Here is a 68,292-nt window from a genome sequence, read left to right on the forward strand (position 1 = left end):
TTTCAGTAGTATTTAGTGAAACTTTGTTTTGTGCAAAGTGAAATGAAAATCTCACAAGATACAAAAAAGATATATCATGTAAGTAAATTAGGAGTATCAAGAAAAATAGGTAGTGAATTAAGTAACAGTGTATTAATTTTGGTTCGACTACGGAATGATTCCATGGAGGGTAATATGTAATCAATAAGTACGTCGCGGGAGTAATACTACATATCATCCTCTTGTCCTCCTTTTATCCTCCCAAAATTGATGTGGCTCTTGAAATCACCATTGAATTTATGATAGATCATTATTGAATTTTGATCAAATGGTAATTTTAAGAGCCACATCAATTTTAGGGGGACAAAAGGAGGATAAAGGGATGATATGTAGCATTACTCACGTCGCGGAGATTGATTCATTAATGAAAATACATATTAGAGTACAATCACATTTGTTTAGTAAAATCAATTGTGATTAAATAGGGTCGTGTGATATTGTCACAAGCCTATTTAAAGCTTCTTTTTTTTTTTTTTTCCTCTAGATCCATTTTTGAGCTGATGTAAATTGACCATATGCTATGTACCTCACTTATGTATTTATTTATTTGGATTATTTTATTTGATAAAACATGGGCCAAAAAAATTGATTCCTATGTGATTCATTACTTAGAGATGATTGAGCTTATGAATTAATTTCCTATGAGTTTAAGCAATTAAAGAGCTATGAGTTTATGAATTAATTTATATGGGCTTAAGCAATTAAAGAGCTATGGGCTCTTGGAATTAATTACAAATTGCTTAAGTAGAGATAAATGCGCATTAGGCCTAAGGGATAAAACCCAAGCTCATGCTGAATAGTTGGTAGCAATGAGCTAGGGTTAAAACCTTAGATAGTAGGGATTGAAAATGTAGTTCTCCTATGACTCATGTCCTATTTTTGTATCCTATATAGTAGGGATTAGAATTGTAGTTCTCCTATGACTCCAATCCTGTCTATGCTACAGCTCTTTGTTATCTCCCAACCCTATCATGAGTGTAAATCCAAGTCTATAAATAAAGAGCCATCATGGAGTATTATTTACTTATTTAGTACTTCAAGTTGTGAGTCCACACTCATGGTCATATTTAGTTATCAAAGAAAAGATCTGGAGATTGAGTCAAGAATATGAAGAACATGTTTTTCACCATTTAACATGCAAATAGCAAATCAACCAAAGTTAACTGGCCCTAGTAGCTTAGGAAAGGCTAATTAATTGTAAATACCCTGAACATGTTAATTTAATTAATCAAACCTTGTTTATCTTGAATAAAATTTTTCTGGGATCGGTATTCCACTACGCATAATCCCCAACAATTTCTAAATCAACTGTATCATTCCATAACAGTGCCAATCAACCACAAACGTACTACTATAGCCAGTCTTGTTTCTTATTCGGCTAATTTGATTCTGTCGCATCTTGGTTTCCATGAGGAAAACCATTGTGGGTTTCTTATCCTTCACCATCTGGCAAAGGTCTTGAACGTTATGTGGTATATTTTATGAGAAATGTTATATACTATACTTTTATTGTATAATGTTGATTTAATAGTTCAACCAACCTTTTATTTTTTATTTTTTGGAGAAATGATTCATTTCCTCTCCTCATTCTCCCATCCTTCCACTTTTCAAAATTATCGTTGATGGAAACTACCACATCAGTATTGTGGAATAGTTATGAGACAATTGTGAGATAAAAATGTAGTTTATAACATTTTCATACTTTATTACAAAAATACGGCATTTAGCCTTTATTACAATAGTATCATTTTTAGCTTAAATTTCTTTTAAAAAATAAATAAATAAAATCCTTTCTAAGAAAGACAATTATTTGGATTATAATACAGTTTTAATAAAAGGACTATATAATTTATTCATAAGTCAAACATTTTTGACACATACTCACCTATATGGGAAAATTTTGGGAATTGTTTTCCTTAAGTAATTTTAAGCGAAAATAATTATCAAGATTCTGGATTTCAATTGTACCTTTTCTAATTATTTTCTGAATTGGAGAGGATTCAAACTTTTATTATATATATATTTTTTTAAGTCATTAGAATCTATTGCATCATACATATACTACATCGACATTAATCTTGGGGAAAATTACATTTAAACCCCTAAACTGCCAGTTGTTTTGGAAATAGCTCTCCAAACTACCAACTCTTGGATTCTGGCCCCCCAAACTACAAGAAATTTTCAAAAAGACCAATTTTGTTGAAATATGCTTATAATAACCCTGCCACGTGTCATTTTTCAATTAAAAATAATAAAAATTAAATTTAAAAATTAAAAATTAAAAATTAAAAAAAATATATGGGAGTGGCTGGCCAAGGAGGTGGTTGAGCCACCCCCAAGGCCGGTTAAGGGGTGGTTCGGCCACCCACAAGGGCCAAAATGGGGGTGGTCGACACCACCCCCAAGAGCCTTAAGGGTGTCTCAGCCACCCCCGTTTGGCTTGGAGGTGGGTTCGATCACCCCAGATTAGTCAGTCTAGGGGTGGTCGAACCACTCCCATTGTCATGCCCCCATTTTGGGATATAAGGGGAACGCCAACTTGAGTTACAAAACATCCATATAATTTAAATCATGCACACATTTTTATTTTTTATTTTTTTTTCAGGAATAGCGCATGGCTATATTTTATTATATATATATATATATATATATATATATATATATATATATATATATATATATATATATATATATATATATATATATATATATATATATATATATATATATTGTAGTTCTTTAGTTATTACATCATATTTCTAGGAATTTCAAAAAATATGCACAATACAAAAGTTAGGCCGGTCTTTATCGATCTATTGCTCTTAGGGGTGGGGTCTATGCCATCCATAAAGAAAAGACTCCGGTCTACAGTGTCATCTGAAAAGATTTGGGAGAAAAAGTGGTGAATTTGACAACTCAATAAGGAAAACACAACAGTAAAAGTGTAATTTTATTTTCAGGAATTCTAAATAGAGTTCAAATACTTCTACAAATAAAGAAACAGTTAAATAAAATATAATTAGATCAAATGCATGTATCATTTATATAGTGTGTAAGTTTTAACCTCCCTTGGCCCAATTCCGCTTTTAACCATGAGCAGCACACGTTTGGCTCGTCCCAAAGGACAACTTTGGGCTCATCCTGTCGTTGCAGGGAAGAGCTGTACTGGGTTGAAAACTTCCCCAGGTGAATGCCACCTGGCCGATAGCCCACACTTTCATCCTTCCGTGTGGTTGCCATGCTAGCCACATAACACATTACACATAGCACATATATGATCCGGATCATCTATGACATGGTACCGCGGGAGTAAAACTGTGTGCACATGTAACATATACTATGATATCATCAACCTTTGCTCATATGGTGCACATGTAACACATATACTATGATATCATCAACTTTATTCATATGGTGCACATGTATCAAAAATAAGCCAAGTATGATCACATGAGATTTCAATCAGATCATATGACAAGAGCATTATTATAATGGTAATATAAAAAGACAAGTAATATTAAAAGAGTTGAAAAAGTTTAAAAGATCCCCGACTTTTTCTTTTGAAAAAAAAAAATTCTATTAAAACTTTGCTGGGTTTTGAGAGAGTGTTTCACTTACCTAGTGTTTTCTGAGCAGTATTTTAGCTACCTTCTACCTAAATAAATTGCAAAAAGAAGTTTAGAGAAATATTATGAGATTTGAAACCTAAAACTTAAACTAAGGTATCCTATAACATGCAACCATAGATCTCCAAATTATATTACCTATCAACATTACTACTTAGTAGACTAAATCGTCAATATTCTAGGAATTTCAATAAGAACTCATTCGACCTAAACCGCATAAAATCCCTCCCAAAAACAGTAATTCCCTTGAATTACCTAATTATTAGTCCAACACTCCATACCCAAAACAAACCAATTTTAGTTAAAAATGACAATATAAAAGCTTTAACATTAAAAAGCTTATATATATTATTTTTATATCAGATAAGCGTAATAGCTTACCAAATATAAATAATGAGTTTTATGTTTCAAAACAAGTTAATAGAATAATAATCTTATTTTATTCTTATAAAATTCAGGCAGAATAACGACATTAGTATCAATAACGCCTAAAATACTTTAAAATATTAGGGCGGTGTAATAGTACTTTTGTAAAATAATAGCTTTTTACTCAAGCATTATAACGGCGCTTTTATAAAAATATTTATTTTTATTCGGGCATCACAACGACGTGATTTATTACTTAAATACGTCACTTAGAATACCCTATTAAAACACAAAATAATAAAAATTATAAGATCATAAAACATTAAAAGAAGATTTATAAGTTATAAATAATAATACTTTTGGTTCTTTATTTTATCTTTTCTTTTATTGTTTCTTCTTTTTTCTTACATGCCCTTTTCTAGACTATTCTTGTTTTTGTTTTCTTCCTTTTCATTCTTTCCACCGAACCTACACCCACTTTTCCTTTTTGTCTTGTCATTTTATTAACATCTAGCTTTTGTTTCTTTTGTTTTTGGGGTAATTACCTTTTCCCCTCATGAACTACCAAAAAATACGCGATGCTCCCATGAACTACCAACTCGACCAAAATAGAGCATTCAACTACCAAAGACAACCATTTTCCCCCCTTCCGTTAGTCAAAGGGGTTAAAACAAACGGTCAACGGGTCACGTGACTGTCACACGCCGTTTTACCCTCATTTTCTTCCTCTTTTCCCCCCATGAACTATCACCATCTTCCAACATGCCCCCATGTAAAACGGCACATGACCCGTTGACTGTTTCTTTTAACCCCTCTAACTGACGGAAGGGGGGAAAATGGTTGTCTTTGGTAGTTGAATTCCCTATTTTGGTCTAGTTGGTAGTTCATGGGGGCATCGCGCATTTTTTGGTAGTTCATGGGGGAAAAAGGTAATTACCCCTTTGTTTTTTATTTGTTTCTTTCTTGATCTTTTCTTCTTTTCTTTTTGTACCACCGATTGAGAGAGATAGGAGACCTTTCTACTTCTTTTCTTTTTGTACAATCTAAAGACACTCACAGAGAGGGAGAGAGTCAGACAAAGAGAGAAAAGAATTTTGTTTAAAAACCTGCTGTAATGGCCGTGAGATACAGAGAGAGGAACTGAGGGAGAGTTTACTGCTGTTCTCTTCCTCTTTTCTTTTTATTTCTGGAACTAGAGAGAGTTTGAGTGAAACGAGGGACATCAAGAAGAGGAAGGTGAGAACTGGGTCTTGTTTCTTCTATACTTTCACTGTTCTGGGACCGGAAGAGAAACAAAGTGATGGAGAGGATCCTTCTTTTGCTGCACCTGGCCGAGAGACAGAGAAAAGATGGAGAGTGTTGTCCGAGACCAGAACGACGAGAAGACAGAGGGGAGAAGAAGAGAATTGGGTTTTCTGCCTTGCTGAAATGAAAGAAGGATAGGGAAGAGGTTGATGGTTTCTCTATTGTGACTAAAACTGAGCAAGAGAAGAGAATAGTAACTTGTTGAAACATAGAAAAAGGAAGAAGAAAATGGGTGAATTGAAGAGGAGCTGCATCTTCTTTTAAACACGAACGGAAGGCTAAGATCGGCTTGGGAAAAGTTGATCCAACGGTGGGAGCATCTCCTTAGGCAGCAAGTTGAGCTTCAATTCAGAGAAGAAAAGAGAGGTGAACGAAAGAGGGGCTGTGTCTCTTGAGCAGTAAGTTTGGTGAGACACAGCTTGGTCAACACGTTTGGCTTCAAGAAACGAAGATATTTGTACAAAAACAAATAAAATCAATTAAAGGGGGAACCAACTGCTGGAACGTGAAAGAGGACTGAATCAACGTGGGTTGGGCTGAGCTTCATGTACTAGGCTGGGTTGTTTAAATAATGTGGGCTGATGTATATTATTTCATATGGGCTGGAATGTTATGTAGGAATAAAATGGGCCCACAAATTATTAATACTAATTTTCGTCCAAAACAGGGGTAGTTGTTTCACGGGTGTTTTCGTACTCTTAACGAAGTCCAAAAATTATAAAATTCGGAGGGTAGCTAAAGGACTTCGAGACAAGCATTTTGGTTTTTGAATAGACCAAAAAGGAGTTCGTTTGACCCTATTTTCATTATTCTAAAGTTTAAGGTCCGTCTAAACTTTTATTAAACTAAAATTATAAACACTTAATAAATAATTATTTATATTCATATTTATTCTTTTGCCTTATTATTAGGTCTTAAATCATATTTTAAGATATTTTATTTAATATCTTAAAATACAGGGTGTTACATCTTCCCCCCTCTAACAGAATTTTGTCCCCGAAATTCGTAGACCATAAAGTTTTCAATGGAGATTTAGATTTCTAAATCTAAAGTCAAAATGACTCAGATTTTATGATGTAGCATGCTCATCTATGAGAATCTAATTTATTCCTATCATTCCCATTTCTATTTCTCTATTTCAACGTAAAGATCTGCTCTTATTGTAGACCTCGTATATTTTGTTCGTCTGTGTCAGTAGTACCTGATCAGATCATTGTATTCGAAATACCTTAAGTAATATCTTGAAATTTCACCTTATCTTTTACTGTTAAAGTTCAATATGCTTCTTTTCAGAAATAAACTTATTATAGACGAAAACTTCGACCATGATAAGCGGTTGTTTTATCCTTTCAAAAAGGATGTAAGAAAATAATATTTTATATAGTACCATGATCTATTCTATGGGTCGAAATTTTTTAACTAATCACACAATATATATGTTCTTATAAAATTAAGAAGCATTATATATCTTCGTAATTATAGATCTCTGTGACGTATATCCACATAACTTTTCTATCGATCTCGAGCTGCTGACATTCTACTTCTAGCCTCGAAGTTGTAACTAGTCTTTACTCTAGGCTAACTCGTTTTATTCATTCACAATCTCCATCATCATCTACACGCTTAATAACATCTACTCATAGGACACTTTACCAACTAGGGCCTTACATGCATCACTTGTGTTTCTCTATGTTTATCTCCAATTCAAATCAATTCACCAAGTCTTCATTCATTAGTTTAAAACTCATTAACTAGACTAATGACTTAGGGCGGATCATACTTATTCCTTTGTATACTTTAGCTTATCCTTAGTGCCTCAAACTTTGAGTTAATGTGGAAACCTATCTCCAAAAACTTCGAGCATGAAATTTACTCCTTATGTAACCTCAATAGCATTTGATCATATTAATTGTACAACTATGAAAAATAATCTTCTCTTCTTTATGTGAATCAACCATTCTATATAAGTTCCACTTATCATTTATTTTTATCAACTCCTAGTATTACGAATAAGTACTATAAAAGTCCTCAAATGTGGTCTTCAACATCAAAACTCTTGTGTGGCTTCCTTAATATCTCGGATGTAAACCTTTAAACCTATCCTCAATATGGTATTGTAACTTATACCTCGATTAAACATAAGTATCATAATCCTCAAGGATACATCATTTAGACCTACATTTTAATTCAACTTAACCCTGCTTTACTCGTACCATATTTACAATATTTAGATTATCTCTATAAATACTTGTCATTTATATCACTCACTTTTATTCCGATCGTCAATATTCTCATAACCTAAACTTTTCTACACATTATATGAAATCGGGAGCATACTATAACTCTATTACTCCCCAAAGATATCACAACTACTATTTACTATCATATTTCATGCTCAAGGAATTCTTCTCTAATACATGTGCTTATATCAAACTTATTCTTTAGCACATAAAATTATTGAAAATTCATACTTTAACATTCTCCTTGCTTAGACAGTCATTTGTGTTAAACACTTCATAAAACATCTTTAGATTCCAATACTTACAAACCCGAGTAGTATCCATCACACTACAAAAAAAAATTTCATTAATGGCATTTTAAATACTGGTGTTTATAAAAAACGCCAGCTTTGCAAAAGGTTGCTGGCATATTTAAAATATGCCAGTAAATTTTATTAAAAATCCTGGCATAAATTCTTATGCCATTAATGAAATAAGAATTGCCAAAATATAGTGGTAGTCTCTTTCCTGGCATATGAGTATGTGCCAGGAAATCATTTTTCCCCAAGGGGGGAAAATCGCGCGGGACGCTGAAAAACAATTGCTTCCTTATCAAGTTTTTTTTTTTGGGGGGGGATAAACACGCGCGAACGTGCAAGACCTCTCTCTCTCTCTCTCTCTCTCTCTCTCTCTCTCTCTCTCTCTCTCTCTCTCTCTCGATCAAGTATATATGAGTTTTCTTCTATAAATGTATATATCTGTCTCTCACAAAAAAATTTCTCTACTGCTCTCTCACAAATCTCCTCTTGAAATCCGCTCCACCATCGTTGATCGACGCCGCCAGCCCACCAGCTCGCCTCCCTCTAATCATTAGGTGTGTTTCTTTAGCTTCAATTTTCTGTGCATGGATTCTTATTTTTTTCTTTTAGTGAATACAGTAGATTTCAACTTATGAAAACACCTATATTTTCGTTTAGTGAATACGGTTGAATTTGTTTAGTGAATGTAGTGGATTTTAGTTCAATTAGGTGTAATAATTGTTGGAGGCTAGCTCATTTGTGAAAACCCCTATATTTTCGTTTGGATTGGGTTCGTTTGTTTTGGTTAATTTTTCGTTATACATAGAAGATGCACATGTTTTATAAACATTAGAACAAAAGGGGTTATAGTCCCTGTTGCTTGGCATTTGGACATGATTTCGTTATATAGTTTGTTTTGGGTTTACATAGATTGGGTGTTTGCTCTGTATATATACGGGTGTTTGCTTTGATTTTGGTTTTTTTTTTTTTTTTTTTTTTTTTTTTTTTTTTTTTCTGTTAGTTTCAGCTTTTAGGTTAGATGAAGGTAGAAGAAGATGATACAGTGTCTCCTATTGTTCTCCAAAACGAGTCGTTTAAATAAATAAACAAAAGTCCAAAAGCTGCCTTTGAAGCCTGCTCAGTACGTTGCTCCCTTTTTCTTTTTTTTTCTTTTTTTTTTTTTGCTTTAACGCATCACTATTTGTTACCAACTTCAGATATTTATCTTCATCTATTATAATCTGCCGACAAAGTCAAAAAGGCAAAAGGCACTCAATGTTTCATTTTTTTTTTTTTGGAAATCAACTCAATGTTTTAGTTGCAATTGATTTATTGAACAAAACTCAAAAGTTTGAAGCAAGTTCAAGCCATCAAATTGTCATTCTTCTTACACTAGTTATTTTAGTCTGTCAATTTTTTTTCTTCAAGCCGTTCAGAATTCAGATAAATTTTTATCTTCTTTTTTTTTTTTTTTGAAAGCCCCATTGGTGCACAGTAAAAAAAGTATCAGAACAGAGCAAAAAAACAAAAACTTTAGTGATGGACAAGAGTTGAAAATTCATACTTGGTGGATTTTCAGCAAGAGTTGAAGTAAAATTATAAATCACATACTGTTTGGACAGCCCATTTATTAGATCACCTAAAAATTCGTCATTTTCAACTTCCCTTTTCATGTCATCAAATTATTGAATCCGTGATTTATTTGGCTTATTCTTAGATGTTAAGTTTATTTCTTGTCATCTTTTTGTATTATTTTTTTTTTTTTTATTTAAATTTATGCAATGCACTTTTTACAAAAACAAACAAACAAAAACTAATACAGCAAGAGTTCAAGCAAAATTCGGGGTTCTTTCAGGAAGAGAAAGTGGACACAAATGGATATGAGACACTGTAATAAGTGCTAGAACAAATTAGCCAGTATAAAAACACATAATGGAACAAATATTGGACAAAGTAATCTATTTTAGTTATGGGTTGTACTTGGTGGGTCCATTTGGTTATTCCATTATGTTCTTTTATGGTTTTATTAGGCTCCTATTTTTATTTGTGTGTTTTTAACAGATATTTAGTTTGGTTTAATAGTATAAAAACACATAAATGAACAAATATTCAACAGAGTAATCTTTTATAGTTATGGGATGTACTTGGGTCCATTTGGTGCTATTGTGATATATAATATAATATGTATCTAAAACTCAGTAAATCTACAATATTAGTTTAGTTATTCAGCTTAGTCAAATACTAGGCCTCTCATCTCTTAGGAAATATGCAATGTTAGATCAAACTAACACAAAAAGTGGGTGCAGCATGCTTTTAAGGAAATCTGTACATTAATTTCACTAAATCTGAAATATTAGATTAGTTAATCAGCTTAGTCAAATATTAGTCCTCTCATCTCTTAGGAAATCTGCAATGTTAGATCAAAACTAACACAAAAACTGGGTGCAGCATGCTTCTAAGGAAATCTATGAATTAATTTCAGTAATTACTCAGCTTAGTTTATGAACATGCACTTTCAGTGTATATATAAGTTAATTAACCTGCATTTTTTTAAGAGAATTTTGGTTTTTTATTTTTTTCCTAGTGAATAACTTATCTATTAGTTTCCATATAACGAGATGACACTAGTTTCATAGACATTGTAGCTATCATTTCATTTAATTTCTACTTTCTCTTTTTATATTTTCTGGCCTTAAAATTATATGGCTTTTGTTAATCACCTTGAAGATTATGGCTTCACTTTTTTCCTTAGGCATTAATATTGTTCTTATGTTTTTCTTAAAAGTCATAATATATAGTTAAGAGAAATATCTCTAGTCATAATATTAGACATCCATTTGTTCTAATTATACATCTTTGTTCTAATAATGATTGAAAATTCATAGTTATTTTAATTTATAGTGCAGTTTAGTGATGGACAAGATTTGGATCACAATGCCTAGGTTTGATCCCAAGTATAGGAATGGTGTGTTACGCTTTATTGAGTTTGCACTAGAAAACACAAATACACCTGGGAGATTAGTTTGCCCGTGTAATAAGTGTTATTTTCAGAAGACACTACCTTCTAGTGATGTATACAACCATCTGGTATTGGGAAAAGGAGGGTTTATGCAGAGTTACACAACATGGTTCATGCATGGAGAACAACTGTTAACCGTTGCTGATCAAGTTAGTAACGCTCCAGTCAATATGGACCCAATTCATGAAGGCGACAGTGGGATGCAATCCCTCTTGCATGATACTTTCCCCATGCAAGATATTCGGGTAGATGAAGGTGGGTCTCAGATGGGTGTGGAAGACGATAATGTAGCAGAAGAACATGATGAAGAATGCACTGAGGAAGCTAAAAAGTTATTCGAGTTGTTGAAAGAAGCAAACGAGCCGCTGTGGTCAGGATGCACCGATCACAGTATATTTAGTGCTACTATTGGGCTATTCAATTTGAAGTGTGAAAATGGATGGAGTGACACATCGTTCTCAAAATTGCTGGGGTTTCTTAAAGGAATTGTTCCAAAAGATGCAAAGCTGCCTAAAGACACATATCAGGCCAAAAAATACATGAGGGACTTGGGGTTGGGATACGAGAAGATCCCTGCATGTCGCAATGGTTGTATGCTGTTTTGGAAGGACAACGAGAATTTAGAAAGATGTACAAAATGCAAAGTGTCAAAGTGGAAGCAGACTATGAGGTTAGATGATGATTCGTCACAAAAATCAAAAAGAAAACCGGCGAATGTATTGAGGTGGTTTCCTTTGATTCCAAGGTTACAAAGGTTGTTTATGTCAACGAAGACTGCTTCACACATGAAATGGCACTATGATCAGCGCACCAAGGATGGGGTACTACGGCATCCAGCCGATGGTGAATCTTGGAAGACATTTGATGAGAGGTACCCAGAATTTGCGCTTGACCCACGCAATGTCAGGCTTGGCTTAGCGTCAGATGGATTTAATCATTTCGGTAATATGAGCAATTCTTATAGTACTTGGCCGGTAATGTTGGTACCGTACAACTTACCCCCGTGGATGAGCATGAAACAAGCTTCTATTATGTTATCCTTGATTATCCCAGGCCCAAGTGCACCTGGAATGAAAATAGATGTATACCTAGAGCCACTAATATCAGAACTGAAGGAATTATGGGATGTCGGAGTACAAACTTATGATGCAGCCACAAAGGGTTACTTTACTATGCGTGCGGCCTTGATGTGGACAATAAATGATTTTCCTGCATATGGTGACTTGTCTGGGTGGAGTACGAAAGGGCGCGCTGCATGTCCATGTTGTATGCATAATACCCGAGCGAAACGCTTAAGAAATGGACGTAAATTTGCCTATATGGGGCACAGGCGATGGTTGCCAATGAATCATAGGTTCCGAAAGGATAAGAAATTGTTTGATGGTACCCAAGAATTGGATCCTCCACCTATTGTGTTAAATGGAGAAGAGATCATGTCACAGTTAGGAGAAGTTGGATTTGTTGAAGATCAACCTTGTGTAGGGCAAAAGAGAGGGAGCCGTCGAGCTTCTACAGTGGGGCCAGTAAAGTGGAAGAAGAGGAGTATATTTTTTACATTGCCTTATTGGAAAGATAATTTGTTGCGTCACAATCTTGATGTTATGCACATAGAGAAAAATGTTCTTGACAATATTATAGGCACATTGTTGGGCATGAAAGGTAAGACAAAGGATAACTACGAGGCACGTCTTGACTTAGAAGAGATGGGTTTGAGAGGTGAACTACACCCTGTCCGAACTAGCCCTAACAAAACAATTTTACCGGCCGCATGCTTCACAATGTCTAATAAGGAGAAATATGACTTCTTGGCGATATTGGCAAATGTGAAAGTGCCAGATGGGTATGCTTCAAATGTAACACGTTGTGTGAAACTTAAGGAACGTTGTATTAAGGGTTTAAAAAGTCATGATAGTCACATCATCATGCAACAACTCATGCCAATTGCACTGCGTGGAACATTGCCAAGGAAGGTTATAAAACCTTTAATAGAGTTGTCTTCTTTATTCAGAGAGATTTGTTCCAAAACATTGCGATTAGAGGATTTGGATCGCCTTGAAGGTCGAATCCCATTCATTTTGTGTGATATGGAAAGAATCTTTCCGCCAGGATTTTTCACAGTGATGGTGCATGTTGTCATACATTTGGTTCGTGAATGTAAGTTAGGTGGACCTGTTCACTATCGTTGGATGTATCCTATTGAGAGGTACGACCTGTTCATTCAATATAAGTTCTTTTATACTCCATAGTACTCGATTACACACTTTTATGTAATATGTATAGGTGTCTACATCGATTCAAGATAAATGTTCGTAACAAAGCTGCACCAGAAGGGTCTATTGCAGAAGGGTATATAACAGATGAACAACTAACATATTGTTCACGGTATTTGGAAAACGTGACAACGGTTCACAACCGGCCACCTAGACAGTTGGACGACTCTAGAGGGGCAGTTCGTACTGTCGAACTTGACGACACTACATTGAATCAGGCACATAGATATATCCTCTTAAACATCGATATGTTCGCTCCATATCGCACGTGAGTTGCAATTTTAATATCACGAGTAAAATACTGTTTAGATTATATGAACGAAATGCTGACGTTAATAGGTGAAATATGCAGGCTTCACCTTGATGCATTAAGTCGTTCAAGCGATATGGAAAGCGTAACGATAGAGGATTTGAATAAGAAGCATATTGAAGAATTTCCAGATTGGTTTAGGGACTATGTAAGTGTTATGTTGCACGGTGATACACATGGTAAATTTATTGCCTACCTTTTGTGAAATTATATTCACTCTAATGATGTGACACCCATATCTCAGGTTCAACAAATGGACGAGCTCCACTTAAATGAATTAGGGGAAAAGTTAAAGTGGCATGCCATAGGGCCTCTAAGAACAGCATCAGAATTTAAGCGATATGTCAGCAATGGCAATTTGTTTCGTACTATTGAGAAAGATCAAGGAAAGACAACCCAAAATAGTGGAGTTAGTGTACTCGGTATAGATGGCCCGACATACTACGGCGTGCTAACTCGCATATTTGAGGTGCAATATTACGATGGATCACGATACGTGTTATTCAAGTCTAACTGGGCGGATGTAACACGGGGCAGGGGATGGATGAAGGATGAATATGGTTTAATCCTTGTGAATTTCACTCACCTAATACACGTTGGTGACAATGTCGCTGATGATCCGTTCATATTGTCTTATCAAGCATCACAAGTATATTATGTTACGGACGATAGGAACCCAAATTGGGTTGCCGTAGTTCATACAAAAGCAAGAGATGTGTACGACGTCGGTCAGGGGGAATCAAATGAAGATACTGATGACACTTATCGTGAGTGCGAGCCTTTCGACCTTCAAATCCAAGATACGCATGCAGAAGAATTTGATAATTATGAGTTGGTTCGAAATGATATAGAAGGAACAATAGTAGATAATTCTACGATGGTTCAAATAGGAAATACTTTCAGTTAAAATACTTAGGTAAATATAGTGTTAACATATTTCAATATGTGATAAATTTTGTTCATACTTTGACAATGTTTTTTAATGTGTTAATCCTATTATTTTGTTGGTTTCACTGCTAACAGGTGTTTTCATGTCTACAGGTATAAATGGCGCCTCGTAAATATAGACGTTTGATCAATTCAACAGTTTCTGTACCGCTGCACCAACCAATAGGCACCGATGACGAGACCCAATCACCGGATCGGGAGACACAAGATTCACCCGCACCCATCACTGGACTTCATGCACAGTCATCCCCCACAACACATGACCTTCAAGAGTGGCCATCTCAAAGCACACTGAAGGCCCAACAAACGACTTACAAAAGGGGGGTGGTCATGACTATTGGTATGCAATTTGTTTATGATTTAATAGTTTGGTTTACTTATATTTTAACAATTTGTTTTTAACATAAGTTCTGTTTAAATTACAGATGAGAATGGAATTCGTGATACATGTAGTGTAGGTGGAGCCAAAAATGTTTGGCAATTACGTGGTGAACTGCGGATTGTCATTCTAATGAATAATGACGGTCAGGTAGTTGGAGTGGGTAGCGAGAAGTTCCCCGGCTTTTGTTCTTCCATTGTGAGAACAGCTAGCTTATGCCCTCTAATCCCCAATGACTGGAGGTCTGTGCCAATTGACAAAAAAGAAGCAATGTGGGAAATTATTCACGTGAGAAAATGAATTTATATATAGATTTGCTTCATTTAGTTGTCTTTGTTAATTATATCTACTATCACTATTTGTTGGAAAGATAGTACTTACACCGTTGTGGTTATAACTTCGATGTAGAGGAAGTTTAAGTTTGAGACAAATCTTCCACTAGAGGTTGTAAAACAACATGCATACTCGAAATTGTCAAAAAGGAGGAGGGAGTACAAATACGAACTTAAGAAGTCATTGAACATCCAGCTAGGTGAGTCTGCAGAGCATGTTATTGCCACGACTGATCCGCAATACATTAGCAACCTTGTTGATTTTGAAGCTGAAGTTCGACATTGGTGTGATCCCAAAGTGCAGGTAACAATGTATCTTTATTAACATCCCAACATTTGTAACGCTTATGTATCTCACTATTTTATTGAAATTATGTAGAGGAAAGCCCCTCAAAATAAGGAACGTCGGGACAAGCAAAACATTCTACACACATCTGGGTCAAAGAGCTTAGCTAAGCTATATTTTGAACAGGTATGCATTGAAAGAGATATTGTGTGGGTGCTTGCATTAGATGGCCTTTAACAAAATTTATTTTGAATGTATGTTTTTAAATTCGTAATATGTAGGAGTCAGGATCAGGGAAAGGCCCTAACAAAAGCTCGTTATTTATTAAAACTCACACACACAAGGATGGCACTCCTGTGACAGCAGAGGCGGGGGATAAAATCGTATGTGTTTGATTTATTTTGTTGGTATAATTGCTCTTTTTCCAATTTTTTGGTTTTTTAATGGTTGTTTGAGTTTTTTTAAATTGGTGTCATAGAAGGAGGTGACAAGACAAACCAGGGATTCGCTAATCCGTTTATCTTTTTATAGGCACTAATGAAGGAGATTATGTCAAAATCGCCTCCATCGACACGAATGCCCACACATGGTTGTATAGATTGGGATCCAAATGACGCATATGGACAAGTATTTGGCAAAGAAAGGCCTCGACGCGTACGCGGATTGGGCATTAGGCGTGCATCTGGCTCTAAGGCCACATCATCTTCTGCACCACAAGTCCCATCTAACTATCCACAATATGTTAACTATGCTCAGTTTATCAAGGAATTTGAGGAATTTAAAGCTGCGTCTCAGAATTCGCTCCCATCGGTATATAGATAACATTGTCTTTAGCATATATAATGAATACTCTTTTTTTTCCTTCATATTATGATCAAAATATTTGCTGTATGTAGATGGTCAGCCAGCCAAACTTTGACTCTGATTATCGACCTATTCTCTCGAATCTCCCCAAATGTGTCACCAATGCAGATTGTGACAATGATGGAGTGGATGGTGAGAAAGAAGATGATGGAGTGGATTTAGAAGAATTCTGTGGGTTTATTGGATGATAATGACTTTATTGCTTATGAATTTTTTTTTTTCAGAATATGTTTAAGTAATTAGTTTATCAGGATTTGTGTATGATGTTGGTTATTTTAGGGGTGATTGCTCTATATTGAATCTCTCTCTCCCTCTCTCTCTCTCTCTCTCTCTCTCACACACACACACACACACAGTTACTGATCTTCGTTTGGACACGGGCTCGGAAGACTTGGACAAGTTACTTATTAACACTTTGTTTGAGGTAGTTTTTTATCACCCTGTTTTGTGCTGTTTTTCATCATCTGCTTGATGACTTAATAATATATTTTTCCCAAGTTGTAACTAGAGAAAGTAGAAGCTCACCTTTCATTCTATTTATGAAAGATGCTGAGAAGTCTGTGGTAGGAAATGGAGACTCATATATTTTACACTAGGAATTACATTCATTACATTGACTCTAGTTTCTTCTTGAAGGTTGAAGATTCAGAGGCTAAGAAGAATCTGTGCACTCAGCAGGATTTTCCCCACATGAATCCTTGATTCAGAGTAGTTAGTGGTACATGTATTGGTTATAAAAAAAACAAAATATTTGCCCTTTTTGTTGCATTTTCAAGATGCTTGGGTTCTACGTTTTGTTAGTTGGAAGCTACTCTATCTGCTTGCTCTTTGTTCAGGATCTTTTCCTGCTTTCCTTTGGAATGAAATTAAACTTGTTTCATTAAAAAAAGAATATAAATTTTTGTTGTTTTAGGATTTGGAGATTTCTTCTGATTGACATGCTCCTATTGTACCCCCATTTATGGCTCATGGAAATGGAATCCACCCTGTGCCTTTTCTTGATCCATCTATACCATGTAAGTCATTTTTCCTCAAGTAGTTGCAAATTTGTTGTTTACTTGCTGTCTAGAAAGTGCTAAGTTTTAATGGGTTAATTTCCTTCTCCATTGTGCTCTGATTTTCTATACATATATCAGTTGTTAAAATTAATGTGAAGCCTTGTGAGTTCCCTTTCTTGTTTTGTAGGCTAGCTTTGGGAAAACAGTAGCATGATAATGTTTAGTTGCAAATTTTGGAGGAAAATAAATCTATATGAGACAAACTAACTAAGCCTTTAGGATACTGTTCAAATTACTTGTTGCACCTTAAGACAATTAAGCAGTAAATCAAAGTATTAGCTTGTATCTGGGCCGTGAATATATATATATATGCTACATATATTCTTAGAGAAATAGTAATTTTTCTTCAAGAGCTAGCAAAGAAATCTGATTTCACTGCCATGCTTGTCTTTTGCTTCTGTTTCTACATTATACCATACTTGATAGAAGAGAGTAGTGCCATACATATCCATTAACCATAATTGTAATAGAGCATAGCATATTCACACTGTCAGTAGATGCAAACAGCAATATAGTCCTGATAAGTATTTGAATTGCAGGAAATATTTGTATCGCTCTAAAGCTTAGACCTATTTTGCTTTCTAAATAACAGTCTGTTATCTCATTTATCAAAGAAATAAAGAAGGAAACAAAACCACTAATGACTCATGCTAGTGCCCCCTTAAACTCTATTCTTGTCTTTCTTGCTCAGGGTTGATTGTGAGCTTGTTATCATTGACTCCCATTTAATGTAGAAAAATGTGCATAAGTTGCAAATATAATATATCTTCAACTTCTCCAATTGCTTTTGATAGATGATGCTACTTCACATGCAATGTTAGGTGGCAGCCCTACAGGAGTTGGTGGAATTTACAATTTGAGAGGATCACCACCGCTGCTGATTGAACTATTGTACAGGTTGTTGAATGAACATTGTGAGATTGTACTGTCGCTGACAGAAATTGTTCATTTACAGCAGAATGATCTTACTGATTTTTTGATTTTTTAGGAAAGTTTTGGAAGACTGCATGACAAGGGATATTGTATGATGTAATATGTTTATCAGGATTTTTGTAATATGTTCATTATTTTGGGGGATATTGTTCAGCAGTGAATGACAAAGATATTAAATGGAGACTTTTTTGAATGACATGCAATGAGTACTTTCTTGTTTATGAATTTGTTTATTATAATATGTTTAAGTAAGTAGTTTATTAGGATTTGTGTATGATGTTTAATTTTTTGTTTATAAGGATTTTGGTGCTTTAGAAACTAATTTTAGAGTTTTTAAAAATTCCGGTTCTACAAGATTAATACAAATTAATATTAATTAAATAAAAATTATAAATTTCTGGCACATGAATTTGAAACTCCTGCACATGAATTTGAAACTCACTGGCGCATGGGCATGCGCCAGGGAGTGCAAGCCCTCCTGGCGCATGCCCATGTGCCAGAGGGTGCAACAATGCGCCAGGAATTATTTCCTGGCGCTTGTTGGTTCATTACTGGCAATAATTCTTGTGCCAAGATATTCTGGCATATATCACATATGCCAGTAACTATACATTTCCAGACACTGCAATTGTGGTAGATGCAACTGCCAGGAATCAAATGTCAGGAACTTGTTTCCTGGCATTTATTGATGCATTCCTGGCATTTAAAAAATGCCAGGAATGGACATTTTTTTTGTAGTGTCATAACTACACCATAAAAGTGAAACTATGTGCCAAGTTATCCTAAGTAGTCCGTCGTTTCTAATTCAATGCTTTCATTTAACCTATGATTGATGCAATTGAGATAGTTTCGGAAGTGGTGTCTAATCTTACGTTTTCTAAATATCTGTGACTAACGCTTTGCTAGAAAATAAGGGTAGAGTACCTGTCACCACTTAATTCTTTTGTTTCTGCCTTGCCTAATGTGAGAGCGTACACTCTAACTTGAGCAAACTACTTCTGTCCATTTCTCTTTTGCTTGGATTTGGCTCCTACCCTTGCGTTGGGGCAATCTTGTACGAAATGTCCAGTCTGACCACACCAAAAACATACATTGGTTCCTACACGGCATTGCCCTTGATGAGGACGGTTACATTTAGGGCAGTGCATGTCGTTGGATGATGCTGGTATGTTCCTCATAAAATTAACTCCTTGGTTGCCTCCATTCTTCCTTCGTTTCCAAGAGGGTTGGTTACCGTTCATTGGGGGTGCTGTTCTTTTTCGTGAATCTGCCATTGATAGAGCATTTTTCTTAATACTATTTTCAGCCAAAGAAGCCTTGTTAACCAATTCCACAAAATTCCTAATTTTGAAACATACAAAACGATCAAGAATTCGCTGGTTGAGACCCTGTTCGAACTTTCTCACTCGATTCTCCTCATCTGCTACCAAATATGGAGCAAAGCAAGCTAACTCATTAAAACGAGCAGCGTACTCAGCGATCGTCATATTCCCTTGGGTGAGGTCCATAAATTCCTGTGCTCTAGCGTCTTTGAGGATTTTAGAAAAGTAATGCTAAAGGAACTCCTTTTGAAAACGTTCCCAAGAGATTGCCCTTTCACTTCCTAATTCTTGGACTAGTAGTACTTTCTTGGCATTCCACCATCGTTTGGCTTCACCGGATAGTCTGTAAGCTGCATATTGTACCTTCTGTTCCTCTGTACATCCTGCCAACTGTAATATCTCTTCAACGTCTACTAGCCAATTTTTAGCTTCTATAGGACCTTGTTTCCTGTCAAACATAGGGATGTTAAGCCTTTCAAATCTTTTGAATGGGCAACCTTGTTCCACCTCGTGAGGTGCCTCGCCTTCGAAACCGGTTATGCCTGCGATGAACTGCCTAGCCATATCTTGGAACATTTGGGCCACGTCAAGGATAGTTTCGATTCTCATGCCTTGCGATGATCCTTCACCTTCGTCTGCCATAACTCTGCAACGCGTCAAGATTTAGAGCTTCTTATTTTTTTAAAAAAATAAATTTGAATCATAAGCGTAGTGGTGCGACCTATCCTAAGTCTAGGTTTCCAACTCGTTCCTTAAGTTTTTAGCAAGTCAACGGTTGACTTTGCTCTGATACCATCTTGTCACGCCCCCATTTTGGGATATAAGGGGAACGCGAACTTGAGTTATAAAACATCCATATAATTTAAAGCATGCACACATTTTTTTTTTTTTTTTTTTTTCAGTAATAGCGCATGGCTATATTTCATTATATAAATGTATATATAGTAGTTCTTTAGTTATTACGTCATATTTCCAGGAATTTCAAAAAATATGCACAATACAAAAGTTAGGCCGGTCTTTATCGATCTATTGCTCTTAGGGATAGGGTCTATGCCATCCATAAAGCAAAGACTCCAGTCTACAGTGTCATTTGAAAAGATTTGGGGGAAAAAATGGTGAGTTTGACAACTCAGTAAGGATACACAACAATAAAAGTATAATTTTCTTTTCAGGAATTCTAAATAGAGTTCAAAGACTTCTACAAATAAAAAAAAAGTTAAATAAAATTTAATTAGATCAAATGCATTTATCATTTATATAGTGTGTAAGTTTTAACCTCCCTTGGCCCAATTCCGCTCTTAACCATGAGCGGCGCACATTTGGCTCGTCCCAAAGAACAACTATGGGCTTATCTTGTCATCACAGGGGAGAGCTGTACCGGGTTGGGAACTTCCCTAAGTGAAGGCCACCCGGCCGATAGCCCACACTTTCGTCCTTCCGTGTGGTTGCCATACTACCCACATAACACATATATGATCCAGATCGTCTATGACATGGTACCGTGGGAGTAAAACTATGTGCACATGTAACATATACTATGATATCATCAACCTTTGCTCAAATGGTGCACATGTAACACATATACTATGATATTATCAACTTTATTCATATGGTGCACATACTTTGGGAACTATGATTTCACCAACTTTATTCATATGGTGCACATGTATCAAATATAAGCCAAGTATGATCACATGAGATTTCAATCACATCATATAACAAGAGCATTATTATAATGGTAATATAAAAAGACAAGTAATATTAAAAGAGTTGAAAGAGTTTAGAAAATCCTCGACTATTTCTTTTGAAAAAAAAAATTCTATTAATACTTCGTCGGGGTTTTGAGAGAGTGTTTCCCTTACCTGGTATTTTCTAAGCAGTATTTTAGCTACCTTCTACCTAAATAAATTGAAAGAAGAAGTTTAAAGAAATATTCTGAGATTTGAAACCTAAAACTTAAACTAAGGTATCCTATAACATGCAACCATAGATCTCCAAATTATATTACCTATCAACATTACTACTTAGTAGACTAAATCGTCAACATTCTAGGAATTTTAATAAGAACTCATTCGACCTAAACCACACAAAATCCCCCCCAAAAACAGTAACTCCCTTGAATCACCTAATCATTTGTCCAACAGTCCATACCCCAAACAAACCAATTTTAGTTAAAAATGACATTATAAAAGATTTAACATTAAAAAGCTTATATATATTATTTTTTATATCAAATAAGCATAATAGCTTACCAAATATAAATAATGAGTTTTTTTTTTTGTAAAATAGTAGCCTTTTACTCAAGCATTATAATTGCGCTTTTATAAAAATATTTATTTTTACTCGGGCATCACAACATAAAACACAAAATAATAAAATAATAAAACATTAAAACACAAAATAATAAAAACTGTAAGTTCATAAAACATTAAAAGAAGGTTTATAAGTTATAAATAATAATACTTTTGGTTCTTTATTTTATCTTTTCTTTTATTGTTTCTTTCTTTTTCCTTATATGCCATTCTCTAGACTATTCTTGTTTTTGTTTTCTCCCTTTTCATTCTTTCCACCGAACCTACACCCACTTTTCCTTTTTGTCTTGTCCTTTTATTAATAACATCTAGCTTTTGTTTCTTTTGTTTTTTATTTGTTTCTTTCTTGATCTTTTCTTCTTTTCTTTCTGTACCACCGATTGAGAGAGATAGGAGACCTTTCTACTTCTTTTCTTTTTGTACAATCTAAACACATTCATAGAGAGAGAGAGAGTCAGACAAAGAGAGAAAAGAATTTTGTTTAAAAACCTGTTGTAATGGCCGTGAGATACAGAGAGAGGAACTGAGGGAGAGTTTGCTGCTGTTCTCTTCCTCTTTTCTTTTTATTTCTGTAACTAGAGAGAGTTTGAGTGAAATGAGGGACAGCAAGAAAAGAAAGGTGAGAACTGGGTCTTGTTTCTTCTATACTTTCATTGTTCTGGGACCCGAAGAGAAACAATGTGATGGAAAGGATCCTTCTTTTGCTGCACCTGGCCGAGAGACAGAGAAAAGATGGAGAGTTGTTGTCCGAGACCAGAATGACGAGGAGACAGAAGGGAGAATAAGAGAATTGGGTTTTCTGCCTTGCTGAAATGAAAGAAGGATAGGGAAGAGGTTAAGGGCTTCTCTACTGTGACTAAAATTGAGCAAGAGAAGAGAAGAGTAACTTGCTGAAACAGAGAAAAAGGAAGAAGAAGAAAATGCGTGAATTGAAGAGGAGCTGCATCTTCTTTTAAACACGAACGGAAGGCTAAGATCGACTTGGGAAAAGTTGATCCAACGGTAGGAGCATCTTCTTGGGCAGCAAGTTGAGCTTCAATTCAGAGAAGAAAAGAGAGGTGAACGAAAGAGGGGATGTATCTCTTTAGGGAGAAGCTTCTTTTGATCTCATCTACTGGTCGAGAATCACCATTGAGCAGCAAATTTGGTGAGACACAGCTTGGGCAACACGTTTGGCTTCAAGAAGGGAAGATATTTGTACAAAAAAAATAAAATCAATTAAAGGGGGAACCAACTGCTGGAACGTGAGAGAGGACTGAATCAACGTGGGTTGTGTGACGTCCTACATCGCCTGGGAATGAGGATGTGCTTATATGTATAAATGCACCATTTATGACACAATGTGTTTTAAAGTCGTGATGGTTATGAACCTATCAGAACTCCACAGTTAAGCGTGCTTTTGCGACAGCAATCCCAGGATGGGTGACTTTCTGGAAGTCTGGTTTAGGGGGCCAAACGCGGACAATATTGTGTTATTGGGGGTGAGTCGTTACAAATGGTATCAGAGCCATTGTCCAGCCTGAGATGGTGGGAGCGTGCACAAGCCAATGAGGGACGCCAGCGGGGACGCTGGGTCCAAAGAGGGGGTGATTGTGACGTCCCACATCGCCTGGGAATGAGGATGTGCTTATATGTATAAATGCATTATTTATGACACAACACGTTTTAAAGCCGTGATGATTATGAACCTATCAGAACTCCGCAGTTAAGTGTACTTCTGCGAGAGCAATCCCAGGATGGGTGATCTCTTGGGAAGTCTGGTTTGGGGAGCCAAAAGCGGACAATATTGTGTTATTGGGGGTGAGTCGTTACAAATGGTATTAGAGCCATTGCCCAGCCTGAGATGGTGGGAGCGTGCACAAGCCAATGAGGGACACCAGTGGGGACGTTGGGTCCAAAGAGGGGGTGATTGTGACGTCCCACATCGCCTGGGAATGAGGATGTGCTTATATGTATAAATGCACCATTTATGACACAACGCGTTTTAAAGCCGTGATGATTACGAACCTATCAGAACTCCACAGTTAAGCGTGCTTTTGCGAGAGCAATCCCAGGATGGGTGACCTCTTGGGAAGTCTGGTTTGGGGAGCTAAAAGCGGACAATATTGTGTCATTGGGGGTGGGTCGTTACAGGTTGGGCTGAGCTTCATGTACTGGGCTGGGTTGTTTAAATAACGTGGGTTGATGTATATTATTTCATATGGGCTGGGCTGTTATGTAGGAATAAAATGGGCCCACAAATTATTAATACTAATTTTCGTCCAAAATAGGGGTGTTTTCGCGAGTGTTTTCGTACTCTTAACGAAGTCTAAAAATTATAAAATTTGGAGGGTAGCTAAAGGACTTCAAGACAAGCGTTCTAGTTTTCGAATAGACCAAAACGGAGTTTGTTTGACCCTATTTTCATTATTCTAAAGTTTAAGGTCCGTTTGAACTTTTATTAAACTAAAACTATAAACACTTAATAAATGATTATTTATATTCATATTTATTCTTTTACTTTATTATTATGTCTTAAATCATATTTTAAGATATTTTATTTAATATCTTAAAATACAGGGTGTTACACGCATGGTCCTTGGGGGTGATTTAACTACTCCCAAGGGCCAAAAAGAAAAAAAGAAAAAAACAAAAGAAAGGGTTAGGGTTTGGCTTGGGGGTGGCTGAACCACCCCCGTTTGGCCTAGGGGTGGGTTTGGCCACCCCAGACGACCACCCCCAAGGGCCAAAGAGAGAGAGAGAGAGAGAGAGAGGAGGGGGGGGGTTAGGGTTTGGCTTGGGATGGCTGAACCCACTCCAGGCCAAATGGGGGTGGCCGAGCTACCCCTAAGGCTCTTAGGGGTGGTTTTGGCCACCCCCATTTTGCTTCTTGAGGGTAGTCGAACTCAAACCACCCTTAAGGGCCATGAACCACCCCCAAACCAACCTTGAATGTGGCTCGACCACCCTCTTGGCCAAAATGGGGGTGGCATTGACAAAAAAAAACTGACATGTGGCAAGGCTATTATAGGCGTATTTCGACCAAATGAGTCTTTTTGAAAAATTTTAGTAGTTTGGGGGGCTAGAGTCCAAGGGTTGATAGTTTGGGGGCTACTTCTAAAACGGCTAGTAGTTTGAGGGGCTAAAATGTAATTTTTCCTTAATCTTATCTTTTACTATTGCGTTATGCTATTGTTTTGTTCATCATATACTAAACAAATATAAGAATCACTTTCATTCGGTCTACATCTTCATCAAATAAAGGGTTAAATACGTTTGACACCCATATGGTTTAAAGATTTTATTTTTTGTCCCCTATGTTTCATTTCGTATTATAAATGGTATATTGTTTGTGGCTAAAGATGGAGATAGTACTTCCGTTCAACTTTCGTCCAAAAATTTATGGAAGTCTACGTCAACACCTCTAAGAAACTGACACGTGTCCTATGCCTAATTAAAAAAATTTAATAAATTAAGAATAATAAAAACTTTAAAAAAATTTTTAAAAAATTAAAATCTTTAAAAATTGAAAAAAAAGAGGGGTGACTCGATCCACCCCTCTTTTTTTTTTTTAAAAAAAATAAAATAAAATAAAAAATTATTTTTTAAAAAATTATTTTTAATTAATTAATTAATTATTTTTTTAACTTTTAATTAGGCATAAGACACATGTCAGCTTCTTAAAAGTGTTAATGTATATTTCTGTCAATTTTTAGACAGAAGACGGAGTTACCATTTCAGTCTTTAGCCGTAAACGATGTACCATTTATAATACGAAATGAATCACATGGGGCAAAAAATAAAGTATTTAAACCTTAAGAGGCAAAAACGTTTTTAATCCTCAAATAAGTAAATTCCCTTACGTTTAGTCTTAATTTCTTTTTTCTTTTGGGATTGGTAAACTGTTTAGTTGATTTTTTTTTTTTTTTTTTTAAAAAGACACTTTTTATCGTATGCAAAAATTAACATTGGACAAGCTTTCCATATTAATTTCTTTTAAACTATAAATGGACTGATTTGGCTTAGGTTCCCCCCCCAAAAAAAAAAAAAAAAACTACAATATCTATGCTGTATTTTTTTTAAGGGTCATGATTTAATTTTAGTTTCTCTCTCTTTATTATAAAATAATTGAAATTTAATCTGCACCCATGAAAAAGCTATAGCATAAGTGCTTTATTTTATTTAGGGGTAATTACCTTTTTCCCCCATGAATTACCAAAAAATGCGCAATGCCCCCATGAACTACCAACTCGACCAAAATAGAGCATTCAACTACCAAAGCAACCATTTTCCCCCCTTCCGTCAGTCAAAGGGGTTAAAACAAACGGTCAACGGGTCATGTGCCGTTTTATATGGGGGTATGTTGGAAGATGATGGTAGTTCATGGGGGGAAAAGAGGAAGATGGTGGTAGTTCATAGGGGGAAAAGAGGAAGAAAATGAGGGTAAAACGGCGTGTGACTGACGGAAGGGGGGAAAATGGTTATCTTTGGTAGTTGAATGATCTATTTTGGTCGAGTTGGTAGTTCATGGGGGCATCGCGCATTTTTTGGTAGTTCATGGGAGGAAAAGGTAATTACCCCTTTTATTTATTTATTTTTTATCGAGTAATTCTATATTCCACCCTTTTATCCTCCTTTCATCCTCTAAAATCTGATGTAGTGTGGTCTTTTATGACATTTGGTGCATGAAAATAGGTTTTTTGGTTGGAGAAAGCACACCGCATCAACTTTTAAAAGATTGAAGGGGTATAAAAGAGTGGAGTATATAATTACTTCTTTTTTTTTGTTAGCACTTAAGCCAAATTCTAATTCTAAATGGACAACTAGTACTCATTATCAAAATAAGACAATTTCTCACCAAACATTTAGTATCAACTCTATTAAGCAAGAGCTTTGTAGTTCCGCCATTATTACAAGTGAAAAAAAAAAGAAGAAGCTCTCACAAAAAATCTAGTGGTTTTCCACTGCACCCTTCACGGTGCTTCACAGCCTCCTTGTGAGTGCCTCTTGGGGAGGAGGTATGGCCTTCATCCTCCTCTCCTCTCCTTCATTTTCTAGTTTTTTTCCTTGTGTTTTTCTCCTCTTTCCGCCACCCACAGTACCGTCCACCTGTAGCCTCCTCGCCACCCGCCATCTAGGCTCTCATCCATTCAAGATCTGCTGCACTGCCCAGCCTCCGTCTCTCTCGATTTTTGTTTGGATTTTAGATCAAGTTTTTTTCAAAACTAGATCTACTTTCCTCCTCTAACCTCGTCGTTCAACGCACCCGTCCATCGGCTTCTCGAGCTCCTCAACTTCCTATTGTCACCAGCCTTGCTTAGATCTACCACGCATGTGCCTAAGAGTGGTCGTCACGCCCCGACAAGTGGTCCACACTCGTTGGTGCGTGGCCTTCACACTCCTCTGCATCTCCTTCGACTGTTGCTTTGGTGCCAGTGCTGCTGTTTTTGTGGAGTGATCGTTTTTCTGTTGTTTTGTTTATTTTTATTTTTATTATTTTATTTTTATGTATTTTCTTTTGTATTTTGCTTGTAGGTTACCATCTTTTTGATTTTCTGTGGTTTGATTTAGTGGTGGGGACTTTTGTAGCTGATTTTCATTATTCCTCAACGGATCCTTTCTGATTTTCGACAATATTTCTCCCGTAGCAACCACTTCACAGTGGTTGTGGCTCTTTACCGATTCCTTTTGTCATTTGTTACCGACTTGTGCAACCCTTGGAAATGCCCAATTTGTTTATAGCTCCTCTGAAATCATAGATGAAATCATTGTCTATTTCTTGTGCTTGTTTTCATACTGCCTTCTTCCTTTGGGCCCTATTGTTGGGGTGCCCACCCCTTTATTGTTGTATGATCCCCTATAACCCTTTACTCATAATTGATTAAAAAAAAAACCCTCAATTAACCTATGAACAAAAAGGAGTTAAAAAGGCTAGTGTAGAATAGGTTTTATTAATTTTAAGTTATAAGTGAGCTTGCATTTAAAAAAGAAAAGAAAAGATAATATAAGTGCTGAGATTATTATTATTATTACGGGTAAATGTAACATAAATTTCTGAATTAACGCTCGATTTGAAATGAATCCATCACTTTTTAAACCCTTAGTAAAACGGAATAAGTGCTAAGTTAATCCTATTACCAAACAGCCAAAAAGCTCCAATACTAAACCAGGATAAGAAAATACTTGCACTGGAAAATCCTATCCGTGTGTTGCAGGGATACACAATGCTGCAACCAAACGGCAGTGTCTTCTCCAACCTAAGACGCACCAGCAAGGAGTTTCAGAAATTTTGCAACTCCCACAGCCGCTCCACGTCAGTCGGATAACGGAGAACAGCAGCCACCACACCACCGGAACACACCGTACGTCGCTCGGGTCGTCACCAAATCCCACAGGAGAACGCCGATCGGCTACCGCCGACGTCGACAGCAATCCACCCACGCTCAAAGCCACTCAACCACCACACTCAGTACTACAGGTAATGGTTTATCAACAGCCCACTGCCTCACAATCAACACTCTACACGGCACCGTAATCTTCCACGGCACACGGCACACGGCACTGCACAGCAAAATCTCCCAATAAAGCACTGCTCTAATACCAGATGATAAGAACCTTAGCTCTTAATTGCCCAAAATCAGAGAAAACCCCAAACAAAACAAAGAAAGATACGACCACTTCGAGGGTGTCTAGCTTCCACAGCAATTGATTGAAATTGTTATTAGATAATCAGCCTAAAGGCACTTACATTGCTTTTATAGAATAGGAAGAGAAATCCTAACCTAGTAAGGAAAGTACTAATTATTTAATAATAATAATGAACCCTACAATTTGGTCCAGATCCACATTTAACTATCATTCTTTGTGAAACCCCTAAAAGATAGAATTGTTTCATGTGCTTAAATCGTTGAATTGTGTGTAAGGTAACTGTCTGAGAATCTACCAAGGGCTTCAGCAGTTGGTTTCTCAAATGCTTGAAAGACTCAATTTTGTTTTGATAAGACAAAAGGGATAATTAGTGTATCATTATTATCATATGGGTATAAAACTTTAAGCTGAAAAATGTAAATCTATTTGGGTTTTGATTCAGTGATCAGAACAAATTTGGAGTTACTCGTAGTTGGTGCTGAGCAGGTCTTATACATGCTTATGGGTCAAAATTCCATGCAGTATTTTTCACTAGGACGCTGTATTAGGTGTTTTCCCACATTATTTGTGATGATGAAGAAGTTGCTTTTTTTTTTATAAGTAAGAATAGTTTTATTGAAAGCGCAAGGCGCCCTTACGTACACTAGAAGTATACAACAGGAAACACCTAACTAGAAAGCGAAAAAGAAGCAAGAAAATCAGCAAAGTTGATTGATAATGGGTACAAATAAGCCATCGACCATATATATAAGGTATGGAGGAACAACTCTAACACCTCCTCTAGGGAGCTCTCTAGGTTCTCAAAACACCTAAGGTTTCTTTCTCTCCAAATACACCAAAAAAGGCAAATAGGCACCATCTTCCAAAAAGTAGCGCTCCCAGATCTCCCAGACTTCCACCAACAAGCAATTAAGTCAAGCACACTCCTAGGCATGACCCAAGAAATACCAAAGCGAGAGAAAATGTTGTTCCATAGAGCTGAGGCCACATCACAATGCAGAAGAATATGGTCCACTGATTCCCCATCCCGCTTGCAAAGACAGCATCTATCAACAATAATTATGTGCCTCTTCCTGAGATTGTCCAAGGTAAGAATTCTGCCTAGAGCTGCAGACCAAGTGAAAAAAGCTGCCCTCGGGGGAGCCTGAGACCACAACACACTCTTCCATGGGAACCGACTACCTCCAGAACACATCATAGAACCAAAATAGGACTTCACCCTGAACACACCTGTCTTGGACGAAACCCATTTAAGACAATCTGCCCTCTCATTATTCACCTTGGTAGAGTCCAGCACCTGGAAGAAAGAGGCAAAAACATCGACTTCCCAATCATGAGCCTCTCTAACAAAGCTCACGTTCCATTGAATGGACCCGCCCAAAATCTCCAAATTATCAGCCACTGACGCATCCTTCACCCGAGCAATGCCAAAGAGATCAGGAAACACTTCTTTTAGAATCGTATCTCCACACCACAAGTCATGCCAAAATCTAATCCTACTCCCATCCCCCACCTCAAATCTAAGGAATTTGGAGAAATTCTCCCAACCTTTCCTTATAAACTTCCACAACCCTACTCCAAACGCCCCAGCAACCTCTCGGGAGCACCACCCACTCCACAAACTCCCATACTTGGAATCCACCGCGACTCTCCACCAAGCATCTCTATCTATGCCAAAGCGCCATAACCATTTACCTAGCAATGCGCGGTTGAACAAAACCAAATTTCTAATGCCAAGCCCCCTATTCGAAATTGGAGTACAAACCTTCTCCCAACTCACCAAATGGTATTTAAATTCTTCACCCATTCCACCCCAAAGAAAATCGCGCTGTAACTTCTCAATGCGCGAAGCAACACTCACCGGAATAGGAACAGAGACATGTAGTACGTAGGTAAGTTAGAGAGCGTACTCTTGATAAGGGTCACTCTCCCTCCCTTAGAGAGATATAACCTTTTCCAACTAGCCAACCGTTTTTCAACCTTCTCAATAACTCCATCCCAAATATGATATCTATCCCAAATATGAAGAAGTTGCTTTTAAGATATCTATCCCTTTTTCTCTCATTTGAAAGATAATGCAAAACCATCTTTGTGGAAGAAACTTGTGTCACCCTCTATTTTTGACCATTTTGACTTTGTATAACCATAGTTGTTCAAGCAGGATATCACATGCATATGTATCAACAGTAGTAAAGGACCTGTTATCCATATTTTTCCAGTAGCAGATAAAGTAATTTTCAACTAGTTTTAACTTGTAAAGAAATCGGCTTTATTTTATATTTGTATGTATGTCTGCATGATTGGATGTATGCAAGTTTATTATGTTGCCATAAGTTTGAACTCTTTCTTGAACTAAGCTGTCATATGGGTATCATCTTCTAATTTGTCTTCATCAATTTCTTTTTAACGTGGAAGATTTTCCATTTGCTGGTAACAGGATTGTACATTATTACTTATCAAAAAAAAAAAAAACATGGTTGTACATTATTTTTGCTTGTTCTAATATTGTTTAAACTTGAAATATCAGTTAGCAGTCATATATAAAAACTAGTTAGCTGCTGCAAACATTATATTGAGAGACCATTACTTTGTTCGGGTATTCTTCTTGTTTTACCACCTTTTCTTTTTGTCCTTTTGTGTTTGAACTTTGAATAAGTAAATTAATTACTAAACCAAATAAATGCTTCAGTTCATAGTATAAAGGGAAAGAATCCTTAAACTCCACCTCCCTCCCTTTCCTCCAGTCTCGTATTGCATTCAAGAAAGATAATATGTATGCTCGAGACAGAAGAACAAGGATAAATTCATTAAAAAAATACAATGGTCAATACACCATCCTTCACATATAGCTCTTATACTCTATTATTAGCATTATTTACAGCTTTATCATAAATGAGCCAGCGGCACTAGTATTTGGTTTTCTCAATGTGCAAATTGCTCTCTCTTTCCAGGTATTATATACTATAGCAGCAAAAGCCAATTGCCAGGTACATGTTATGCCAATTCGCCTTATTAATCCTCCATGATTCTTTCATTAACCAACTATGTAAAGCTATGCGCCAAATTCCATTTCGGAACTGACAATCTAGAAGATAAATCTCTCCAATTATATGTAAAGCCTTATGAGACGCTCTAGAAATCTTTCAAATTAACCTAGTTATTAAAAAACATGAGAAGTTAGAAAAGGTATGCTTTTCATTGTTGTTGAGGACTGGAATACTAGTTGAGTGTAGAATGCAACAAGTAGGGAAAAAGATGGGGAGAAACCTAGGCATCACATTTAGGGTTCTCTACCAAAAAATAAGAAAGAAGAGACCTAGGGTCTTAGTCATCAAGCTTAAGAGGGGATCTATTACACATCCAAAGTATGGCACCTCAACAATACACCACAAGGAACTAACAATACTTCATCGCTCTTTACTTTAATGGAGTTCCCACGTAATTTACTATTAAAGTATTTTAAGATTCATTTTTAAAAAGCATCCTGTTTGTAAATTGACCAAGAATTATAACTAGACTACTAAACAAAACCTAAACCAAACTAACTAGTTGCTGGGCCAAATACCGGTGACTGAAAAATTACCAAAACATTTAAGCTTAAAAATCCAGCTAGTTCCGTCCTTTTTACTTCCTTTAACATTGAGTTCCTTACATGTAAACGCCAATTGGACATAACAAAAATACACAAAGTATGTGAGAGAGAAACAAACTTTTGATTCCTATTGGACTGCAGCCTTGAAATCAGACTAATTTTCAAGGATAATCACTTAATAAAGTTTTTCCCTTTTGTTGGCCCTCTAATTTCTGCTTCAGCGGTGTGATTTTGGGGAGAAGTGGAGGGATTTGATAGAATTTTGTATATCTACGGTAAGATTTTCCATCTTGGTGAATTGAACTTCATCTGATTTTTTTAAGAGGATTATTGACAGGTTTTTCCATGGGATCCAGGGATAGTGAAGAATTAGTGGTGAATCATTTGTTGTTTGCGGATGACATGTTAATTTTTTGTGGTGCGCTTTGTGTAGACAAACCATGTTCGAAATTTGCGGTGTATTTTCTTATGTTTTGAGGCCGCATCAGGGTTGAGAGGATCAATTTAGGAAAATCAGAACTTGTTCCCATAGGCGAGGTGGAAGATGTTGATAATTTGGCTCACGTCCTTGGGTGTCAAGTTGCGTCTTTGCCGATGACTTATTTGGGTTTGCTGTTGGGAGCGTCTTTTAAAGCTACTTCTATTTGGAATGGAGTCATTGAGAAAGTGGAACATCGGTTAGCTGGTTGGAAGAAATTATATTTGTCTAAGGGTGGTCGGTTGACTCTGATTAAAAGTACTCTCTCCAACATTCCTACGTATTATTTGTCGTTGTTCCCCATTCCTGTGAGCATGGCTCTGAGACTTGAGAGATTACAACAAGATTTCTTATGGATGGGCATTGGAGATGAGGTAAAATTTCATTTAGTAAACTGGCACACAATTTGTACTCCAATTAAGGAAGGTGGTTTGGGAGTTCAAAACTTGATTCAATTTAATCGAGCTTTATTGGGGAAGTGGATGTGGAGGTTTGCTTTGGAGCGGGAGGCTTTATTGAGATCGGTGATTGAAGTTAATTATGAGAGTTTGAGGGGTGGATGGTGTTCATCAGAGGTTGTGGGGTCCTATGGTGTGAGTGTCTAGAAATATATTCGAAGGGGGTGAGATACTTTTTATAAGTTTGTGCGCTTGGAGGTGGGAGATGGGTATAATGTACGGTTTTGGCATGATCTTTGGTGTGGAGATAGGCCACTGAAGCTTTGTTATCCAGTTTTGTTCAGTATTGCTCGTTTTAAAGACGCCTAGGTTGTAGATAATTTGTATATGCTAGATGGAGTTGCACATTGGAATGTTGTCTTTACGCGCCTTGCACAGGATTGGGAGGTGAAGATGGTCCTTTCTTTATATGAGCGATTGTATTCTCATCGGATTCGGCATGGAGCGATTGACAGATTAGTTTGGAGTCTCTCTAAGAGGGGGCATTTTGAAGTGAAGTCATTTTATAAAGCCTTAACTAGTCAAGAGGTTTCCTCATTTCCTTGAAAGAGTATTTGGCGTGTTAAGGCTCCGTTGCGGGTGTCGTTTTTTGTGTGGACAGCAGCCTTAGGAAAGATCTTGACGTATGACAATCTGCGTAGGCGTAATATAGTGGTGGTTGAGTGGTGCTATATGTGCAAGAAGAGTGGGGAATCCATTGACCACCTCTTCCTTCACTGTAATATTGCATGGGATATGGAGCTTTTTCTATATTTTGTTTGGGGTGAAGTGGGTTATGCCGCGACGGGTGTTGGGTTTGTTGAGTAGTGGGGCAATTCTTTGGGTCGTGGTCAAGTTAAGCAAATTTGGAAGCAGATTCCCTTGTGTGTCATGTGGGGTCTTTGGCATGAGAGGAATGCTCGGCACTTTGAAGATGTAGAAATGCCAGTGTTGGAGTTGCTTCGAAACATGCTTAATACTTTATTTGTATGGGTCTCGGCTCATCATAGCCCGAGTCATGTTATGTTTGCAAAGTTTTTAATTTATTGCTCTTCTGTTTTCTCTTTTTAGGGGCACTTTTGTATACTTCTATGTACTAGAGCTGTGCCCCTCTTGCATTTTTAATGATATGACATTATTTATCATATATATATATATACATATATATGTATTTTTTTTTTTTTGCAGCACATACCTTAATTTTTATTTTTATTTATAATTAATCGAGATATCATTAAAAGGGTAAAGCGCCTCAATTTACACAAGTATACAAGCGAAGCCACCTAGGTGGTAGGGGCAAAAAGAATAAGAAAATCGTGATAACTAATCACTAAAAGAGTAACATAAGCAGTTGTCCAAAGATACAATGTATTGAAGAATAAAGATTTCAACTCCTCTAAAGTCTTCTCGCAGTCTACAAAGCACCTATCATTTCTTTCCCTCCATAGAAACTATAAAAGGCACGAAGGCACTATCTTCCATAGTACAGTGATCCGAGTGCTGCCTTCATTCCACCAACAAGCAAAAAGTGGACTACTCATCTAGGCATAACCCAAGACAACCCGAATCGATTGAACAAAACATTCTAAATGGCACAAGCAACCTCACAATGAAGAAGAAGATGATCAACGGACTCCCCATTCCTTTTGTATATAAAACACCATGACCCCATAGAAGGATTTAACACCAAACATCCATTTTTTGGAAGGAACCCACAACAATCTATCTTTCCCTTCCCGTCTCATTCTTACTAAATACAACATCATGTAGAATGAGACAAAGGCATCCACCTTTCAATTCGGAGCTGTTCTAGCAAAGCTCATGTTCCACTGAATGGCACCTCCAAAAAATTCCATGTGAGCCTCAACAGGAGCATCCTTTGTGCGAGCAATACCAAATAAAACTGGAAAGGCATCCTTAAGGGCCATATCCTCACACTAAAGATCATGTTAGAATTTAACCTTGGAGCCATCTCCCACTTCAAATTTGGTGTGACTACAGAACTTCCTCAAAACCCTCCTAATATTCTTCCATTAACCCACCCCATATGTCCCAACAGGCTCACTAGAACACCACCCTCCCCATGAGCCTCCATATTTAGAGTTTACCACCAGTCTCCACCAAGCCTCGCTATCAAGCCCATATCGCCAAAGCCATTTACCTGAGAGAGCACGATTGAACCTCAGTAGGTTCCTAATCCTCAACCCTCCCTCAGAGATCGGCGTACACATTTTTGGCCAACTCATCAGGTGATATTTGAACTTTTTGCCTAGCCCACCTTATAGGAAATCATGTTGGAGCTTCTCAATACGGTTTGTAACACTCAAAGGGAGAGGAAAGAGGGCCATGAAGTACATAGGTAAGTTGGATAGACTTCTTGAGAGTAGCTTTTCCTTTATTTCCATTATAGAGGGAAATATTGTTCCATAAGTGCTGAGGAAAACCAATTAAAATCAGTGCAATTCACCATAGATTGGTTATGGTTAACAGCATTTCTTGTATCTAGAGTTGTAAGCTCCACTGAAGAAGAAAGTCGAGTAACAGAATCTTGTTAGTACCAGCAACAATCTTGTTTGAGCAATCGTTTGAGCAGGAATACAGATTCTACTTATTGTCAAACTTCTGGTCTCGTTCTTAATTTTTCCAGCCATTACCAGCAAGAATACAGCTAGCTACCTTTGCAATCGTGTGTAAATCAAACTCAAAGCATGGGTGCATGACTGCTGGTTATCATGCCTTAATAATTTTCTTTTGGGATTACCAATAACATGATCAGAGCATGCTTTTTTGACTTGTCAAACCAGACATTGTTGAAGGATGCCTAAACACAAAGTGAAATGTGATCTCTAATAAAGACACGACAACATATATCAGCAGCGTACTGATTACTACTATATATTGGTTACAAAGATGACAATCATGGTCTAAAATCACTATGTTTTGGTAATAAGTAATCAAAATATCATTAAAAGCGTAAGGCGTCCCCAGGTATATAGGGAATATACAAGAGAAGCCACCTAACTAGTAAGAGCAAAAAGAACAAGAAACTCATGAAAACTAATCACCAAATGAGAAACAAAAGTAGTTGTTCAAAGATACAGGGTGTTGAACAATAAAGACTTAATCTCCTCTAAAGTCCTCTTGTGGTTCTCAGAACTTCTATCATTCATTTTGTAGCGCGACTTAGGGAAAGGAGCTAGTCACATCTGGGCTATCACCTCAAAAGGACTAGTCAATTTGGAGCTTCCCTAGAATTTCTTATAAAACATAGTTTCATCAAGTAACTAAGCAATGTGGGACTCAACACTCATGAGCATCTCTTATATGGAAGATGAGTGTTGCACCTTTCCCTTCAAAGACATCACAAAAGGCACGAAAGTACCATTTTCCACACAACAACATTCCGAGTGTTGCTAACAATCCACTAACAAGCATACAAGTCGACAACTTGCCTAGGCATAACTCAAGACAACCCAAATCGATTGAAGAAAACATTCCACATAGCACAAGCAACCTCACAATGAAGAAGATGATCCACAGACTCCCCATTATTTTCGCACATATTTTTTTTTTTTTGATAAATAATGTCAAGTCATTAATAAAGCATAGAGGGGCGCAATCCTAATACATAGGAAGTATACAAGAATGCCCCTAAAAGGAACGAACAAAAAAAAAGTTTAGAAAGTCTGCATAAGTAAAAATATTCAAACTATGATGAGATACTATCCAGATATATAACGTATTGAGCAAACGCTTCCGTAGCTCTACCATCGATATCTCTACATCTTCAAAGTGCCGTGCATTCCCGCTCCCTCCAAATACACAACATTAAACACAACGGAACTAACCGCCAGATTTCTTTAGTAGGAACATACCTAAATGACGCGCCCCAACTAGTCAACAACTCCAGCACTGTTCGTGACATAAACCACTCTACCCCAAAAAAAGTAAGAATGTAACTCCAAAGATCATGAGCAACTTTGCAGTGAAGTAATAGATGTTCAATTGACTCCTTACTCTTGTTACACATACAACAACTTTCAACCACCACGACATTCCTCTTCACAGATTGTCGTGCGTCATAATTTTACCTAACGCTACTGTCCATACAAAGAAAGCCACCCTTGCCGGAGCATTAACACGCCAGATACTCTTCCACGGAAATGATGGGCTATCTTTCTTAATTAACACTTAATAATAGGATTTCACTTCAAATAAACCCCTTTTGGGGAGGTTCTAAACTAACCTGTCATCCTCACCATGTCGAACCGAAATAGAATAAAGTCGAGCGAATAAAAAATGTACTATCTCCATCTCCCAATCTTGAACTGGCCGCATAAAAAGAACATTCCATTGAATATCTCCGTGTTGAGCAACCAAGTTATCTGCCACCATCGCATCTTTGTTCCTCACAATACTAAACAAAACTGGAAAACACTGCTTCAAAGATCTATCCCCACACCACCAATCATGCCAGAAACTAACATATGACCCATCCCTCACCTTAAAACGAACAAAATTGCTAAACTTCTCCCACCCCCTCCTAATATGTTTCCACACACTCAGTCCAAAAGTACCCAACACCTCTTTTGAACACCACCCACCCTTTAGACTCTCAAATTTGACGTCAATCGCCAATCGCCATAATGCCTCTCTCTCCCTACCATATCTCTATAACCATTTCCCCAGAAGAGCTCAATTAAACTGGATGAAATTGTGAACTCCCAACCCACCTGAATGCAATGGAATACAAATCCTGTTCCAATTCACTAAATGAAATTTGGCCTTATCTCCAATGCCACCCCATAGAAAATCCATTTGAATTTTATCAAGACGATTAGCAACGCTCATTGGAATAGGAACAACAAATAATATGTAGGAAGGTTGAAAAGCGTACTTTTAAGAAGAGTTAGCTGACCAACCTTCGACAAATACATTCGCTTCCATCTAGCCAGCCACCTTTCCATTTTCTCAATGACACCATTCCAAATAGACACTGTCTTGTAAGAAGCATCCAATGGCAAACCCAAGTATGTCATAGGCAAAGACGCAACTTTGACATCCAAGGAGTTGAGCCAACCCTTCGACATCCTCTATCTCTCCAATTGGAATAATTTCTGATTTTCCTAAATCAATCTGCAATCCTGAAGCTGCCTCAAACATAAGAAGATACACCTTAGATGTCGCATTTGTTCTTTTTACATATAACACTTATCAACCACAATGACGTGCTGCTTCCGGAGATTGTCAATTGTAAGGATCTTTCCTACGATGGCTGACCAAGCAAAAAAGGTCACCCTTCACGGAACCTTAGTCCGCCAAACATTCTTCTAGGGGAAGCAAAAACCATCATTACAAGTCATGAGTCGACTCATGACACTGTAAAAGGATTTAACACCAAACAATCATCTTTTGGAAGGAACTCACCACAGCTTTTTCTCGCCTTCCTGTCTCACTCTCTATATATACAACACCCGGAAGAACGAGGCAAAGTCATCGACCTCTCAATTTTGGGTCGCTCTAACAAAGCTTACGTTTCACTGAATGGAGTCTCTAAGAATTTTCATGTGATCCACAATAAAAGCATCCTTTGCGCTCGCAATACCAAATAAACCTGGAAAGGCTTCCTTACCTTAGAGCCATCTCCAACCTCAAATCTAGTATGACTTGAAGCCTCTCTCTTAAGCCCATAGCGGCGAAGGCATTTACCTAAGAGAGCATAATTGAACCTTAACAAGTTTCTAATCCCCAACCCTTCCTCAAAGATCGGCATACACGTTGTAGACCATCTCACAAAGTGATATTTGAACTCTTCGCCGAGCTAATTAATGTTTCCAAAAATAACTAAACAATCACAAAATGTAACTAAGGTGTACCCTAAACAAAAATAACTAATTAGTGTTTCCAAAATATAGCTAATAACTGAAATAAATATTCAAGTATAGATCTTCAAATATTAACTATCACAATCGCAAAAATTGTCTTCAACTAATTTTTACTTATGATTTTCAAATCCAAAACATTGCTAAATAACAACCCTTTAACTTGAGGGATCACCTTCAGGCTCTGAAAATCATAATAGAAATATGAGTGAGTTAATGCCCAAGAACTGGCATGGATAATGGGTTTCAAAAAACATATGTTTCATAATAAAAATAATTTCATAAAACAGCTATAATAAAAGAATTGTCGAGAAGGAAATATTCTGTCATTTTCAATGTGAAAACATAATGTGGGCAATTGAAACAATGCAATGTTAAAGAAACATATCACAAATTATTGAACATTTATTATAGCATATTTCTAAACCAAAAACAAAATAGAAATTTTATGCCAATGCCACATGAAAAAATATCACACATGGTAATATGTCATATAGATGCCAAATAGGCGTCACACAGGTACAAGTTCATGCATATACTAGTAATCACTAATGTTTCAAGTTCATTAAACAGAAGTTCATACAGATTGGTAATCATTAGGGTCATATAGACCAAATACCTTGGGATAATGGTAGAATCACAAAGAGCTCTCAGATTTGAAAAACAGTTTAGACGTGAAGAAAAACACCTAGAGGGAGGTGAATAAGTGTTCATAAAAAAAAAATTGCCAATTAAAAATTAGAAGAAAGACAAACCAAACAATATCAATCACACAAAAATTCAAAAATAAATGTAGTAAATAAAAAGACAATATGCGAGGATTTTTGTTGACGAAGTGGAAAACTTTTGAAGAGTTCTTCAAAAGAAAAACCACTCCAAAGGCAATCAGCCACCAGAAAATTCCACTATAGAAGAAAAATCTTACAACTTGTTTAAGTACTCAGAAAACCTTTGTAGACTCAAAGCTAGGCTTATAATCCAGCGAGTGACGCACTTGATCTTTGCTCCAAAGTGGCTCCATAACTCTGACCTTCTTATACAGTGACTTTCCATGAATGAACTCGTTTGATCTCCGGAACTTTGGCTCCGATGAACTAAACCCAACAATCATAAGATGATTTAAGATTTCATTGTGTTTGAGAACAAGGAGAGAAGCAACAATGTAGGTTCAAGCTCTCTCTAGGGGTCTTAGGATTACCTCTCCCTACCTCAAAGTCATGTAATACAAGTTTTAGGTAGGGCAACATATGGTCATTAACAAAAAAATCAGAAATTAAAAAGAATTCAATTGTTGTAATCTTGCTCGAGCAACTGTCGTGCGAAGGTCAAGCAAAGTTTTGGGTTCTACATGGTGAAACCTCTGAATTTGCATGCTCGAGCGAGTCTTCATAAAGTGCAAGTTTGAACTGAATTTCAAATCGGATTCAACTCTAACAACTACTACTCAGTTACAAGCTAATTTACCATGTTTTGACACTAGTATTTACCAATTAAAATACAAAACATAAGAAGATTTAATATGATAAGTTTCATAACATATTTCCAAATAATTTCCCAAATGGCCTTGTATAAGATGAAGTATTTTTTCAATAAGCAAAATTCTCAATGATTCGTCAAATCCATCATTAATTGTCCGGATCAAGAATGCTTTTACGTGTTCTTGTTCACTTCTCATATTTTTTTATCATTGCAATAGTAAAACAATGCTATCCATGTTGATGCGTTTCTCACATACAATCAACTGAAAAGGTTAATAAAATAAGATTTATATAAGAGTATGGTTCCATCAACAAGAGCTGCTCTCATGCAACAAATGTTTAGATCAAAAAATACATTAACTAGCTATTTACCTTGCTCGCAAGCAAATTCTAAGAACTTTTTCAATTGCCTCAACTGAAATCAACTAGGGTTTAACCAATAGCAAGATCAATCTGTTGAAATTGTCATCAAGCTATAGACTACTATAGCATAACCATAACATAGAAAGCAAGGTTTGCGAATAAATCAATGGTGCATAAATAAGGGAATATCTCGTGTAACCCTAAACAACTCTAATTAAATTCATAAACAAGCAATTAAAGATCATAATTTGAGTCATATGGGCTCAATTGCATCAATTTACTTGGAAGAGTAAGAAACAAGCTCGCGTTTCTAAATCCTCTACTGAATTCGAATATCGGGCAATGTCTGCTGCTTGTTCTGAGATTATCTTGCTTCGTGGGCTTCTGGCTGAGCTTGGTTTTTCTCAATCTAATCCTACTCCTCTTCATGTTGATAACACTAGTGCCATTCAAATAGCTGCTAATCCTGTTTACCATGAGCGTATGAAGCATATTGAATCATTCTATTCAGGAAGCCTTGGACACTCGTGTTATATCACTTCCTCATGTTTCTATGATCTCCAGATAGCTGACGTATTCACAAAGGCCATGACACGATAGCGCCCTCAGCTCTTGTGGGCAAATTGATGCTTCTTGATCGACCAACATCAATTTAAGGGGGGATGTCAGTCAAAGATAGCATATATTTAGCCACAATTAGTCTCTCCAGTTATGGCATGTTTTTATATTATTGCTGTAGATATCTTGTAATTAGAAGGTTGATTGTAGTTGCCTTATTTGGTCTCCTCGATTGCTGTAATTGCTGAGATTCAGCCTTGTAATTAACGATTCAATTTCTATATAATGCAAGAACCCTCACAAAGAGAGGTATTCAGCCAATTGGCACTATGGGGAAGAGCCCACTTTTTGTAAGCTATTGAGCTCTTGCCCCTTGGTTGCGAATGAGAAACCTTAGTGCAGGGTTAGACCTAAGGTTCCTGCCATGGATAACCTGAGAAAGCGGCATGTTATAGTGGTTTATTGATGTTGTATGTGTAAGAAGAATGGGGATTCCGTGGATCACATTTTTCTCCATCGTGAGATTGTTAGTGCCTTAATAGAATACTATTTTTAGTCGTGTTGGGTTAGCTTGGGTTATATTTAAACAAGTGGTAGAGACCCATTCCCATATTAGAGAGGGCACTTTGGTAGTCTTCTGAGTTCAGCAGTGTGGAAGATGGTTCCGTCCTGCCTAATCTAGTGTCTTTGGAGGGAAAAAAATTGTCAAATTTTTGAAAAGCACAAGAGGACGGTGGCGGAATCAAGTACTTTTTTTCTTCAATAAACTTTGGCACTGGACTACTGGCTTTGACTACTTTAATATTTCTAGCTTTAATGATTTTCTTGATCTTTTTTTTTTTTTTTTTTTTTTTTTTTTTTTTCTGGTTAGGTGTATTTATTGTATATTTCATGTGTACTTGGGTTGCGCCTTTGTTTTTTTTAATGAATTTTCGATTACTTGTCGAAAACAAAAGCCCCAATTTTACACAAAACCCCAACCTCATTGATACAATCTCTCAAATTAATCCCAGCTGAAAATATTCTGACACAACCAAAGTTTTTTTTTTTTTTAGGGACCTCAAATTCTTGATTGAGTGATCAATTGGGGAAAACAACAATCCAATCCATTAAATCCCTAATTTTATGCCAAACTTGAAATTCTAATTAGCAATCTCTCCTAATTCTATCACAACCAACCTCAATTGTACATTCAAACATACGTATTAGGATTTCAATTTCATAATAGAACAGTCCATTTGATCATATTATAACCATACCAACAAAATCCCCAAATTTGAGCCTATTTGCAACCCTTCATTAATATTTCTTCAAATTACCCCATTCCAATTGCATTTAACCAAAGTCAATATAAAAACATGATAATTGGACCATATTACATACCAAAAATGGTCCAATTGAAAGAAAATCACTGAAATCAATATTGGGTCACTTGGTGATTTTTGGAAATATTCTGGCCAATTTACTGCACTTGAGTTGGTCGGAAGCAATACAGGCATGCCGGAGCCGAAGGCATCCTACACTTGGGTTCGGGTTGTAGAGTTTGGCCTACTAGTAACCTGATTGACTATGTTTTCTTTTGGCGTAAACTTGCTTTTCTTGACACAACAAGGATAAATCAGTTGGAGGTGAGAGAGAGAGAGATGAGGGGGCAGCAGCAAAGGGGGAGGGTTTGACAGGAGAGAGAGAGAGAGAGAGAGAGAGAGAGAGAGAGAGAGAGAGAGAGAGAGAGAGAGAGAAGAAGAGGTAGTGACCAGGGTTTTCTAGCTTATTAACCAAATCGCCCCTCGTTGGGCTGGATTACTAAGTTGCTCACTGACTTCACCCGTACTCACTAATAACCCCAACCAATCAAATTCCTAATTTCTGATAGGTTTTCTGCATATGACCTTATCAAAAAATAAATTTCATGTATCAAAATATCCTTACAAAATCAGAAGAATAAGGATTATTATCGCCATCTGAATATCATAAATTTCAAAGGGCAACGGAATTGGAATAACTTAATATACGTACTATTTATCCCAAAACTCATTGTAAGAAATACAAATGATGGGATAAGAATTAAAATGACAGTTTGTTTAGATACAAAAGTTGATTCAATAAAGAATGCAGCTTCATGTAAAGGCAGATATGAATAGAAAGGCACATTTATGGATACATATATTTAAAGGGGGGGGGTTCAATAAGATAAGTGTGACTATCAAAATAACATCACAACTTAGATGCATAATGAGGACTGGTTTTTTACAGGATCATATGTCCACACGCTCTTACAGCCGATACTGCAAAACCTCCCTGGACTGAAGAACGCTCATATTATCCTCCATCAATAAAATGAAAGTAACTTTCAAGTGACTAAAGATATCATGCATTTGAAGTCCCGCGTCTCAAATTTCTCATTGTTGGAGGGTATCAATGCTTCAGAAATTTACTGATTAACGATATTTGTTCTCAAAGATTATTTGTTTTATGCAGTTGGATATACAGTTCTATAATCTTATAAACTTGTTCTTTTAGAGAAACTGAAAGTATAAATGGAGAGTTAAGTTGCCTTTGTCATGCCAATTGTTGAACTTGAAACTGAATTGGCAGTTGCAATAAATTACCTTACCTTATTGTTTACTTGGCCTTGATTGGCTTTGGCATGTCCTGGTTCTTGTTACTTGGCATTGATTGGTTTTGTATGTCCTGGATGCAGATGTAGGATATAAAAAATCATTTGCATGGGCTGAAGGTTGTTGGTGAATTGGATTTCAAACTGTGGCATGAGAAACAAGTGGCCATTTGCTTACCAGGTCAGAAAATGCATACACGGAAAAGTCTTCAGGGCATTTCTATGGAGAACAAGATACTGACATCTCACTCAGGAACTTCTGAGTCATCAAGAAAGAGGAAGTTAATAGCTGTAAATAAGCAGGACACAATTTCTGCATCAGATCATGAATATAGCTCTCCTAAAGAGGCAAGCCTGCGACATGAAACTGGTTTACTGTCTGGGAGAAATGTAGGAGAAAATTCTTTTGAATTGTTTTCAAATCAAAGCCCTCCATTTATAGAACCAACTATCTTCCGGCATCGATCTGATAAAGGTCAATTTGATGGTGAGAATAATCTCCCAGAAACTAAACAAACTTGTATTGGATATTTCTGCAAAGCTGGGGCTGAGAAAATAAGCAATTCATCTCCAAGTGTGTTGCTTCAGTCTTTTCATCATAGAGGATCACCACCAAGCAAAAAAGAAAATGATAGAGGTCATGCAGGTGGCAATATCCAAATACTGAAGCAAGTAGAAGGAGCAGCTGTTGAGAATTTTAAGTGTTCCTTCTTGGAAGAAACTGGTCCTAAAAATGGTGATTGTCCTCCTACCGTGGATATTAGGAATGATCTAAGTCATGGTTCTTTTAAGTCCTATAAAAAAAGTAAATCACTTGTCAGAAAAGAAGCTCCCACAGTCGCCAAGAAGCTCTGGGAGGGGTCCCTTCAGTTGAATTCTTCTGTAACTGTGTTAGCAGTTGCCTTCTTTAAGAGGTATATTCAGCATCTTTTAAAATTTCAATTTTTATATAGATACTTGCAATTCAGTGATCAAATACTTTTCCATGTAAATGATTATTTATCACGTCGCTTGTTCTTTTAAGTTTTGTTTTTCAGAAAGAACAAATGGATAGTGTGTGCTGTAGAAGGTAAAGGGGATGTCTATTAAATAACAAAAAGAAGAGGTCAAGAGGAAAACTGATATCGAGAAGAGGGAATTAAGTAAATTAAATTTCTAATTCTCATTACATTGTGATGCAAAAAAAAAAAAAAAAAAAAAATTATCTCCTCCCCTTTGATGACAGAATTGCAATGCAGGACCAATCTGTTTCTCTATTTGTGCAGACCAAACCCCCCCCACCCCCCCCCCCCCCCCCCACCCCCCAATTTGCCAAAAACCCTTCTGAACATGTCACAAGTGGATCCTACTGTCATTTGGAATCAACAAGAAGATTGAAGTTCTGTTTTTGAAGTAACTTTAAGTGAAAGTTCGAACATCAAAGACGGTATATTGCCTTATTAGATTAATTCCATCCATAAGAGAGATTTGTGTTCTCTTCTATAATGCCAATCTGTGAGATATTCTTTTGCAGACTAGCTTCTACTTGTCTGGAAATAGATTTTCTTCTAAGAAGAAAGACTTGGTGCTCCTAGGCAACATGAGGAGGGGTAACAATAAAAAATTTAAACTTTGTTTCCTAGCCTAAAGCTATTACTGCCTTTTTTCTTATGACAGCAAGTGAACTCTCTATAAGTTGTGAGGAGCTTAGGGTTCTATGCATACCCAGGGGTTATGGGAATCCTGCCTGTCATTTCCTTCATTCAAAATCAAATACCATTCTGTGAGAAAATGCATGTATGCTGACATTCTAAGGCAAATAGATTCCTTCTTATTTTGCTTTTTCTTTATATAGTTTACGATGGACACTAATCTGGACATACATTTCCTTTACAGTGAAATAAACTTTAGTTGAGGCATCATACCATGAACATGGTTTTTGTTTACTTTCACTAGACATTTTCACTTTTTTTTAGTCCTTATCCACTGATTGAATTTAAAGCTGACCTTTTGCTTTCATTTGATTGCTGCGGCAGTTAGATTGCTTCCGTGCGCATAAATTCGGTTGCCTTGTGGGACATCCAATTCATTGGTCAATTAGTGCAATATAGAACTTTATCTCAAGCAGTATACCATGTAGACCATCATTCCCATCTGTTTTGGGATGATAAACTATTACCAAACAAGGCATCCACCATCTTTGTCTAATGTTGGAAGGGTAAAATATTTTATTGTTAACATTAATGATTTTCTTATGTAGCGGTGAGAAGATGCCTAATATCAAGTGGTCTGAATCTATAGAAGTCAAAGGGAAAGTGAGGTTTGAGGCTTTTGAAAAATATATTCAAGATCTTCCTCGTTCACGCAACCGAGGGTTGATGGTATGGTACTCTTACTTCTGCATACCATTGTGAAATAGGCAATTATATTTAGAGTTAGAGTTTATTTCCAAGATCTGTCTTGTTTAAACAACCAACTGATTATGATTAATGTGTGAGGCAACTCGGTGGTGAGTTTCATTAGCTTCAACGAGAAATAATTGAAGAAATGGGTGTTATTTACTGATAGAAAAGAATGATCACACGGACTGGTCCCTCCCATATTTTCCACAATCTCTCTTAGCTTTATAGCTATTTCCTTATGTCATGTTTGTATGAACTTTGAAATTTTTTATGCTTTCAAATGTGAAAAGAGAAAAAAAAATGATGGAGAAAATATGTTTCATTTCTAAGATTTAGAAGACAATAAGAACAAGCAGAATTTCTGACTCACTCTCACCCCAGTGACGCATTCCAGGAATTTTTTGAACATCTGAAGAGTTATCCTACAAGAGTGGTAATTTTCTGTGATTAATCATATAAACTTCGTACTGGGAGAAAACTAAATCACATGAACTCCATGAATAGATGATATCCATGACCCAAAAGGAATTTGTAGGAGTTAAGAGGAGTGTACATTAAAGATGTTGGAGTTTATTCTGGTGACATTGACATGTAAAGATTTTGAATGTTCATGTATTCTCTTTGGGAAGGATAAGATTTGGATCCACCCCCAAGAAATAAGTGTTTTTCTTGTACTCTCACATGACCTTTGTTTTATACCAGAGCCGTGTGGTTGGAGGCTTTGTTGCCAAAATTGTTATAGAGATCTTAATTATGGTCAAAAAGTTAATTTTTGGTTTAAAATTGGAGATATGGGGTGATCTTGGTGAATCCTGGAAATGAGACATTGATGAATGTCAATCTAGGATTCTGCTGTAAATTGTTTCAATTAGATTGGTTGGTGCTTAAGGGTGGGTTGGGATTAGACTATGCCTTAAGTTCAAAGTTTTCCAGTTATAACATTTTTATTTGACCCCTATAGCCTAATGCTGATACTGTTGTTGAAGTGGGACTAGTGGGCAATGGCATTGGGACTTCTGTAGCAATTCCGATAACGCAAGAGTTTTTATGTCTGGACTTGAAAGCTTACTCCTGGGAAGAACCTATTTGCTGTGAACCTTTAAATTTGTGCCTCCCTGGTATAACCGAAGAACCTGATTTCTTAGGACCAGTGACATCGGAATGGGTACTGCAGGAAGTGATGGGTGTTTGTCATCAAGTGGGATTATGATGTGAAGGGTTTGCAGGGGAGCTTATGGCTTTGTTCACTGCCATTGAAGTAGGTCGGTATCAGAGGGAGTTGGCTTCCAACTCCATATCAGTCAATAGGGTAAGAAATAATTTAAAAGATTGGCTTCCTTATTAACTACGATTTGAAGGGTAGAATTTCTAGTTGTGGTAGAGCTAAGGGGAGGGTTGTCTCAGTTATTTATGAAGCCTAAGAATCAGATACTATCTTGGAATGTGAAGTGCTTAAGGGTCCGCAATTTACTCAAAGAGTGGAAGGTTGATGTGATTTGTCTGTAGGAAACCAAGTTGGAGCATGTCTTGCAGTCTTGTGCAGAGTTTGTGGAGTTGCCAATATATGGATTAGTGTTGTCTTAATTCTAGAGGGGCTTCTGGCAGGATATTGCTTATGTAGGATATGACAATGGTTGAAAAAATTGAAGTGTGTGGGAGAGTTTATTGTAGCATGTTCCTTCATAAATGTTGTTGATCGTTTTATTTGGGCTTTTGTAGTGTCTATGGACCTAATTCTAATTGGGATAGAAGATTTCTATGGGATGAGTTGGCTGGTTTGCCTAGTTGGTGCACCTGTTATGGTGCATTGGGGGAGATTTTAATGTCACTCGTTTTCCTAGCGAGAGATCGGGTGATGTCCATTTTTGTCCAGCTATGGTAGAATTCTTAGATTTCATTTTCGTCCAGAGTCTCATGGATATTCCTCTTGTTGGCGGTAACTTCACATGGTCGAACAATTGGGATCCTCCTTCTTGGTCTAGAATAGATAGATTTCTAGTCTCTCCTGATTGGGAGGCCCAGTTTCCAAAAGTTTCTCAGAAAAGGCGGCAAAGACTTTGCTTGGATTACTTCCTTATCCTTCTGGACTGTGGAGACTTTCATGGAGGTAAAAGGCATTTGAGAATGTGGTTGAAATTAGAGGGTTTTTTTATATGCTTTTTACTTATAAAAAAAAAAAAAAATTAGAGGGTTTTGTGGAAAGGGTGAAGCAGTGGTGGTCTTCTTATCGCTTTCAAGGTCCTCCAAGTTTCATCTTGGCTCTCAAAGTAAAGGCCCTGAAAGTGGATTTAAAAGTTTGGAACGATGAGGTTTTTGGCAATGTAGAGAGACAAAAAAAGCTTCTTTTGGATGAACTTCAAGATCTTGATCTTTTGGAAGAAGAAAGAACTTTATGTGATGAGGAGAAAGTGAGGAAGGCTAAAGCTACAGATTATTTGGAGAGGTCTACACTTGTGGAGGAAGTGAGTTGGAGGTAGAAATCGAGGGCGTTGTGGCCCAAAGAGTGTGACAAGTGCACAAAGTTTTTTCTCCGAATGGTGAACTCAAATGGAAGAAATAATTCCATTGAATCTTTGGTGGTTAATGACTTAGTTTCTACAAATCATGCCGAGATTAGAGAACACATTGTGCAGTTCTATGATAATTTGTATATAGAACAGTTTAGTTGGCAATCTAAATTGGATGACCTTTCTTTTGACTCCATAGGTGAGGTTGAGGCTAATTGGTTGGAGTGGGCGTTTGATAAAGACAAGGTCTTTGAGGTACTCGGGCCCTGACAATTACTCTATGGCTTTCTTCCAGGCTTATTGGGAAGTTTTAAAGGAAGATTTAATGAATGTTTTTCATGCTTGAGGTAAGTTTGAATGCAACCTTCATTGTTCTCAATATTTTTGTTTTTTTTTTTGGAAACTTCACTTAACCCCCCCTGAGCTTCCATCACTTTTGCAATCTTCTCATCAAAGTTAGAAAACTCTCAATTTAGTGTATTGAACTTTCAATTTTTTTCAATCTCACCCCTCTCGCTAGGGTTTGGGGTTAAATGACCCGTATACCCTTCTAAAATTTATAAAATTATCCTTAAATTACAATTATTTTTATTTTTTTTTAAATGAGGGTATTTTGGAAATTTTTCACCCTTTCGTTAGGATTTAATTGAAAACTCTAACAGAGTGGTGAGAATGAAATTTTTTTTAAAGTTTGATACAATAAATTGAGAGTTTTTAAACTTTGGAGGGCAGATTGTAAAAGTGATGAAGCTCAGGGGGGATAAGTGAAGTTTTCCCTTTTTCTTTTTTTCTTCATCTTTTTCTTTTTTTTAATTTTTTTTAAAAAAAAAAAATTAAAGGGGGCTATTGATATTACGGATTTTGACCTATATGAGTCTGGTAGGTGGAGTTCATATAATTGTTGCCAAAGTTCTTGCCAACAGGTTGAATTTTTTTTGGGAAAAAATTATTTCAAACTTTTAGAATGCATTCATTAGGGGAAGACAAATTCTCGACTCATTCTCATTGCTAATGAATTCCTTGATAGCAGGATCAAATCTCTGGGAATCCAAGGGTGCTATGCAAATTGGATATTGACAAGGCTTATGATCATGTAAACTAGATCTTTTTATTTTTTTATTTTATGTTTTTGTATATGCTAAGGAGGTGGTTTTGGGAAGACATAGTGTAATTGGATAGGTGATTGTATTTCTTCAATGCGCTTTTCTGTGTTGGTGGACGGCTCTTCGTCTGGTTTTTTCAATAGTCCTCGTGGCTTGAGATAATGAAATCCTTTGTCTCCTTTGTTGTTTGTCATAGTTATGGAGGCGTTAAATAAAATGATCACTGCTATAGTGAATAGGGTTTTTAATATGGCTTTTCCATGGGGTATAGGAGTGGTGGTGGGCTTAATATTTTCCATCTTCTGTTTGCGGGTGACACTTTGATATTCTGCGGGGAAAATCTCCTGATCACCTATGTCATTTATGTTGCTTGTTCTTATGTTTTGAGGCAGTTTTAGGTTTGAAAATTAACTTGGCTAAATCGGAATTGGTCCTGGTTAGTAATGTCAATAATGTAGAAGATTTGGCACGCATCTTAGGATGCAAGGTGTCTTCCTTGCTTATGAAGTATCTTGGTCTTCCTCCCTCTATAAGCTTCTTATAAGGCTAATATTTGGGATGGCATTATTGAGAAGATTGAGCATCGTTTGGCTGGTTGAAGCAGTTTTACTTTTCTAAAGGTGGTAGAATTACATTGATTAAGAGCACCCTCTCTAATTTGCCTACTTATTTTTTCCTCTTTTTCCACTCCCTTTGGGCATTGCCAATCGTGTAGAGAAGCTTCAATGAGATTTCTTATGGGGTGATATTGACGAAGAGTTTAAATTTCATCTGGTAGGTTGGACCAAGGTTTGTTCTCTGAGGAGGGGTTGTGGGTTCGAAATTTACTCCTGTTTAACCAAGCTCTCTTGGGGAAGTGGTTATAGCACTATGCTTTTGAGAGATAGGCTTTATGGAGAGTGATAGTGGATTCTAAATATGGCAGCATGTAGGGTGGGTGGCGTTCTACTGAGGTAAATGGGTCGCATGGGGTTGATCTTTGGAAAATATCAAGAGGGGGGGGGGGGGGGGGGGGGGGTGCGGGAGGAGTTTTTTATATCCCACTATTTTTGCGATAGGGGACGGTTTTAAAATTAGATTTAGATTTTGGCATGACATGTGGTGTGGGGATCAGGCCCTTCAGATAGCTTATCGAAGTTATTCTGTATTTTTCGCCTTAAGGATGCTCCTGTGGTAGATCACTTACAACTTTCTAGTGACGCCCATCAGTAGAATGTTAGTTCTATTAGAGCGGCACATGATTGGGAGGTGGATTGCTTCTCATCGTTCTTAAATTTATTGTATTCCATCAGGCTAAGGCGGGGCGTGGAAGACAAACTTTGTTGGATCCTTTCCAAGAGAGTGTGAGGTTGGATCATTCTATAATGTCCTTATCCCCCATGATAGTGCCCCCTTCCCTTGAAGAAGTATTTGCGGAGTAAGGTTCCTCTAAGAGTGGCTTTTTTTACTTGTTCGACTGCTTTAGGGAAGATCCTCACTATAGATAACTTAAGAAAGCGGAATCTCATAGTGATAGATTGGTGTTGCATGTGTAAGAAGAGTGAGAAAACTATAGATTACTTTTTACTTCACTGTGAGGTTGCTAGGGCCTTATGGAATTTTGTCTTCGTTCTTTGCGAGTTAGAGTGGGTTATGACTTGATGGGTAGAAAATCTCTATGCAAGTTGGAGAGGATAGTTTGGTAGTTTTCAAAGAGCAGAAATGTGGAAGATGATATTGCCAGATTAATGTGGTATATCTGGAGAGTGGTTGGCTCAAGTGGTAAGAGCCTTGGTCTTTGTGGTAGTCTCATGAGGTCTAAAGTTCGAATCCCCTTGGGTGCAAACAATTCCTTGGGGTCAGCTCGTCGGCGAAGCTGGAATATTACCCAATCTTTGTGGAGGGAGCGCTTTACACAGGATTGAGGTTTACCTGATAAGGGTGGGTGCACAAAATGGCCATACCTTGGAGGGGCTCCTCTTCATTTTTTTTTTTTTTTTAAAAAAAAAAAAAAAAGTGCTATATCTAGAGAGAGAAATGATCAAAGTTTTGAAGATTGTGAGAAGACGGTGGTGGAGCTAAAGTCTTTTTTCTTCAAAACTCTACCTTGGTGGGGTTCCTCGTCATTAAAATAAAAATAAAAATATGGTATATCTAGAGAGAAAGAAATGATCAAAGTTTTGAAGATTGTGAGAAGACTGTGGTAGAGCTAAAGGTTTTTTTCTTCAAAACTATTTACCAATAGACAACCACCTATGCTTATTTACATATTTCTAATTTTCCTCAGTTTCTTGATCTTTTGTCTTTTTCTAGTTGGGTGTTTCTCTTGTATACTTTATGTATACTTCGGTTGCATTGCCCTTTGGTTCTTAATAAATTTCGATTACTTATAAAATAAAAATAAATAAATAAATAAAGAAAAAAAGAAAAAAGATTGAAGCAGGAAAATATTTTGGCGGGCATTTAGATTGGTTGACCTTTTATCCTCTTGTAAACCATGTATGGCGGGCTTGCATTTGTGATCATATAGAAACTATATTTGTGATTGTGCTTGACAGTTGTGTCGGTAAGAAACTTTTAGTTTAATGGCGTGTATCGTTTTTTGAGTTCAAGTATTTCCAACTTGATTCTTTCTAATTTCCTTAACTTTTAGCAAATCCAACCCCGTCTGTCCTGCTACTCAGTTGGGTGGACATGGATCAGGTATATAACTGATACAGTCACCTATCTAGTTGGGTCCTTGATCCATAATTGACTGAAAGTGTGGACCATGAAAGATCTTGAGCATGGCAACTTGTGCGCCAGATATCAAGAGGTTATCGGGAATGGACCATGAGAGGTCTTTTCTGGTTGAGTGAGAAAACAAATGATTATTCACCATCCATTAGGCTAATATAGTAAAAACCAATCAGTTTGGTTGCCAATCTGACAAATGCAAACCATTTGGCAGGTTAAGTGATAAAAATCAAGCTATTTTTAGATTTATCAATGTTGATATAGACCAACTCATGTACGTAATTCCAGAACTACTAAGACTCATTGGGTTTCGACACAATATTTTCCTATGGTTGAAAATACTATCGGGGAAAACCATTTGTTTTCCATTGTTTGGTGTTGATCTGATAAATGATATCAAAAACATTTTCACTTATTTGCAAATCATTTATACAAAATCACCAGCCATTTGTCAAAGACCAGTGTTGATCATGAATTTCTCAAGAAAGAAAACACAAAAATTCATGGCCAGTGGAGGGTGTGAAGGGAGGAGGGTGGTGGTGCTGGCGGAAGGTAGTAGTGTCGGCGTAAGAGGATGTGGTGCCTACGGAGGGTGGTGGGGTCAACAGAGGGTGATGGGGCTGGTGGAGGGTGTTGGGGCTGGCGGAGGGTGGCAACCCTGGCAAAGGAGGGGGGTCGAAAATAAATTACACTGACTGAAAATTTTCTTCTGCCCCAAGCACTCAAAAATGAGAAGAACTGTTTCCTAAAAATGTTTTACGTCGAAATGATAAATGAAGCCTAATTTATAATACTGAGTTATGTGTTACTTGCCACACGATAAGATTCTTGATTATGTTGCCTACTCATATCTTGCGTGTTATTTACTCACTTGAAACATAAGTTCTAACTTATCTTAGCTTCGTCCTCAGGTAATCTCGCTTTGCTGGAAAGAGGGGTCTTCTGAAAGTGGACTGGCAGGCATGAAAAAGGTGAGTCTGAAAGATATTTTTCGAAAATACCAGCAGTTATTAAGGATCTTATTGTAAATGCCAAAATTGCATCATATATTGATGCACTCAAATAGTAAAAGAACAAGGAAAAGGGATAAAGGCTACTTCGAGAGAGCCGTGATCTCCAATGGCTACTTCAAGAGAGCCTTGATCTCCAAAACACCAACAAAGGTTCTAGGTTTTTATAATATTCAGTATGCTTATTCACTGAGTAGGATTACACTTAAATAGATGACGGCTAGGTCATAAGACATAACCATTAGGTTTAACCGTCATAACACAATGCAGAAAAATAAACTAAGAAGGAAATAACTAATGGAAAATACATTTCTTATTAAACTAAATACTTAAGGAAATAAACTATGGAGAATTAAACTCCTTATTCCAGCCGGCTTGGGGTTGCTTGGTGGCTACGGTAGTGCCACCTAGCCCTAGGAAAATCTGAACGTATCATATATATTTCTGATGAAAAGCAAAGATGATGGTTTTATTTGTTGTCATCCCCATTACAGGTTGCAAAAGGGTACAAAGATGGGGAGAGGGTTGGGTTTGCACCACTCTCTCCTGGTATGGATCTTTATATATGTCCTCGCAGCGAGACCATAATCACTATACTTGCTAAACATGGGTTCTTCAAGGGCATGGCTGCTGTTGAAGACAACCAAGATTCCTTGATTGGTTGTGTTGTGTGGCGAAGGAACCGAGCAAATTCCAATACTGTTGTAAAGAAACCTGAGAGAAAGAATTGTTCCTTTACGGAGCAGCCTGTTAACTCCCCTCCTGATGCATCTACCCTAAGAGTTGTGGAAGATAGTATGTCTCATGCACAACCGGCTGAGGAATCCATCCCAGTTGCATCAGGAACAGATTATGCAACTCTTGAGAGTACAGAAAATTATAGCATTGAGACCAAGAATGTTGAGCCCAGTAACGTCCAACTTGAGTTGCATAATCAGTCGGCCATCATTAAACCCTTGGTAGCACCTTCAGTCCCAAGAAATTCTCTATCTGTTTTAGTTGAAATAAAAACATCATGTTCTAACCGTGCCTCTCATCATCAGGATTCTTTGGGACAGTCGTTGGAAGTTGAAGCTCCTCTGATGCACAATTCAGGACGAGAGAAAGCTAAACCCAGTTTGGAACTTCATAGACCTGTCTTGTCTCTCCCATCTGAAGTCATAAACAAAGTTGCATCTCTGCATGATGATGACGATCTTCCTGAATTTGACTTTGGGATTTCACCTGTTATTTCTCAGACTCTAACAAGCAACCCTCTAGATGCTGTGATAACTAACATGAAACTTCCATCTGGAGGACCTTGGAAAATGGATGGTTCCCTGCCAACAATGGAACCAACTCTACAGTCACTAATTTTCCATCAGAGAAGATTGGAAAATTCAAATCTTGCGAAGCTTCCAGTAGGTGCCATTCAGAAGAAGACTCCACTAGAGAATTTTGTTGACCATGGAAAGATCTTTGGATTTCCCATTTGGGAAGAAAAACACACTGCCCAAAACATAGCTGTCAGCACAAGACGTGGCCGCACTGCTGTTCCGTTTTCAAGTAGTCGTTTTGGAGAAGACGAGGATGACATGCCTGAGTGGTGCCCACCAGAGGTTGAGCTTCACAAACAAACGATTCCAGAGACAAATCAATCATCACCATACTCAACGTTTGAAGTTTCTCCTGGTCCTACAACTCTGCTCCCTTCTCCATCTCTGGTTGCTATCCATCCACCATTTTCTGCCCTTGCATTCCCTCGTGCATATAATTGCCACAATACAGTCAGTGCAAGATCTACGCAGCCAAGACCAGCTAACGGATATATGCCAAGGGATCCAAGTTCTTTCATGAGATTGAATTCTGAGACACTACTGAGACCAACATCAAACACATTTGATGTAAAATTTCCTGTCCATCCTGCCAGTTGGAGAGGCTGGAGATCATGATACTTGAAGAGCAACAGAAGTAATAAGCTGATACCTTGAACCGGAATGTGGAATAGAGTGATTTAAATAGGAATTGCCAAGTTGTACATATTATGTAAGCAGCAAGTTAACGTGCTGCTTCATGCTTAGAGTCGTTCTGTGTTCAGATTTTCTGTGACCGTGTTATATTTTTTCATATCTTGATTTTCCTATCACAATGCTTTTATGGTGAAAGCGAGTTTCTGTCATCTTTGGACTAATGTGTAACAATCAAGCAATTTGGGTGTAGGTAGGGGTGAAAATGGGGATGAGGATGCTGATGCAGTTATTAGTAATATTCATTCGCATAATGCGTTTATCACTTTTATGTATCCGCATCCGCACCATGTGTTTACTGTCCGCATCTGCGCAGTTCTTGCGGTTATTATTTGCTATCCGCATATGAGGTAATGAGCATTTTGGATTACTATCTAAATCTATATGCAAGATTAAATAATGTGGTTATTACCATATGCAAGCATAAATAAATTAACATTTCATTTGTTACACAATTCACGATTATCAGTCATAGAAAGTCATTATCTCATAAAGTAATGGGGATTTGGATTGAGATATGTTATTTGCATACATTTTGTACACAAATTGTACATATAATGCCTTTTGGCATTTTTTTTTAGAGTTAAATACCCTATTCGTACTTGAGTTTTAAGTTTTTTTTAAAAAAAATTTAGTACCTGAGTTTTCATTTGTTTCGTAGGTGGACCTGAGTTTAGGGGTAAAAGCCATTTTGGTACTTCTATTACATTTTCTGTTCAAATACTAACGATCTGCCACGTGTCAATCGCTGAGGTTGACACACAGTTGACACATAGCACTATATATAAAAAATTAAAAAAAAATAATAATAATAATTTTGAAGGGTTTAACCACCCCCAAGGGCCACGGGGGTGGTTCGACCAACCCTAAGGCCCAAAACCTATCAAACAAATTATTTTTTCCTCGCCATGGGGTGGCCGAACCACCCCTTGGTGGCTCAACCACCCCTCTTATTTTTTCTTTTTCTTTTTTATTTTTTTTCTTCTATTTTTTTTTTTAATTTTATTATTTTTAATTAATTTTTAAGGATTATATATATATACAACGGTTGACACGTGGCAGACCGTTAATATTTGGACGAAAAATGTAACAAAAGTGCTAAAGTGGTTTTTACCCCTAAACTCAGGTTCACCTATAAAACAAATGAAAACTTAGGTACTAAATTTAAAAAAGCTTAAAACTCAAGTGCCAATAGGGTATTTAACCATTTTTTTAAAAAAATAAAAATAAAATAAAACACAGCCAAAAGTTATTGTGTACAAAATGAGTGCAAATAACATATCTCATTTGAATTACCTGAAGAACATAATAAAAAATAAATCTAGTGAGGTATGACTTTGAGATGATAGTAAAAAAAACCTATATAACTTAAAAGTTCTAAACTTACCAAATTTGAAATGATGTCATTTTAGTGAATATATATATATAGGGAATGCAATTGCGGTTACTAACCGCATTCACATACCCTAAAACTGTTATCCTCATATGCATATGAAGATAATAGTTTTTGCTAATTGCATCCGCATATGCAGATAGCAATTATGTGTGTATAGCGTATGCGGACGGTTATTATCTACACGTATTTTCACTCTTAGGTATAGGAATACGTATTGGTTAATGATACTTGTGAATATAACCTTGGTTGAAGCATGGCAACAGCGTCTACGATGTTAACCAGAGAAATTTGGCTTGCATTTCACATAATTAAGTCTGATTTGTTTTTAATAAATGATCCTGCCATAAGATGAAAGAACTAAAACTTTTATAAAAAAAAAAAAAAATGCTCGTCAAATATTGTTTAATTGAAAATAAAGAATAATAAAAAATAAAAAATAAAGTCAACTTAGCCTCTTGGTGTATCTAGAGCATGCTAAGTAGGGAATAGATAAACAAAGCCACATGCGAACAAGTTTGGCCTCAGTTGGTTCGGATTAGCTTGGCTTGACATCAATTCATTTATTAAACGAAGAGAGATTGAACAAACTTTTAAGCTCATTTATTAAATAATCTAAACTTTTATAAACTCAAGTGGGCTCGTGTAAGCTTGTATAACTTCATTTTTATTATTTCTTTTAGTATTATTTTTAACTTTCTAATAAGAACATCTTAAGTATATAAAAAGGTAATAAAGAATTCTCTTCATAATGTAATAAATACAGCTTGAATTATTGTAATTGTGAGTCTTGACATAGAATATGACTGGGTTTGTGTGTGTGTGTGTGTAACGAATATATATACATATTACAAGACAAAAATATAGGCTTAAGATTAGATTGTCTCAGTTTCGAGTTAATTATCTAATTAATACAAATAATAAAATCTTAACAATAATCAATTAACTAATAATTAGTATGAATTTATGAAAAAATAAAAAATAAACAATCACGATATTTACTTCATATATGCAATGAATAAGCTAATTGAGTAGTTCTTGAACAAGCTTGAGTTTGTTTGAAAAATAACCGAATATAGTTTGAACATATTATCTAGCTCAGTGACAAGCTCGAGCTCGATTCGTGTTTGAAAAAAAAAAAAAAAAATTAAATGAACCAAGTTTCAACATTCAATACTTTGCTTGAGTACAGCCCTACTACTATGTATGTGCGACACCTGATATGAATTATACAATCTGGGTATGGTCATGTGCTACGTGCAACCAATATAAGTAGGGTTATATGGCTTGATTTGGACTATTCATTTTGTATAAAAAAATTTATGAATAATTGGTAATTGGTAAATGCTCTTTACTCTCACATACCAATAGACACATCAGGTAAAAAGCATTGACGTAGGCTAAGGGTATATTGCTTTCAGAGTATCAACGACTTATTAATTAAAAATACACGTCTTTCTTTTGCTAGACCCCCCCTCCCTCGCCTGCCATCCTACTACCTCTCCCCCTCTCTTACCATCTTCAATTCCTTCTCTCCAATGGAGAGTTAAATCGAAAAATCTCATTACTAAAACTAAATCCTTAAATCCACCCTTCAAAACTCATGAAACTTTCTACAAAGCTTCACTATCATGGATGTAGAATTTTATTTTTATTTTTTGAGTCTTGTAGCTAGGTTAACACAACCCCCGACGGAGCCAAGAGACTTGGACTTTGGTCCCCAATTGCAAACTGCATTGCAAAAATCCCATGAGACCATGTCCCTCTGAGTCCCCACCACTGGTCACAATGAAACCATTCCATTGTACTAGTCAATCACACCAAGAACAAATGACGTGTAGCAATCGACCGATTTGTAGCAACTGAGTTTCCTCTCCAAGTGAGTCAACCCAGCTCCCCTTCTCCTGCTACCAACTCCCAATAGTCAGAACAATTAGGTAAACGTCTACTCCCACGCTATCTCAATTGTTTCCCTCCATTCCCTCAAACACAGATCCCTCTCTCCTATCTGTGTACCATAACCTCTTTAAGACACCATCATCTCATTTCCCTACGTGCAATACAACCGGATTGAGATCCTCGGCAATTTCAAAAAATTGCCCAACCACAATTTCTCTAATATGTACCGTCCATTTAAAAGAACGACTCTTATGAAGACACCTCATCACAATCCGAGTCAATCCCTCTTTTTCCTAGATGCAGACTTCTTCTCCTCTATTTCCTGGTTTTCTCTCTCTTTCTCTCTCTCTCTATCTCTCTCATTCTTTTCCTTCTCTCAAAAATTTTTGGACCATCCCACACTTTTTTTTTTTTTTTTCTTTTTTTTTTTTTTTTTTTTAATTTATGAATATCCCACATCTTCTCCCTTCAGCTGGTTTCCTTAGTTCTAGATCTAGACTCACCTGGAGTGGTGTGGGTGGGGACATGAAGCGAGCTTCGAGAGGCGGTCGGTATGACGGAAGTAGTTGCTTTAAAGGTGGTTGCGGCAGCAAGTTTCCCGTCTAGGGCCATCGGAAGAAGTATGTCTCTTTTTTTTTTACTAATTCATTGCTGGGAAAGCAAAGGAAAATTTTTGCTGAGGAACTAGAACTCATGGGTTTTGTGTTTTTAATGGATAAAGAACTTAAAGACTCAAAAAGATTTAGATTTTTTTTCTTTTCCTCTTCTTTAATAATTTTTTTCTCCTCGTTTTCCCTGTTACCAAACATGGGATAAGTTTGGTTCCTTCTTGGTTCTGTTTGTTAGTTTATAATTGACTATATTCTGTGGGACAAAATCACTCCTATGTAATGATGCATTTAAACAAGGATTCAGGTATTTAGAGTTTTTCTAGAAGATTCTGCACAGTCTACAAGTCAGAGAAATCGGATCCCTTACAGCCGTCCGAACGCCCAACTGTCCAAAGCATCATCCGTCTGGACGACGAGAACTTTCCGTCCGAACCTTCCTTTGTGTTGAGAAGCTTCGAACAGCTCCAGCTTGAATCCGTTTGGACGCCACTCAGTGTTCGATCAGCTATGGGATTTCTTTCCAAAAAACAGATATGGGAAGACAAATGCAACCGTCCGGACGATGTGGATTCCTGTTCGGACGCGCTCATCCTTAAGGCAAGTCATGCATTCAAAATCAAGACGTCCGGACGCCAGTCTTCATGGTCCGGACGCGCGAGTTAAATATATGGAAATTGTATGCATCAGATCAACCGTCCGGATGACATGTTCTATGGTCCAGACACGCGAAGCCTGGATATGAAAGTTGCGTACAGCTAAGGTGCGACCGTCCGGACGACAGGGCAACAACATCCGGACACAGCACAAATCAGGAAAGAATTTCAGCGAAATTTTAGAAAGCCGATAGCACAGTTGTCCGTCCGGACGCCTTATGTCTACTGTCTGGACGACGCCTAGGTTTTTCAAGCCAGACGCTCATTTAAACCTGCAGCCTATAAATAGACGTCCCTAGGCTTGAGAACTGTAAGAATTCAGTATTGAATTCCATAGTGCTTAGAAATTTATATTTTAGAGTTATTGTGCTGAGCTAATCTCTCTCAAGCTATTGCCATTGTGTGTTGTTGCTGCGCTGATTTTAAGTCTATCTTAGGGGTTGGCCCTAGGGTAAAGGATTATATTGAAGACCCCTTCAAGTAGGAGACTTGGTTGGGAGGCGTTCGTGTTGGGTTACACGTCAGAGTTTAAAGTATGACCACTGCATAAGGTTATGTGAGTGTTACTGCTTTGTAACTAGTCTTGTCTTCTGAATAGTGGATATCTTGGGTTTGGCTGCCCCGGAGTGGTTTTTCTCTTAACTAAGTTTCCACTTCGTCAACAAAATATATGTCTCCTTTAATTCTGCATTTTGATATTTTGTTGCACACATTTTTGCACACACTTGTTTATATTAGAAGTCATTTATTTTTTCATTTGGTATCAGAGCTTGGTACACTCTGTTTAGATTCAATTCTTGAGTGTTATCTTTCCTCTTTGACTTCTATTTATAATGTCTCAAAGTCTTAATATTGTTCCTGCCTTGATGGTACGAACTATGGCTATTGGAAAGCTCGTATGCGATTCTGTTTAAAATCTATTGACTGTTGGAGTATTGTTGAAATTGGTTGGACTAAGCCAGCAGATACAACTCTCGAACTAGTCCCTGAGAAAAATGCACGACTTTCCAATGATAAAGCTCTCCATGCTCTTTGTCAAGCGCTTTCACCATCTGAATTCGCAAGAATTTCAAACAGTGAATCTACTAAAGAAGCGTGGCAAATTTTAGAAACAACATATGAAGACACCAAACTTGTTAAATCTACCAAATTTCAAATGTTCATTTCTAAATTTGAAGAAATTAAGATGTTGGAGGATGAGACATTCGGAGAGTTTTACTCCAAAATGAGCGACCTAAGAAACTCAATGGTGAGTCTTGGGAAGACTGTCTCGGATGTAAAACTCATCCGTAAAATTCTAAGATCTTTGCCTGAGCATTTCAGAATCAAGGTAACTACAATTGAAGAAAGCAAAGATCTGGAAGAAATGAAGATTGAAGAGTTGGTGGGATCTCTTCAAACTTATGAGCTGTCCTTGCCCCCAGTTAAGAAGATGAAGACCATTGCCTTGAAAGCTTCCAAGAAAAAGGTGGAAGTCTCATATGGAGATGACTCTGAGGATGAAGAAAAAGCTGTGGCTATGCTGGCAAAAAATGTCGGAAGACTAATGAGAAATGAGCAGTTCAAGAAGAAGTTTTCTGAAAAAATGAATAAGGTCCCTAGAGAAGCTGAACATGAGGAATCTGAGAAGAAAGATCCCAGAGGCCCAAGATGTTTTGAATGCTCATGGTTTGGGCACATACGGGCTAATTGTGGGAACCTCAAGTAGGGTAAGGGGAAGGCATATAACGCGACTCTCAGTGATGAGTCCGAAGAAGAAGAAGCTCCTGAGCAAGAGAAATTTCTAGCCTTTGTGGCTCCGCATGTAGAAGACGACGATTCTTACTCAGAGCATAGTGATGATGGGGAAGAACTCAAGGAGGCTTATAAAACCTTCTATGTAGAGTTCGAAAAGCTAAGGGAAGGGCACAAGCAGCACATTCATGATCTGAACAGTTTGCAAACTGAGAAGAGTTCATTGTTACGCAGGATACAGGAGCTAGAGAAGAAGCTACTAGAGACACAGCTTCAATTAGAGAGAGTCACCGATGAAAAGCTGACTCACATTCTATCAATCCAGAAGAGCTCAACTGACAAAATTGGTCTCGGGTATGTAGCTCCTCCTTCTAATATTCCCTCTACTTCCAGGACTGTCTTTGTTAAGCTTGCAGTCCCAGAGCCTTCCCCCACTGTTGAGGATAAAGGGAAGGACAAAATTAATGGAAATGTTCCGGGCACTCAGAAGCCCTCTTCCATAAAAAAAAGTCTCCCATATGCCAACACTGCGGTCTAAGTGGGCATGTCCCACCCCAGTGCTCCCTCCTCAAAGCTCAGAGAGCAAAGGTCAAGAAAGAAGTGCCCAGACAAGCAAATTATGGCACAAGACCTCTATCCTAGCATTAGACTCCATGGCATCAGGATCCTTACTAAGCTCCATGGAATCAAGCTCCAAGGCATCAGGCTCCTTATCAAGCCCCATGGCATCAAGACCCTAGGCATCATACTTGAAGGCGCCAGGCTCCTCAGCATCAGTGACCTTAGCAGAGATTTGTTCCTGCCAATCATAGTGGCAAATCCTAGTTCAACAAATCCAAGCATTTCAAAAAGCCATAGAAGGTGGAAGGTGATCTATACTGCAGGGAGCCACCTATTTGGATGCAAAGTATGATGCTGTGGATGGATCAGCAGATGAAGTCCTGCCAACAACCACCCATAGGAAGGCAGGCTTGGGTCAAGAAGAAGGAAGACATTCACCCCATGAGGGGGATTGGACTCACCTAGTAGGTGGAGGTATTCGTACCTTGGATCTGGTTCCTAATCCTAAGGCATCAGGTTTGATTGCGTGATCTTTTATTTGTTATATCTTATACTTGTTGTGCAATCTTGGGACCTCTATTTTCGTGCCCCCTATTTCTCTTGAGAGAATATTGCAGGTACTATTTGGGGAAGACAGAAAAAGCACGTCGGGCGACTGTTTTTCTGTATTGGCAACCTTGATCTTTCACAGGGAATTTTATTTTTCTTTTCTTGGCATGTCAGATATTGCTTGTATTTTTGCTTGATATCTCAAATCTTTATGCATTGATTAACTTTGCTGAGATATGATTAAGAGTTTATGACTATATTTCTGCCAAGTTTTTCCTGTGTATGTAAAAGCTGGATATTTACTTTCCTCATGCGATGAAAATGTGCACTATCCAAGGCTCCCCTAAGGTACATCATTTTCTTTCTAACTTTTTGCTTCTGGAAATTCTAAATAAGAGAGATGTTTTTGATAAGATGATCAAATTGACCAACATGCTAGTTGAACTTAGAGCCTAAAAATTCTAACATTCTCTCTAGGATGCCGCACCAACAAGAATCAAGCAGTAACTCTTCAGTTTTCTGTGCTATATGATTATATTCACTACTTCTGTGCTGAATTAGCAACATGCCTTATCCTTCATGTTGCAAGTAAAATTTTACCTTGTCCTTCATGGTACAAGTAAAACAATTAGGTGCTGCATCTTAGGGTGAGTGTATTTGATGAGGGTGGCTAGGCTCTAGTAATTAATAAAGTTTGACTTTTGACTAATCTTTCACTGATTTTCTCTCTTGTCTAGAAAATCTGGTTGCTTTTTGTCATATCAGGAAAATTCATACCTTTTGAGAAAGTCTTCACACACACACGAATTGCATGGGTTGAGTAATCTATTTAAATTTTCTATCTACATGAAAATTTTGTGCTGATTGCACTATGAACTCTCTTTTATATCTTTGCTTAGTTTTGAGATGCTATTTGATTGCTTTATCAGTTGATTATACATGCTTGTTCTAAAGCGGCTCAAACAGTCGGACGATAAGGTTACATGTCCGGACGTGCGTGGCCTGTTGCATGCTTATGTGGCAACACGCGTCCGGATGGGTTAGTGAGCCGTCCGAACGGGGACCCCATAGGTTTTATAAACCCTAGCCGCCGCATCTCTTAGCATACTCCATTGCTTTTTTTTTGTTTGTTGAAATTTTGTCTTTTTGTACGATTTTCTCGTGGGTTAGTGCAAAATCTAGGCTCTTTTTGTCCTCTTGTGTATTACTCTTTTTATTCTAGGTACTTTCTCAAGTTATCTTTATTCTTTTCAATATTTTGATAACTGTTAGAATATTGATTATTTTGGGAAATGTTTTTGAGAATAAAAATTGCATACTTGTGAGATCTGCTGTGTTGGGATCATATGTTTCCGTGGTATTTTGGACTGTATTATGTTTTTGCTGGATGTAATGTGTGGAAAAGTCCAATTTACTGCTGTTATAATGTCGGATTTTCTTTTGGAACTAACAAGAATCTGATCTTTTTGGATTATTTTTGGCAAATCTTGTTGGTTATTTTTGTAGAAACATGTCTGCTGGCAGTCCACAGCACAGAGTCCGATAGAGGACAGAAGGAGATAGGGCAGCCCTTAGAGCTAAAATTATGGACTGACCAGTCGTTGTCGAGAGAAATGTGGTTCGTTTAGACATCATGGTGGCTCCTCTGGACAGTATCCACGACATTATCCAGACCTACCATTGGGGTTATCCGCACAACTGTGCATGTGTTGTGCTCACCAGGCTTGTCAGATTATTCTATGCAAACCTCGAGGTTATTCAGACTGATGATCATGGAGTAGTTCTTCAGTCTTCTGTGGACGAACATATTATCACTATTGATCCTCAAATCATCAGTCAGTTCATCGGGGTGCCAGTACTCCAGATTTCTGCCAGTCCATATAATGAGGTAGTCTTGCCTCCATCTCTAGATGATCTCAGAGAATCCTTTCATGCTGTCCCTTAAGGAGAGGAGCGTGCCACTTCTATCAGGATTGGTACCCTGACTACTCCGCCACCTCAGCAGGATGTCAGCTATGCTCAGATTTTGGAGGCATTGGCATCTATACAGGGGGGTATGAGTTCCATGCATCTGACCATAACATCTATGCAGCAGGAGGTTCACTTTATTAACCTCAGTGTAGAGCAGAACCAGCTAGATCTCTAGGAGTGTCTCAAGTACCATCACCCATCTAGTAGTAATGATGAGGATGATGCGCCTATGGCAAAGGCTCCTTGATTTTTATGTTGTGCTTGTTTTTACTTTTGAGACATTTTTTTTGGATAATTTGTTAAACATGTTTAACTCCTGGATATTATTACTCTGTTTACCCTTGTCCTTCTGAGACATTTAGGGGGAGTAATTTATGTGTATCTTTTAGCATTACTTTGTTTTACCCTTTGTCCCTTTGTGAAAAAAAGGAGGAGTAATTTTTATTTGGACTGGTATTGTATTTTTAAACCGGTCAAGTGATTTTTGTCCCAAAATGGCCAAATGGGGAGTTTGTTAGTTTATTATTGGCTATATTATGTTGGACAAAATCACTCCTATGTAATGATGCATTTAAACATGGATTCCGCTATTCAAAGTTCTTCTAGAAGATTCTGCACAGTCTACAAGTCAGAGAAATCGGATCCCTTGTAGCCGTCCAGACTACATGATATACCGTCCGGACGCCCAACTGTCCAAAGCATCATCCATCTGGATGACGAGAACTTTTCGTCCGGACCTTCCTCTGTGTCGAGAAGCTTCAAACTGCTCCAACTTGCATCCGTCCGGACGTTTCAGCAGCATGTCCGGACGCCACTCAGTGTTCGATCGGCTATGGGATTTCTTTCCAAAACACAGATATGTGAAGATAGCTGCAACCATCCGGACGATGTGGATTCCCATCTGGACGCGCTTATCCTTAAGGTAAGTCGTGCATTCAAAATCAAGACGTCCAGACGCCAGTCTTCATGGTCCTGATGTGCGAGCTACATATATGAAAATTGCGTACATCAGATCAACCGTCCGGAAGACATGGTCTGTGGTCCGGACGCGCAAAGCCTTGATATGGAAGTTGCGTGTAGCTAAGGTGCGACCATCCGGACGACAGGGCAACACCGTCCGGATGCAGCTTAAATCAAGAAAGAATTTCAGTAAAATTTTGGAAAGCTGATCGCACAGTTGTTCGTCCAGACCCCTTATGTCTATCGTTCGGACGACGCCTAGGTTTTTCATGCCAAACGCTCATTTAAACCTGCAGCCTATAAACAGACGTCCCTAGGCTTGAGAACTGGAAGAATTCAGTATTGAATTCCATAGTGCTTAGAGAGTTATATTTTAGAGTTATTGTCCTGAGTTAGTCTCTCTCAAGCTGTTGCCATTGTGTGTTGTTGATGCGCTGATTTGAAGTCTATCTTAGGGGTTAGCCCTAGGGTAAAGGATTCCATTGAAGACCCCTTCAAGTAGGAGACTTGGTTGGAAGGTGTTCGTGTTGGGTTACACGCCAGAGTTCAAGGTACGACCACTACATAAGGTTGTGTGAGTGCTACTGCTTTGTAACTAGTCTTGTCTTCTGAATAGTGGATATCCTGGGTTTGACTACCCTGGAGTGGTATTTCTCTTAACTGAGTTTCCACTTTATCAACAAAATATCTGTCTCCTTTAATTCTGCATTTTGATATTTTGTTGCACACATTTTTGCACACACTTGTTTATATTAGAAGTCATTTAATTTTTCACTGTTGATCGACACGGTCAAATTTGAGTTATGGGTTTGGGTTTTAATGGTTTTACGTTGTTTGATTGAACCCATATCCTAGCCCTTTGTTTGGTATCTGATAAATTAATTAGAGCTTTAATAAAAAAACAAATTTCTGTTTGAGAATTTTGTCTATTAGGTCCTTTTTGTTTTGGATCTCCACTCCCCCAAAAAACTATTCATCTAATTTATCTTCACATTTAGATTGATTTATTGGGTTTCAAATTTGTTGTCCCAAAACTTGTTGATATGTAGTGTTTGCTTGAATTGATTGCATGTGTAGTCATCTCTGATTCTCAATGTCATCTTGTATTTTTTTTTTTTTTTTTTCTTTGTGTACCAAAAATTGGTACTGCATTCGTGATTAACTGAACCATAGGTAGATAACAACCAAATCATAAAAAGAAGAAGAAAATGGTGTATGCTTTAAAGAATTGATCTGTCTAGACTCCTATTGAAGAAGAAACATGGGAAAAATAATTTCCTATTGAAGAAGAACATTGAGGTTTGGAATCAAGCTTCAATTTTGAACCACATCTGGAACCTTTTCGCCAAAGCTGGTTCTCTTTGGGTGGCATGGGTTAATATTAATTGGTTAAAGGATAGGAGTGTGTGGCAAATTCCTATCCCTAAGGCATGCTCTTGGAGCTTGAAGAAGATCTTAAAATTGAGAGACATTGCTATGAAGTTTATCTGGTTTAAGGTGGGTGATGGTAGTAAAATTTTTCCCTGGTTTGACCATTGGCACCCATCCGGATATTTGTTGGATGCTTTTGGATATAGAGTAGTTTATGATTCAGGCCTTTCTTTGGAGTCTAAACTTTCTTTTATTATCCTTCATGGGGAATGGTTCTAGCCTAGTGCCCGATCCGATGCTTTGGTTGATATTCAAGTTCAGCTCCCGGAGATTGGTCTTGGAGGTATTGATACTCCTATTTGGGATTCCAGGAGAGGTACCTACTCTTCTTCAAAGACTTGAGATAAGTTGAGAGTGAGAAATCCAGAGGTAGTATGGTGGAAGCTTGTCTGGTTTTCCCAAGCTATCCCCAAACATTCTTTTCTACTTTGGTTAGCCTGCTGTGATGCTATTGTTACTAAACATAAAATGTGTGGTTGGGGCTATATAGGGGCAGTCAATTGTCTTTTTTGTCATGGCTGTATGGAGGATAGGGACCATCTCTTTTTTGGCTGCAGTTTTAGTCGGCGAGTTTGGAGAGCTGTCATGGCTGTTTGCTTGGTAGAGAACCCTCTTATATGCTAGGATGAGGTTCTACAATGGGGTCTTGTTGTGTTCCATGGTAAAACTATAAAAGCTTGCTTGGGGAGGCTCTGTATTGGGGCTGTGGTGTATCATCTCTAGAGGCAAAGGAACGACATTCCACATGGAAACACCCCTCGAACAGAGGAGGCTTTAGTTGCTCAAATTCTTTGGGAAGTGCGTGCTAGAGTTTTGGCCAGAGGCAAAATCAAGGGCTTGTCTAAACATATGTCTTTTGTCTATCGTTGAAATTTGCAATCCTTGTTAT

The 68,292-nt window shown here is 37.3% G+C and overlaps 1 protein-coding gene and 1 long non-coding RNA gene across 6 annotated transcripts; both read left to right on the top strand.

Annotated features, from left to right (window-relative positions):
* Nucleotides 1–8,256: 8,256 nt before the first annotated feature.
* Nucleotides 8,257–18,449, top strand: LOC133856586 (uncharacterized). The gene is made up of 5 exons (XR_009898224.1): nt 8,257–8,429; nt 16,899–16,980; nt 17,176–17,278; nt 18,142–18,217; nt 18,309–18,449. It is a non-coding gene; the product is annotated as an uncharacterized LOC133856586 (long non-coding RNA).
* A 9,632-nt stretch (nt 18,450–28,081) lies between these two features.
* Nucleotides 28,082–56,020, top strand: LOC133857032 (uncharacterized). Of its 5 annotated transcripts, none has more exons than XM_062292130.1 (8): nt 28,082–28,344; nt 31,466–31,501; nt 43,556–43,714; nt 44,004–44,833; nt 46,159–46,279; nt 49,838–49,900; nt 53,537–53,596; nt 54,130–56,020. In XM_062292130.1, exons 4-8 carry the CDS (start codon nt 44,109–44,111, stop codon nt 55,564–55,566), a joined length of 2,406 nt encoding a protein of 801 aa, XP_062148114.1. In that variant the 5' UTR covers nt 28,082–28,344; nt 31,466–31,501; nt 43,556–43,714; nt 44,004–44,108; the 3' UTR covers nt 55,567–56,020. The 5 variants fall into 5 exon arrangements, with proteins under 5 accessions (XP_062148114.1, XP_062148113.1, XP_062148115.1 ...); XM_062292133.1 differs by lacking the exon at nt 43,556–43,714 and having other exon boundaries at nt 28,084–28,344; nt 54,130–54,594; nt 54,679–56,020; XM_062292129.1 differs by lacking the exon at nt 43,556–43,714.
* Nucleotides 56,021–68,292: the final 12,272 nt, after the last annotated feature.

The sequence above is a fragment of the Alnus glutinosa genome, chromosome 14 (assembly GCF_958979055.1).
Source record: "Alnus glutinosa chromosome 14, dhAlnGlut1.1, whole genome shotgun sequence".
Lineage (NCBI taxonomy): Eukaryota > Viridiplantae > Streptophyta > Magnoliopsida > Fagales > Betulaceae > Alnus > Alnus glutinosa.

Coding starts and splice junctions, on each gene's coding strand:
- LOC133857032 (XM_062292130.1), top strand. CDS start 44,109: ATGCATACACGGAAAAGTCTTCAGGGCATTTCTATGGAGAACAAGATA. Junction 44,834..46,158: donor GCAGTTGCCTTCTTTAAGAG/GTATATTCAGCA, acceptor TTTCTTATGTAG/CGGTGAGAAGATGCCTAATA. Junction 49,901..53,536: donor TTGACAAGGCTTATGATCAT/GTAAACTAGATC, acceptor CTTCGTCCTCAG/GTAATCTCGCTTTGCTGGAA.